General features: G+C 34.9%; 1 protein-coding gene and 1 long non-coding RNA gene across 2 annotated transcripts; both read left to right on the forward strand.

Annotated features, from left to right (window-relative positions):
* The first annotated feature begins 14,814 nt into the window (after positions 1 to 14,814).
* On the forward strand, positions 14,815 to 20,233 carry LOC120067864 (uncharacterized). The gene is made up of 2 exons (XR_016525059.1): positions 14,815 to 15,392; positions 19,888 to 20,233. It is a non-coding gene; the product is annotated as an uncharacterized LOC120067864 (long non-coding RNA).
* A 38,560-nt stretch (positions 20,234 to 58,793) lies between these two features.
* Positions 58,794 to 61,133, forward strand: LOC150032005 (uncharacterized). Its single transcript, XM_090308349.1, has 5 exons — positions 58,794 to 59,036; positions 59,922 to 60,068; positions 60,121 to 60,339; positions 60,430 to 60,585; positions 60,759 to 61,133. Exons 1-5 carry the CDS (start codon positions 58,794 to 58,796, stop codon positions 61,131 to 61,133), a joined length of 1,140 nt encoding a protein of 379 aa, XP_090164475.1.
* Positions 61,134 to 72,089: the final 10,956 nt, after the last annotated feature.

Here is a 72,089-nt window from a genome sequence, read left to right on the forward strand (position 1 = left end):
GGACTCATCTCATCTCCTCAACCTCTTGAAGCGTCTTAGGACACATTTCCTTAGACAAAGTGACACCATGCCTGAACAGTAGTAGGCCACTCTTGAAGTCTTGCATCGAGTACTTGAGCAACATCTTGTCAATGTATGATGCTTGAGACAGTGCTAGCATTTTGTTCCTACGATCCAAAAAAATCTGGATCCCTAGAACAAACTGAGTCTTTCCCAAATATTTCATTTGGAATTGGATCGCTAGGCAGTTCTTAACTGCAGTCAGTAGACCTACTTCATTCCTAATGAGTAGGATATCTTCTACATACAACACTAAGAAGACTACTGAAGCGTTGATGATCTTCTTGTATACACAAGGTTCATCAACATTTTGGTCAAAGCCATACGACTTTATCGCAGCATAAAATCGTATGTTCCAAGATCGAGATGCCTGTTTCAGTCCATAAATGGACCGATTCAGTTTGCAAACCTTTTTCTCTTGACCTTGGGCTATGAATCCCTCGGTCTGCACCATATAGATGGTCTCCTCAAGATTGCCATTCAGAAAAGCCATCTTGACGTCCATTTGCTAGATCTAATAATTATAATAAGCTACAATGGATAGGAGGATGCAAATCGACTTTAACATGGCAACAGGCGAGAAAGTCTCCTCATAGTCGACTTCCTCTACCTGGGTATAACCCTTTGCCACAAGTCGAGCCTTGAAGGTCTATACCTTCCCATCAGTACCCCGTTTGCACTTGTAGATCCATTTACAACCTATAGGGAAAACCCCATTAGGCTGATCTACAAGATCCCATACTGAGTTGAAGTACATCAACTCCATCTCGAGATCCATGTCCTTGACCCATTCATCTCGGTCAACATCCTCAATTGCCTTCTTATAAGACAACGAATCCTCAACGTCTCCATCTGCTACCATAACAAGGATTTTCGTGAAACCTAGATAGCGAACGGGTGGGTTCGCAACCCTCCTACTACGTCGAGGTTCCCTCAACTCTTGAGGTGGAACCTTGAGGTGGAATCGAATTTTTAGATGAAGTTCCATCAACAACTCTTGTTGATGTAGCAGGCTCTTCAACAACTCTTGTTGAAGTTTCAATAGTTCCATTGGAAAGCTCACGTAACACGACTTTGCGTCGTGGACTATGCTCCCTTATATGATCTTCCTCCAGGAAAGTAGCGTTTGTTGAAACAAACACCCTATTTTCCGTCGGATCATAAAAATAACCCCCTCGTGTACCTTTAGGGTAGCCTACAAAGAGGCATAACCTCGACCATGGTTCCAACTTCTTGGGATTAGACTCAAGCACATGTGCAGGGCAACCCCAAATGCGGAAATGACGTAAACTAGCTTTACGCTCATTCCACAACTCTAGAGGTGTTCTTGCAACACTCTTGGAGGGAACACAGTTGAGTATGTACAACGCAGTCTCCACTGCGAAACCCAAAAACGAGTCTGGTAAGGAAGCGTAACTCATCATCGAATGAACCATATCTAACAAGGTCCTATTTCTCCTTTCCAGTACACCATTCTGTTGAGATGTACCCAATGCTGAGAGTTGGGAAACGATTCCATGTTGTATCAAATAGTCATGGAATGTAGAGTCTAAAAACTCTCCACCTTGATCTGACCGAAGTGTTTTAATCTGTCTATCCAACTTGTTTTCTACTTCAGCCTTGAACTCTTTGAACTTTTCAAAGGATTCAGACTTCTGTTGCAAAAGATAAACATACCCGTACCTGGAGTAATCATCAGTAAAACTGATAAAATACTTATAGCCACCTCAAGCTCGAACATTCATAGGACCACAAAGGTCAAAATGTACTAACTCAAGAGGCTCTTTGGAACTAAAACCTTTTCTAGTAAAAGGTCGTTTAGTCATCTTACCCTCAAGGCAAGATTCACACACAGATAAATAATTTTCTTCTAACTCACTTAGAAGTCCATTCTTCAGAAATCCTTCAATCCTATTGGGATTTATGTGCCCTAAATGTAGATGCCAAAGTTAGGCATTTTTTTTGGAGAAATTCGTTGACCTTTTGATTGAGTTACGACAATTCTGAACATTTCAGTATTATGAAGTGAATTAATGGCTATCGGCCTTAGCACATAAATTTGATTCCATATTTGCTGTGCAAATAAAGACACCATCTTTATGAATAAACGCTTTACTCAAATCGAAAGAAACAGTGTATTTACATTGCAATAAGCACTTTACAGAAATAAGGTTCCTTTTTAGTTTAGGAACAATATATACATCATTTAAATTTAGAAACCACTGTAAAGTCAACTGGATCCCTCCCACTGCCACAGCTGAGACGACGTGCCCGGTGCCTACTCGCATCGTCATCTCACCAGCCTCAAGCTGTCGCCAAGATCTAATCCCCTGAAAAGAAGAACAAACATGGTTAGTGGCGCCTGAATCAATTATCCAGGCCGATTCATCATTCTCCACTAAATAAATTTCGAGCACAAGTAAATCATATTTACCTTTATCTGCGTTAGCCTTAGCCTTGGCTACTTTCGTCTCCTTTAGATACTGAGGACAATTCCTCTTCCAATGTCCATCTTGATTGCAATGAAAACACTTTTCTTTAGCAACTGGTGGACGCCCCCTTGGGGCGACAAGCGGTGGGTTAGCAGGTGCCTTCCCTTTTCCCTTATCATCCTTCTTCTTCTTCCCCTTTACAGAGTTAGAAGTAGAAGGTGCAGACTTCGTTCCTGAGGTCGAACCTCTATGGAACGTCTTTGAGGATGAAGCAACATTTGCCTCACCCTTCTACCTCTCCTTACTTTTTAGTAAAGATTGGTATGTCTGCAACTCATTGAGGAGAGTTGTAAGGTTATATTTCACTTTGTTTGAATCACATTACTAATAAAGTGCAGGAAACTCTTCGGCAAAGAATGTAGGATTATGCTAATCAGGCTACCCTCATTGATGGTAGACCCATTCAACTCCGCCACATTGAAATGGACCATCATGTTCAGCACATGTTCACGAACAGACGTGTCTTCTTGCATTTTGGAGTTGAATATGTATTTAAGAGCCTCATGCATAAGCTATTCAGATAGTTGTCCAAACATCCCCTGGAGGGACTCCATGATCTCACGAGCTGAGACCATAGGCTCATGCTTCTTGGCCAAGACGTCAGAAAGACTTGCCAAAATATAGGCTTGGGCCTTCTTATTCGACCTTGTCCATCGCCCGTATGTCTCCCAAACCTTTTCGAGTGGCATTTGGAGCTAGAATAGGAGGACAAGCCTCCATGAGAGCGAACATGAGATCCTCGATGATTAGGATCGTCGTGATCATATATTTCCATGTTGAAAAATTGTTGCCAGTCAATTTTTTGGCGCTTAACAAAGATAAGGTGGTTGTAGCCATTTGAAAAAGTTGCTGAAAATACGAACAAATCTTGATTAGTTTTGCTAAACCACTTTTAAAACCAATTAGTTTTGCAAAACAGTTTCAAGTACCCTAAGTTATAGACTTCTATTTTGCAATGATGCCCTAGTGAGTAAGAACAAATGCCACCGGTGGGGTGATCAGTTGCCCCTTCACTTGGATGAGACATTCTCAACCATTAGGTAGAATCAACTCTTGAAACTGAACCTAACAACCACCATTTTTTGGTCTAGAATCGTTAACATTTAACTATTCCGTGTAAGTGTAACCCCTCGTTTTCGGTGCCAGAGTCCCGCCCTAATGCGCTTACCATAGGGAAAAGACAGATTAGGACAAAAGACTAAGTTACCTTATCCTCTTACAGAAGATCAAATAAAGAACGCGCAAAATTGCCATCCTTTAGGTGGACACCAGGGTGCCTCGAGGTGATGTGCAGTAACTTTATTCAACCTAACGAGGGAGACCGAAGGATATGTTGTCGCACTTCCCACTCCCATTTACTATAAACATTCTCTCCATCCACCTTGATATTGACCGACCCAAACACCATCCGTTGGGGGGACACGCCAAAGGTTCTGCGAGGTCGAGGATAAATCACACGGTGTGGACTTAAGGAGAAAAGTGAAAGGTTTAAGTGAAGCATCTTATGCCCTAAGTACCTTCCACTGAATGTTCGACCTATGGATTCATTAACCTTGACAATCCGACTACTGACTTTAGTCTAAGTGGTCCTTTTAAAGTCTGCTCATAAACAATGTTTGTTTATGAAATATAAACAAGTTCAAGTAGTCACATTTAGACACGTTAATGGACTGTCTTAACTTGCATTGTATGCATCAAATCTATCTAATTCACCTTTCCAGGTAAGTTCCCAGGTAGGGGTGTTACGTTTTCATCAACTTAAATACCCCAGCCTAGACAGAACTTGCCTTAGACAAAAGGTCCCTTATAGATAGATTTGCTACACTTTAACCTTTTATAGCCAATTTAATCCTATTAAACTGATTAAAAGATTAAAGCCTAAGGTTGTTAATCATATTAGTACCGTGATCTTAGGTGTATGTGATCCAAGTTTTAAACATTTTAAAACATGAATTAAACCTGAGTGAGCATGCATGTCTTTCTTATTTTTTTTAGTTCTAACTTCTCTTTAACTCTTAAAAAGAAACAACTAAAAAACATTGCACATAACGAGGCATTTATAACAATTATAAAGTAACCTATGTGTCATGCATCATACAATGTCCGTTCATTACTATATAACTTTTATATAATGCGTAATAACCAAGCAGACATGCTATCATTCACCATTATACTATAACAATTATAATATAAAGATGATGCATGTCAATGCTTTTTATGCATGCATAAATATAACTCTTATATTAATGATGCATGAGCATGCTCTCACATAATAAAATCATGTGTCTCTAAATTTTAACAATTACAATAAAGAGATGATGTATGATCAATGCATAACCTAAGATGGGATTTACTATATGTGCATACCATATGATATATAAAACATACATCACATATATTAAACAAATATATTAATGGACCGGGATGAGCCTTTAAATAAAAAAAGAACTGGAATGAAAAAACCCTATCTATCACATTTGTGATCGAGCAAACCGGTTCACAGGCGAACCGGGTCTTGAACTGCTAGGAGGTCTCCATCGTGTAACAATCTTTAACAGGTAGATGATCGTTCAGCATGCACTAGATGATAGGAACTTTAGCAAACAATCACGTAGACGCCGATGAGGCTACGAAGCCTTATTGTCCATGCGATCGTGTAACGCGACGATAGGTAAACGATTTACCTTGAGATACTAAGCAATAGTTTAGTCAGTTACTAAACGATGAAGCTTGCTGACCTAAACAATTGTCTAGCACACTTTAAACGATACACGAGCATCTGATTGTTTAACCAAGTGTGCAACTTTTGTAAAAAATTGCGATGCTAAGCGATCGCTTAGTTAGTTACTAAGCGATGAAGCTTGCTGACCTAAACGATCGTCTAGCTCGTGCGCGCATTAAACGATACTCAGCGATTGCGTGTGCAATCGTCTTCCCGATACGACCAACGCTTGATCGCATACTCCATCGTTCAACCGATGCTTTCAACCACGATCGCTTAGTCCTTCATCTTCACGATGCGATGGACAACGATCGCATATAACCTTGTCTGCACGATGCGATTAACCCTAGATTATCTCCTTCCTCGAATAGTTGCAACCTTTGCCCAGAACTTCGACGAACGACTCAAGACTTCAAACACTTTGAATACAGACTTGATTATGATTATATATGCCCAAAAACGCAGGGGCCTTTATATAAAACCGCAAATGTAAAAGGAATTGAAATAGACCGAGGTAAATCATCCCGAACACATCCATTAATCCGGTACATCCACAATAGTATTAACATTTAAAATAGCGTAGAAATGCACCCACCATGAATGTCAATGTTATTTCATTGCAACAAATGAAATCGGAGTATCAGAAATCTGGCTCTGATACCAATTGAAGGATCTCAAAACGAGAGTTCCATGAATGGGTTTAGATCGTTCCAATTTCACAATGATTGGAATATAAACGATATACATTCTATACTAACATATGTGCATATTAAACTCAACAACAACATGCTAAGAATATGATAAAGCATAGAGAAGGGGATCATACCAGAGGAAAACGATCTTTGATTGTGTGAACCCACAGCAGCGGAAAACTCCACCGATCTACCAGCACCCGACGAGTCTCTCGTCTGTTAATGCACGATCTGAACGTACACGAACAAGCCTTCGGGCACAACACCACCACAAGGGAAACCCATGTATCCTTGGCATCAAAAACCCAGAGAGTGGGCTCTGGTGAGTTTAGTAGAAGATGGAGGAGAGGATTTCGTGTAGACGACAAGCACGCACGAGAAGAACTCTGCTATCGTATAGCAGGGACGCTTATCGTAAGTAAAACTACACGATCGTTTAGGAAAAACTGGACGATCATTTAGGAAATTGGTATACGATCGTTTAGGGAATGTGTGAACTAGACCATCGTTTAAATGAAAGAGAATCTATCATATAGGCTCTCGGTGATCAATCTTTCACGGTTTCTTTTGGGCGTGAGATATCAAATGCATGAATCAATTCGTTCTAAATTGAAAACGATTTTCAACCTTTAACCCGCCGGTTACCTTAACCCTCACGACCCACATTCCCACATTCAAACGTTTAATTGGTTAATTATTAAATAATTAATCAATTAATTTATTTAATAAATATAATAATATTATATTTATATCCTATAGTTTGATATCATATATCTACTATGGTATTTTTTTCTCTACTTGATATAAATCATATTTATATCTAATTTTCTCCAAAATAATGTTTCTCATAAATTTAGCCAATTATTTAATATATAATTAGCCATTCCAATTATATCATATATAATTGTACTTCCTTTTGTCAATTTGAACATTTCAAATTAACCCAAACACTGGTTCTTGACTTTATCCAAGCTACCCAGGTGACCTAATGGACCTGTGGCTCGAAACTAAAACGGTACGTGAATAGCTGACTAAATTCTTTAGCCACGAGATTCACCATCCATTATCTGTCAGTGATTCCACTAAAGACCAACAGCTAAACTCTTCTTACCCCAGATATATTTCTGTGTCCATTGGATATAACCAATCATGAGTACGATGACCCTTCACAGGTGCTCGTAAGTACAACTGGGCCAATTTACCATTTTGCCCCTATAGTTATATCTCACTCTTTAAGCACCACTGATTTCTCTAATGAACAATACAACATAGTCCAACTATGTGTGAATACCTTTTGGGCCAAAATAAGGTGTGTGGTACCACATCGGTAAAGCCCCGGAATCAGTCCTTAAGGGAGCCATCTATCTACTTACCCCTGCCTCAGGGAATGAATTCCATCTTGTGTAGTTGAGTTCCCAGCTCCTAAATCAGACACATCCCCAAAATGGTATGTTTGAATCGGCGACTTGGCCACTCGCACCCATACAAATCAAAGGACCGCCCCAATGGCAGGAGTTCCCAACTTACTCAGGATTGAGGTCATGTTACCTATGGTCATCCTAGTGAAGTGAAGTCTCTATCATGAACGGTGTTATATAACGAGACATTAACACTTCGTGATCAGGTCTTATACAAACTCTTTGTATAGGATGCCCCCCCTCGAATGTCTGCAACATGAATGATCAGGATCAGATCACTGTGACAAGTCACAACATTTGTGACCAATCTACAAAGCGGTTCGCGTCCGTAGCATTACTAGGATAAGGTTTCCCTCCTATATCCATATACTACAGACCATTTTGGTTATCACTTAAGACATGATCCACTTGTATGTCACCACATACATGCTTGAGTCACATACAGATAACCAGTGATTTTATGTTTATTGGTTTGTGATAAAGCAACTAATACAAATAAATGAGCAAAACAACAAGATATGAAGTAAATATCATATATTAACAATCACAAGTGTTCGTATATACTATTTACAAACTACAGGACACGAGACTTTAGGGCATCAACCCCAACAGTCCCCAACTATGCTAACGAAATGGAGAGTCAAGGTTGGGAATGGACCTAAGAAATGCTATCCATTTCTGGAGTTTGTTACAATCCTTCGAGGGGATAGCCGTCGTTAAACGACTAGTAAAGGCCGCCTAAAGTAATCCAACAGGCACAACATAGGAATTTCAAGGTCCAAACTAATGGAAGAGACCGCAGGACTCGTTGACACAAATCCTTCACCCACTTACTATGAACTACTTCCCCCGTCACCTTGTTATTGACTCACACAAATATTTTCCTAGTGGAGGTAACTCCTAGGGTGACACGAAGCATCATATGAATCTCATGGTGTGAACTATATAGAGACGTAGAAGTTAAAACCTATGTATCATATATTTTATTTATGTTTGAACGATTTCCCCTTATTCACCGGAATCTAGATTTATGCAAACACTTTCCGAATGGAGATCACTCTAAGGGTGACATGAAGTACCGCTTAAATCTCGATTGTGAACTCTTAGGGACGTGAGAGTTAAAAATAATGTATCATATATGTTATTAATATCCCACAGAAGTGTTCTAATAAGTTTATCATATATAAGTTATTTAAACTTCTACTGAAGTGTTCTACTAATTTGGATAAATTTTACTTAGGTTCTTTTCGGCTAACTTAAAACGACCCTAAGTCTAAGTGGTTTTATCCAAGTATAACGCTTATAATTAGATTTTAACCTACAATGTCTAGGTGATAAACCGTTTTTTACCTCACACCGCTCACATATGCTTATAAAACCGGTTAACAACACTCAATTATTCGGCCATAATCCCCAGGTAGGAGGTATTTCGTAGACCGTCAACTTAAGTATCTTCAACCTTAAACAGGATTATATACCAGTTGAGTTTGTAACTGTTATTTATAACCTGTCGTCCTATTTTAACTTATTTAAAACGGGTGACTAACTTACAGGAGTATGCAACTTATCTTTGTTATGATTTTAACGTCTAATTCAATTTTATAACAACTTATAAAACTTAGACATGCTTATACATCCACAACATGCATTAAAGGCTTTCAAATTTAATATAACAATTATATTAAAAACAGAAACCCTAAACATGCATTCTATACATTAAAAAAATTTATAACATATACTCAATGCATGTAACATGCTTACTATGGTGGGATTTTAAATCTAAATGGCATACGATATGTTCAAACATGTTTGAATTTAAATGCAACTATATCACATGCATAATTATTTAAAAAACACTGATATGGTTCAACTTTGGCATCCTAAGCAAGCATAAAAACTAATTTATTAGAAATTAGGAACAAAAGGAGCTTCAAATTACTGTAGAACCGCCTGAGCCGACCTGAACCACTTGAACCAGACCTCCAAAGTCTTCAAAAGAGTTGAACCGGTCCAAAATAGGTTAAACCAGACCGGATAAGAGTTGAACCGGTCGAACTGAAAAAACCCCACATGAATTGGCTTGAACGCGTGCCTTGGATCTGGGCTAGGATGAGAAGCGTTGCAACGCTCTCATCCTAGCATTGCAACGCTACGGAAAGAACACCACGAATCTGAGCTGGTGCGAAAAACAGCGTTGCAATGCTCAAGGGTAGCATTGCAACACTGCCTGGAAAGAATCCAATCTGTAGAAAATTTCTCCTCGACCTTGCTCGCTTCAAACATTAAATTAAAACGTAATTTAAACTCTAATGACTCCAAATAAATTACAGATTCTAGAGCACACATATAAGCTCATCAATCAAGGGCCAATTACAAATTTAACTTGGAAATCAAAGAAGAATCTAACGCCAAAGTTGATAAAACCAACCACATCAGTCCAAACATATATTTTTCAGAAATTCACCCACCAAAACTCAAATTAACATTAATAGAGTGCTTAAATCATGATCTAGTGCCAATTAAAAGAATACACGAGCATGCAACGAAAGTAAACATAATCAATAAGCACTCTAATTATATTTAATTTAAGTTTTAAAGCATGCATTTTCAGAAAAACACAAGTGGGTTTCATGTTACATACCTCTTGATGAATTCTTCAAATTCCAAGTTGTTCTTCACTCCAATTCAACTCCAAATTAACCGTGAACCACTAAGAGATCTTCTCTACGCTTGATGAATTTTTTAAATTCCAAGCTGTTCTTCACTCTAATTCAGCTCCAAATCAACCGTGAACCACCAAGAGATCTTCTCTACTATTCTTAGCCTTGAATTTGAGTGGTGGAACTTAGATTTGAGTGAATTTGTTGAAGGTGTTTTTGTGGGTTTCAAGAGGAAGAAGAAGAAATGCAGAAAACTATTTTTCCAGCTCAATCCTCCCTTCATCAGTCAAATTGATCAAGTTTTTATCATCCTCAACATGCAGGTTATCTTGGAGAATACAGAAACCACCTCAACCTTGAAGCTTAAGTGGGATACGTGTGTTGATTTAGAAGGAAACACCTCCTACTATAAGAAACGTGGGGTGTTTCCACTAAATCCACCATTTTTCAATTTTTCTGATTTTGTTTTTTCTTTAATTAATTCAAAATTAATTTAGAAAAAAAATCTTAATTTCAATTACTGAAATTGAGATAAAAATGGAAAATTAATTTGATTTTTAATTAATTAATTAATTTAATATCAAATATCAAATTAATCGCACATCTAAATTTAAACATGAATCCTATTCATGTAATTGATATTTAAATCAATATTTAAATATTATTAACTCTCCAATTTCGTTTAATTTCAAAAAATTAAACATTAATTATGTCGAATATAATTAAGCGAACCTAATTTGATTTTGAGCTAATTCAAACTCAAACCCTAATTTCAATTTGAACATTTTCAAATTGAAATTCAATTTGAACAATTCAAATTGATATCATTCAGAATTCACTCAATTTAATAATTCAAGGTACTCATGTTTTACGAGCTAGTAGAGGGACCTTATGGACCTACAGATTATGAGCTCCAACGATTAAGGTTAATAGGCTAAACTCTTCAGACCGAATTATTCAGTATTCGTTAACTATCGAGTCACGCCACTATAGTTCAATATTTGTACTTTCCTTACTGTAGATATATTTGTGTCTACACGATATAATTATAACTAATAAGTCGACCCTTCACAAGTTGTTCATAATACCGACTGGGTCAATGTGTTGTTTTACCATCGATATTATGTCTTGTTCTTTAAGTTCAAACTGTTCCTCTATTGAACAATTGGTTTATGATCCAATCACTAAACTGGATCCCTCTCAAGCCAATGAGAGAGTGGGGCCTCTTGTTCAAGACCTTGATTAGTACTTAAGAGAATAACCTTCTCATATCCCTAAATCGGGTAGGCGTGAATTCCATCTTGCACCCTATGTCTCCAGCTATCTATCTGGTCTTACCCTTGAAATGGGAGGCTTATTGAGCTGGCGTTGTTGAGGCAACCCTTACCTATGAAAATCTAAGGATAATCCCAAATAAACAGGAGTTCATAGTTAGCTCAGGATTAAGATCGAGTTACGTAAATTATCTAAGCAAAATAGTTAGTCTTAAACAGTAAACAACGTTATAAAGTAAGAGTGACTTATTTGTAGTATCTTAAACATTGAATGAATCTGGATCACTTCATTTGTAGTATCTTTATAACAACTTGTAACAGCTACAGAATAGGTTGCATCCAATAGTGTTACCAGAATAAGGTACCCAACCTTAATCATGTACTATAGATCGTTTTGGCTATTTACTCGAACTTGATCCATCTTTATGTCTCTGCATAAAGTTCAAGTATTCATGTAATAGCCATGGATCTTAGTTCATTGGATTTAGACTTTATGAATGCAATTAATAGATTCAATACCTTTATTGAAGAATTGTTGAATAACATCTTTTATTGATAATAGAATAGGTTTAATTTTACAAACTGAGAGTTGTAGGACATAAAACCCAAGACATATCATATATGTTATTAAACTCCCACTAAAGTGTCCTAACATTTATTAGGTTATAACTTTACTCAGGTTTGTTCCGGCTAATTAAACAACCTAAGTCTAGGTTTTTATCCAAGTATAACATTTCAAATTAAATTATCAAGCTACTCTAAGGCTAATCAATTGGTGAGCTAGTAGGCGGACCTCGTACAGATCATGGGCTCTAGCGATTCGAGATTAATTGGCCAAACTCTTTGTGCCGAGTTAACCCCCATTCGTTAACTACTAGGTCACTCCACTAAAGCCCAAAGTTGCACTCCCCATATAGTAAATATATTGTGTATACTCGATATAACCATGATTAGTAAGTTAACCCTCAACAGGTTGTTCATAATAACGGTTGGATCTAAAGGTTGTTTTACCCCTGAAATTACCTCTTGTTCCTTAAGTACCACTGATCCTCTTATGAACAATTGGTTTGTGATCCAATCATCAAACCGAGTCTCTCTCGGGCCAATGAGAAGGTAGGGCCCTTTGTTCAAGATCCAGAGTCAGTACTTAAGGGAACAACCTCTCTACTATCCCTGAAAGCTAGTAGAAGTGAATTCCATCTTGCACCCTATGTCCCCAGCTATCTACTCGGTCTTACCCCTGAAATGGGAGGATTATTGAGCCAGTTCTGTTGAGCCAACCCTTACCTATGCAAATCTAAGGATAATCCCGAATAAATAGGAGTTCATAGTTAGCTCAGGATTAAGGTCGAGTTACCTAAGTCATCATTTTGAAATAGAGTTTTAATCGGTAAACAACGTTATAAAGTAAGAGTGACTTAATTCGTAGTTCGATCTTATGAAAACTCATTGCACAGGATGCCCCCACTCCTCATGTCATGACATGTACGAATTAGGATCACTTCGTCTGTAGCACTTTACAACTCCTTGTAACAACTACAGAGTGGGCCACATCCGATAGTGGTACCCAAATAAGGCACCCAACCTTATTCATATACTATAGATCATTTTGACTATTTACTTAAATTTGGTCCACTTTTATGTCTCTACATAAAGTTTAAGTACTCATGTAATAGTCATGGATCTTTTAGTTTATTGAATTTATTTCTAAAACAAAATAAGAAATTAATATATTTTATAACAACTTATTGAATTTTCAGAATAAGTTTAATGTTTACAAGCCACGATTTTTAGGACATAATCTCAACAATATGTTAGATATAATATCTAAAACTTTCTTGGAGAGAATCAAATCAATTTGATATGAGTTATTGGTCATTCTAGACCAATAGTCATGAGTTCAAAAGAATCAAATTTAAAGAGTAAAATCGAAATTACTATAGTCACGTGAGCGTCAAAGGAGTACTCGAAGACCATGGGAAAAATGGTCCAAGAGAAGGGAGGAAATTGTACTTAAATGTTCATTTTGGTCCTTATATTTAAATAGTGACTATTTTGGTCTCTTCATTTTGGTTTTTAAGGGATCAAAATGATCAATCTTTAAAAGTATATGGACCAAAATGAATATTTTCCAAAGTATATAACCAAAATGAATAAAATTTATAGAAATGAACATTTTAAAAGTATAGGCACAAAATAAACTAAAGCCATTTGGATTGTGTTGGGTGCTTCCAGACTACTTGGGTTGGATCTGTCTCGCTGGTCTTAAGTTTATAGAAAAACATAACGACTTTAAGGTTCTTGAAGTGATGACTATTTGTACATGCCTTTTTATTATTATCTTTATCAATATATGTACAACCCGTCATTATGGACTCAAACTACTTAGAAAAGCGCGTGAGGATGAGAGATGAGGCAATCCAACATGTGTCGGCCAAATAAGACATCACTTTTTTGTTATTCGTATTATTTAGACCACTCCATTTGCTAACCATTTTGTTTTTAAAAATTAATTTTATTTCATCTATATTTTTTATAATGATTTTAGTTGTTATTTGTTGAATGGTGGTTCTATGGATCTCATATAAGTCTTCTTTTTTTATTATTGAGGTTAAGTTTTATCCACAAGAGTTGGACAATGTTTCCTTTAATCATGCTCATCATTTGACAACGTTTTGGCCCATTCGTTGGCTTCCTTGATGTGTATGGTTTCTTCTAATCATCTCTCATTTCTCAGTAATCTTGTTGTTGGTTGTTTCCTTTTTTTAAAAAAATAAATAAAATGCCAAAAGTTTAGATGGACAAGTTTCTTCTCTTCTTATCTCCTTTATCTTAAGTGGTTTGGACCTTTTCGTTTCTTTCAATGTAAATCTAAAAAGGTTAATCATAGTCAATGCCCAATACCCAGAGTTTCAATAACCTGAATCGGATCCCCAATCGATATCGCAGCCTAAAATATATGGAAACAGTGATGTGGATTTATATTCCATTTAAAAGTTCTACTAATTCTTTCTAACAAATATAGAGATTGAACAAGCATCGGAATGGTTGAATATTATCACAATTTTGTGAAAGAAGTAAAAAAAAAAAAAAGATGAACTTGATATAGGTAAATTAAATTTGTTTCTTACATCTAATTTGTATTTAATATAAAAGAAACATTCAAATTGAATTGAAAGATATGATGTTTAATGCAGTTACTTCCATTCGATGAGTTGTGTTTGAATTTCAAAGTAATTGTCCAATCGTGTTAAATTTGATATATGTTGCCATAGTTTATTTATTATTATTATTATTATTATTATTAGAGTTACTAAGTTTCTAACATATGAATAATAGTTTATTTCTTCATTTGAAGTATCTCATTCCAGTTTATGAAGAATTCTCATCTCCTCTCTTTTTTTTTTTCTTCTTTTGATCTGTTAATAAAATGGGCCCTTAATGTCTTCTTACCTGAAGAGAGCCCATTCCATCAGCCCGGTCCAAAAGAAAAGTTAAATGAATGATGGACATTGTGCCACGTTTCCTCTCTTCATGATGTGATGAAAAAACTCTATGTTATTTGTAAAAGATTACAGAAGTGACATAAGAGCTCTATCACTTCTCTCCCACTTTCTCTTCTTCGTTTTCAGAAACCATCTTCATCCTCTTCATTCTTCTTTTGTAAACTTGGTTTTCTGAAGGATTTCGAAGCTCATATCCATGGTGAATCGAGCATTCAAAAATAGAAATGAGTAGAGTACAAAAATAGGAACAAGATAATGTATAGTGGTTCGGTTTTCACCTACATCCACTGTTGAAGCTCATCAGAGTAATTTTTATTCTTCAAAGAAGAGATAAGTTTCTATGACTCTCCTTTTACAAAATCACTCACTCTCTATTTTCTTTACATACAGAGCTATATATAATATTCAAGAGAGTTTACAAGAAGCTAAAAATATGTTCTAACTGATTTTCAACTGTTTTCTGTTTCAGGGACAACAACAACTAATTGGAGGCTCCAGACTTTGGCTCACATCAGTTACAGATCTTCACCTTGAGATAAAATGGTCTCTGATGCTTCATCTTCTTCAAGTAATTTTATTTTCCTGCTTGATCTACTACATTGAGTAGATTTAAATAGTGTTCGAACATAGCTTTTGTTACTAGCTTGGTTAAAATATTTGCTGCATTTTCTTCTGAGCTAACATTTGTTACTGCGACTGTGCCTTTTTCGATTATGTCTCTTAAAAAATATAATTTTACGTCTATGTGCTTGGATCTATCGTGAAATTCCTGATTCTTAGTTAGATGAATAACACTTTGGTTGTCGCAGAGTAGTTCTACTTGTGGTTGTTCATAGCCTAGTTTAGTAGCTAACCTCTGTAGCCATAGAGCTTCTTTAACAGCCTCTGAGGTGGTTATATACTCCACTTCAGTGGTTGAAAGGGCAACAACTGATTGCAAACTTGACTTCTAACTGATCACATTAGCTCCAAATAGAAAGCTAAACCCTAGAATAGACCTTCTTCTATCTAGGTCACCTGCAAAATCTGAGTCCACATAGACTTTGAGTATTACCTTAGTAGAGTTAGGGAACTTATAGAATAGACCTCGATTCATACGTCCAATTAGGTAACGCAAGACCCATTTACTTGCTTCCCAATGGGCTTTCCCAGGATTGCTCATATATCTACTGATCAAACTTGAGCTGTGAGCTAAATCTAGTCTTGTACAGACCATCAAATACATTAAACTGCCTGTTGCACTTGAGTAGGGAACTTTGTTCATTTTTTAAGTGTCTTCTTCAAGTTTAGGTGAGTCTTTAACTGATAGCTTAATGTGTTGTGCCAGGGGTGTGCCAATTAACTTAGCATTCAATATGTTGAACTTAGTTAGGACTCTTTTAGTATAGTCACTTTGCGAGACAAAGAGTTCTCCTTGAGGTCTTCTTCTCTCAATAATCATGCTAGAATTCTTTTAGTTGGTCCTAGGTCTTTCATCTCAAATTCAGAACTTAGTTGTTCTTTAATCTGATTTACTTTTCCAATATCTCTCCCTGCAATAAGCGTATCATCTACATAGAGTATTAGATAGATCAGGCTTCCATCTTTAGCTTTTCTAAAGAGCACACAAGCATCATATTGACTTTTGGTGAAGTTGACCTTGTTCATATTGTCATCAAACCATTTACACCAGCATCTAGGAGCTTGTTTGAGGCCATACAAGAACCTATTTAATTTGCAGACTAATTTTTCTTCACCTGCCAGTTCAAAACCCATAGGTTGATTCATATAAATTTCTTCATCTAACTTTCCATATAAGAAAGTTGTAGTCATATCCATCTGTTCAAGTTCATAGTTCTCACAGGCCACTATTGCAAGTAGCAATCTGAAAGAACTATGTTTGATTACTAGTGAGAAAATTTCAGTGTAGTCCAGTCCTTCTTTCTGTCTAAAACCCTTGGAAACTAGCTTGCCTTTGAATTTTATCCTCTCTGAGCTATTATCAACAAGTTTTCTTTTCAAAATCCATTTGTAGGGGATGGATTTTTGTTTGGAGGTAGAGTCATTAGGTCCCAAGTGTTGTTCTTTCTTAAAGAATTCATTTCAGCCTCCATGGCTTGCTGCCACTTATTCCGTTCTTTGCTTGTCATAGCTTCTTCAAAGCTCTGAGGTTCTTCATCAAGTGGGCTTTTTGCAATGTTAGCAAAATCTGATACATAATCAATATTTGAGTATCTGGTAGGGGGCCTGATCTCTCTTCTTCTTCTGTCTCTAGTCAGAGTATAATCAGCTAGGTTCTCAGACTAGGTGGCTTGGTCTTGAGCTGTTTGTTCACTTACTTCTGTTTCAAAAGCTTGGGGGTTCTGAACATCATTCTCTGATGATGTCTTTTTAGTTCTAGGTAGGAGCTCCACCTTGAAGGTAGTAGGGTTCTCATTTAAAATTCCTTCAGTTGGTTGTTTGCCTTTATTTGATACTGAAAATATTCATCTTCTCTGAGAACTATCTCTATTCACAATACTCTGATTAGAACTGAAGTTCCAGAGCTTATAGCCTTTAGTTCCCTGAGGCTACCCTATAAACATGCACTTTAGGGCCCTAGGTTGAAGTTTTCTCTAACTTATATGTACATATGTTGTGCACCCAAAGGCTTTTAGCTTTGATAGATCTTGAGGTACACCTGTCCACATTTCTTCAAGTGTTTTCATGTCCATAGAAGTACAGGGGCTTCTGTTAATAGTGTAGGTGGTTGTTGCTAAGGCTTCTGCCCAAAATACTTCTTTGAGATTAGCTTTTGATAACATACACCTTACCCTCTCCATAAGAGTTATGTTCATCCTTTCAGCTACCCCATTTTGCTGGGAAATGTAGGTGACTGTTCTGTGTCTTGAGTCACTCTATGAAGGAGTTCCAGCTGGTCTCCATAAGTCAGTATGTATATAACAAAGTTTATCCTTTGATATGGATCCCTTTTGTGAATTTGAGTTTCTTAGCTTTGCTATAGACACAATGCTCACAAAAGCTTAGCCTCTTTAAGCCTTTAGGTTGAATCAACCCTTGTTTTGTTAGTTCATTCAAGCCTTGTTTACTGATGTGTGAGAGTCTCTTATGCCATAGTTCAAAGCCTTCTATCTTGCTATCTTGGGATACTAAAGCAGCATTAGAAAAATACACATTTTTTAAGTAGTATAAGCCATTTATCCTCACTTCAAGTAGAATTGTCTTTCCAGCTCTCTTCACATGTATATTTTCTTTGTTACCAGTATAGTAACAGTCTTATCTAGCATTCCCAGAGAGATTAGGTTCCTTCTAAGTTTAGATACATGTCTTACCTCCCTTAGAAATATTTCTCTGTTGTCTTCTAATTTTAGGCATAATGAGCCAATTCCCACAACTTTGCAATCATGATCATCTCCTGTGTAGACTAAGCCTCCTTCCCATGATTTGTAACTCACAAACTATTCTCTTTTGGAAGTCATATGATAGGTACACCTTGAGTCCATGACCTAGTCTCCCTTTTCTTCAGTCTTATATCCCATGGGTTTCAAATGAGTTGCTGTTAGGATTTCAATGTATTCATAGGAATTTTTACCCACTGAAACATTACCTCTACCATAATCTCTTGGCCTTTTGTTGTCATTTCTTTCATAGTCTCTGTTTCTGTAATTTTTGCCACTATCTCTATGCCTTCTTGAGTTTCTTCTATAGGGTTTTCCCTTTTCAGGAAATTTCCTCTTGAAGTGCCCCTCCTTGTGGCAAATGAAGCACTTCGAAGGAGGTTTGTCCTGATGGTTCTTGTGATTTTTGTCAAAACAACTCCCTCTACTGAAATTCTTCCCTTTTGTGTAGAGAGACTCAGCTCCTCCAACCTTGTTCTTTATTTTTAGCTCAAGTTCCTTACACCTTAGAGCATTAATCACAGAGTCCACTATCACACTGCCTCTGCCATATTTCAAAGCTGACTTCACTTCTTCATAAACTTCATGTATTGAGTTAATGAGGATTGTAGCCTCACTTTCTGCCTCAAATTTTTCCTCTCCCTAATTCAAACTATTAGTCAGTTTCTGGAATTCATCTAGGTTTTCATCAAGAGACTTTGACGGGTTCATCTTAAAAGAAAACAGTTTCTCACGAACGTAGATCTTATTAGGTAGGTCCTTGTCATAGAGTAGCTTTAATTTCTCCCGGACACCATAAGCTATTGATTCATTGATCACTTGTCTTAACACCGTAACACTGATATTTAGAATAAGTGTTGTGAAGGTTGTATCTTCCATTTCTTGTTTCTGTTCATCTGTCAGTGTATCAGGCAACATTTTAGAATCTTCCAAGGCTTTCAAAGCCTTTTGTGCTGTGAGAACGACCTTAATTTTCTTGGACCACAATGAAAAATTGTTTGAACCATTAAATTTCACTATTCCATACCTTGTCGAAGCCATCACTTCTTGAATGAGTCTTGATGAATCACAGGTTCTTTGACAGGTTCTTGGAGCGTTTCTTGCAACTTTCTTGGAGTTTCTTTGGTACTTTAACCAAAGCTCTGATACTAGTTGTTAATAAAATGGGCCTTTAATGTTTTCTTACCTAAAGAAAGCCCATTCCATCAGCTCAGTCTAAAAGAAAAGTTAAATGAATGATGGGCATTGTGCCACGTTTCCTCTCTTCATGATGTGGTGAAAAAACTCTATGCTATCTGTAAAAGATTACAGAAGTGACATAAGAGCTCTCTCACTTCTCTCCCAATTTCTCTCCGTTTTCAGAACCCCTCTTCATCCTCCTCATTCTTCTTTTGTAAACCTCGTTTTCTGATGGATTTTGATGGTCAAATCCATGGTGAATCGAGCATGCAAAAATAGAAATGAGTAGAGTAGAAGAAGAGGAACAAGAAAATGTATAGTGATTCAGTTTTCACCTACATCCACTGATGAAGCTCATCAGAGTAATTTTTATTCTTCAAAAAAGAGATGAGTTTCTATGACTCTCCTTTTACAAAATCACTCTCTCTATTTTCTTTACATACAGAGCTATATATAATATTCAAGAGAGTTTACAAGAAGCTAAAATCTGTTCTAACTGATTTTCAGCTGTTTTCTGTTTGAGGGACAACAACAACTAATTGGAGACTCCAGATTTTGGCTCACATTAGTTAACATAATCTTGACTTAAATTGAGAACAAGTATCTAATAGTTGTCATATCCGATTAGTTTTGAAGTTGCATCTTACTGAGATGATAGTTGTAGTTTACTTGCAATCTATACAAAATGAATAATTACTTTTAGGACAATACTTAGTGAGTAAGGACAATACTTAGTGGAAGCGTGATTCGAATGTCTATCATCAAATTCTTATGTCTATAGGTTCAATTTGTTTGATATTGTAGCTCTTGTTTATCTAATCATCTATACGCCTTGGAGCTTCTATTCTTTCAATTCTGGTTTAGTACTGCGCTTGGCAACTTTTATTGTATACAAAGTCTGTAATCTTATATAATGTGCAACTGTTTGTAGCCAATCATATGTAATTTTTTTCAGGTGCGCGATATTTTAAATTTGGTAACAATTTTAGAAGTATTATTTTTTAAAATTATATGATGACTTAATTTTTATAGGTTTATAAACACATTTGAACCCCAAGCAATTTCTCAATCAACATATGTGTAAGACATTTCATTACATTTTAGTAATATTTTTCATTTTATATACTAAATTGTCACAAATTTTAAACTGTAAGGACTAAATTGTGAAACTATTTGTTACACAGTTGAAAACACATGAACTCATTTCAAACTAAAGTTCATTAACTAAGGTCCGTTTGGTAATCATTCATTTTTTATTTTTTATTTTTCAAAAAATTAAGACTATTTTCTCTCAATTTCTTACAATTATTTGCATCTTTTTTTTAGTACAATGTTTGAATTCTTAGCAAATTCTAAAAAAAACAAATTTTTAAAGGCTACTTTGTTTAAATTTCAAAATTTGGCTTAACCAAGTGTCCATAGGCTTAATTTTCATAAACAAAAATAAAAAACAAATTGGTTACTAAACAGCGTTAAATAATTACTAGATGAGGCCTAAATTGTTTATTCCGTGAGTCTAGGGAGCAAAAACATTTTTAATCTTTTTTTTTATTATTATTTAGGTTATCTTACAAGGTTAGTTTTTTTTTTTTGTTTTTTTAATGTTTGTCTCTACCTTGAACTTTTAAAAGTGTTTATTATGTTCTTAAACTTTCAATTGTTTGTTCAATAGTCTCTAAACTTTAAAGGGTGTTTGGCACAGGTTTAGAATCAAAAGCATGGAAATAATGTCTGTGGGATTCTTTGATGGGGTTCTAAAGTCTGAAAATCACACATGTCTATGTATCGAGTGCATGGTTTGGAAGCCTGGGTTTTTGAAGTATGTGTTGGATTTTGGAAATCTCATTTTTTTCCTATTTTTTAGTGGTTGTTTTGTGACTGTATATAATCTCTAGTGATTTTAAATAATTTTTTATGATAATTTTGAAAGAAAACTTTAATCAATCCATTTTAAAATAAAATGTATATTAACTTCGTCTTTTGTAATCTTGATTAATTCAATTAATTCATTTGATCCATTGATTTCCATTCTTTTGTAATCTTGAATTAATTCATTTGGTCCATTGATTTCCATGACAATAATGTAGACTTTTAGTAACAAAGTAACCCAGCTTTGAAATTAAGTTTTATAATAAATTCAATGTCTTTAAAATTTAGATTTATCTCTTTTTAAATAAAAAATATCTTATAATAACAAAGTAGGAAAGTTTTAAATTTAGTATAATAATGCATTTATAACAAAGATAGTGCCTTTTAGTGTGAAAATGAGGAAGAATGAGGAAAGAAAAAAAATTATTGGTGATCGGTAGTGAATGACCAACAATGCTAGGTGTTCAATAGCTAGTGAAGAGAATTTGATGTCCCATGAGCAACACGATTGATGTTAGTTTTTAGAGCTCATAGATGAAAGAATAAATTTCTTACATTTAAGTGTGTGAAAATGAGTAAAAAAGGGAGAGAGAGGAAGAAGAAGAAAGAGGAGAAAAAATAAAAATAAAAATCTAGTGACCAGGAGTAGATGGTGGGCGACAAAAGCCATCTGACTATTTACGACTAGCATAATCGACACCATGCTTCAGCAAGGAAGATCCTAAAATATGGGTTTATTTTTATTAATTTTTATGCGAATATAAAGGGAAAAGAATTAAAAATCCAAGGAAAAGGTGATGAAAAAAGAGAAATGGAGGGAAAAAAGTTGACAACAGTCAATAGTCACAAGCGACCTGTTGACAGCGATTACTGACTGTCATTGACAACCATGCAAATATCGAAGAGAATCACAACTGTCAACTAAAGACAACATGATGATCGATCCATTACCGATGATCAAGATGATCGGTTTCTCCCCAACGGTCATGAGGATTGGTCGATTTCAAACAGTCACGATGGCTGGTCTATTGCTAGCGATCATGTCAACTGATTGATTGTCAATGGTCACAACGGTCAATCAATCAATCAATGACAATCACAAGGGCCAGTAGGTCTCTGAACGTTACGATAATCAGTAGCCAACAGTCACGACATTTACTTGTCGGCTGCCATTATGATCGGTCTTAATAGTCACATTGATCGGTCACGGATGATCAAGATAGTCAATCACCAACGGTGAAAATGGTCGATTGTCGACGGTCAAGGCGACTAGTTGCCGATGGTCAATCATGAAAGTTGGTTGACCATTATTGTCGATGGCCATCAACGACCATTAATAAAAGGTTAGTGATGAAGGAAAATTTTATCATACCTATGACATACATATTCCAAATTTATGGGTTTGTTTTCTTAATCCTTAGAATTTTATTGCGCTCAAACATGAGTTTGCCTTCAAATGTCAAACCTCTCTAATTCCAAACCCATGGGTCAACATCCCCTAAAGTGTCTAATATATTCTTAAACTTTCAATAACTTTGTGTCAAATAGATCCCTAAATTTTTAATTCATAATAAGTATTTGAATTATTTGATATCTTTAAAAATTCATCAACCTGCTCTAAATTTTTAAAGTTAAATGGTTTATTAAATACAAAATTAAAAATGGTAATAACAAAATGGATACATGACTAAAAATTTAGGATTTATACTTGTTATTTAACCCATTATTTATTATTTATTATTTATTATTATCATCATTACTATAATAGATTTAGATTTGGCCATTTTTTTAGTATGTTGTGGTAGTTGTTACATGAAATGTTTGGCAATGTCTTTCGGATTGATCTTTAGGATGCCTCTTCGAATGTTGATTCTGCAAAATATATTTTTCTTATCTAATAATTGCTTGGAGATTATTCTCACGATTTCAATTTCATTTTTGGGTTCTACAAAATATGTTTTGGGATTTACCTCTTTGTTGTTGTGCATATTTTAAGAGAATTTTGCTATTTTCTTAGGGTTGTTGCTTTGAAGAATATTTGAGTCGTTGTCTTGTGTTTGTGCGAAAACACAAGTGTGTCAATCCACATGATCGTGAAGCTTTTACTATGGTCGATCTTGAGTGATTCTATAGATCTTATTAATTTGTTCTACTGTATTTTGAAACTAGATTCTCATACTTAAGGGGATTCTATATTTTTCAAGTGAAGTGGTTTTCATTCAAAGTGGAAAGATAAAAAGTTTTTCGTGAGAGAGAGTTTCAAACTTAGAGAGAGTGCTAGTAATCGTTCACTAATATTCTCACACTTAGGGAGAGCCTAAGTTTTTTCACACTTAGGAGAAGTTTAATTGATCATTCACAAAATTAAGTTATTCATATGTCAATGTGATTTTTGTTTATTTATAGATAAGTACAATATTGTAATCACGTGACTTTATATTAGTGAAATTATCTTTCATGGACATACTGCATCCCTGATCGTAGATAGTAATATCGTACCGAATTGGATTATCAAACTCCATATTTTGTTCGTGCTTTATTTTTCGATGCTTACCTCTGATGATATTCAAATTATTGTGATATGATGGGTATCCAATTTTATTGTAGGTTAGATAACTTTTATTTCAGTTATTAATTATTATACACGCGTGGGAAGTGTGTGGGACTCGGTGGACTGGATGAACTATTGGTATAGGGAAAGGCCACATCGCTTCCATCCAGCATGAGAAGTGGAAAAAATGTGGGATTTATTTGGGAGAATCGTTTTCATAGTAACTTATACCTAGAGATATCACAGGGTACGGCGAGACCGAGATGTCATTCCTCATTCCTATCTCCACTTCTCATTTCATTTTTCATCCCTATGAAACTGTTATTTTTATTTTATTTTTTTTGTAAAAAACCAATTAATTTAAATCACTAATGTGAATAAAATTTAATTAAATAATTAACTTTATCACTAAAATGTTTATTATGGTTAGTTTTATATGAAAATTTGAATTTAAAGATAAATTACTCAAATTTTGGCCCAAAAAAGTTAATTAATTTTTTATTAGAAATAAATAAATATAAATCAAATTATTCACATATATAATCTAAATTTAAACATTCAATTTAAATATATTCATTATATTTCCCAATAAATAATCAAATTTGAAATTTGAAATTTAAATGTAATATTTATATAATAATAATAATAATATAACATTAGATAAATATACTAAATAAATTTGTAAAAGCTAATCGGGCCGGAGATGGAGAGGGCGGGAACGGGAATGCATTCCCCATCCCTGGCCCCATTTAGCTCATGGAAAAATTTTTTTCCCCACTCCTTGCACCGCGGGCCCCGTCTCATGGGGAATTGGACATCTCTACTTATACTTATATATTTTTCTCAGCAAAATGAGCATAGCATTGGGTTAAGTAAAAAATTGATGTTGTATTTCTAAGATTTTGAAGGTAACTTTTTAGTTCTCGAACTTTTTAAATTAATTGTATTTGATTCTTGAATTTTCAAACCATATCTTTTTAGTCTCTAAATTATTAAAAATAAGTTTAAAGGTAATTGGAGTAATTTTTTTAATTATTGTAAATAATTTTTTTTTTAAAAAGGAATATTGCGAAAAAAAAAGCCCTTGAATATAGGGTTGGTTACAATCATACCATAACTTTCAATTTGACCCATTTTATTAAATTAATTTGTATTATTTTTGTCTTGGAGTCAAGAGCTCACAGGTTCAAATTATGTGCAATACAATTATACATTGTTTATAGGTATTTTATTTGGTACTGTATCATAAAAGGAAATTTCTTCTTGATTCTTTCTTTCTCTTTATTTCTTCTAATCCTCCTCCAAATGCCTCAATTACTAACTTCTTTAAATTCCAGTTTCAGAGCAGGGATTTTCAATCTCCCTTGAGTACTTTTTAGCGAGACCCATTTCATTTTTTTTTTTAATTTTTAAATTTATGTTTATCTGTAAACTAATATATTTGGGGAGAATGTGGTCTCTGGCTCCGACCTTGCCGCCGGCGACTAACACGACCTCATTTATAACCCATTGATAAAGTACTAAAATACCAATATGGCACAATGTCTCTTCCCCTCCCTTCGGCGATTTGCATGTAGCAGCCCTACCACCGGATGCTACTCCTCCTCCCTTGCTCGGTAGTTTCTGACCAGTTCATTCAATTTTTCATGGCTGGCTGACAATTAGAGAGAGATGAGAATGAGGGAGGATGAAGAAGGAGGGGTGAGAACAAGAGAGAGGAAAAAAGCCACAAATAAAAATTAATTTAATAAAAGCGGTTAATTGCAACCGTTAAGGGTTATTGATTAGATTGAAATTTTAATTATAACAATCCCATAATTCAGAAGTAATTTTCTCTTAAAAAATTATTTCTTAAATTTAAATTTATTCTAAAAAAATCGAAAATTAAAAAGGTATATTATTAAAACTTAAAAACCAAATACACCAATTTTTAAGAATTCAGATATTTAAAAAGATATATTTTAAGCCTATGAATAAAAAACATACTTATTCACAAAATGATTAAGTGATAATTGTTCCTATTCATTTTTAAACATGTTTCCAATTTGCTACTTACCATCCTTTTCAATTCTAGTTAGTTAATCTGTGAAGTTTTCAAGTCAGTTAAAAAAAAAAAAAAAAAAAACCTTATGAATAATATCATTTCATTAAACTCCCCAATCACATTACAAATGGTTTTGTTAAGTTAGGTTATTGTCACTCTCCATTAAGATCTTAAGCTTCAACCAAATAATAGGAATGACGAGGTTAAGCCAACTTCATGAAAAGATTAGAATTAATGTTATTGTTTTCTTACTTTTCCCAATGTTTTTTTTTTTTTTTTCTGGGTCCTATGTTCTTTTAAAATTATTTCTCTAAACTAAAGTGGCCAACTTGGACAACTAGTTTCTATTTTTTATCTGTATTGGCTCTAAGTATAACACAATCATAGCCACACAACTATAAAAAAGAATAATAAAAAATGAGTAGTTTTCACCTAAAAAGAACGATTTTTTTTAAAGGGACATCCCTAGCTAATTGGCTTGTAAGTTTGGGAGTAAGTTCTAAGAATATTGTGGTTTTTTAAAGTAATGACAAAAATGAGATAGATAGGAACGAGTTTTCAAAAATAGTATTTGAATTTGAAAGTATTGATAAAAATATGGTAATTTTGTGTGGGAGGATAATCGTGTACCGAGTACAAAATTATGTTTTAATCCAATCAGCGCCGGTGGATTTGGTCAAAGCCAAACTCGTGGACGGGGTCCATGAGTTGACGATACTTATTTTTTTCGGTTTTTATTTTTTTTAATTTCTTTCTTACTAAACTTAGTTATATGTTTTGTTGTGTAGTTTGCACGTATATTAAAAATAAAATTTTGACTTGACTAAGTGGTACTTCTCTATGAAAAGATAGAGTAAATATTCTACAAATAAAAAATAGAACTCATGTATATGGTAGAGTCTACTTAGAAAAAGAGAAATTAGTTCTTTAATTTCAAAATAGAAGTTTACATAAAGTTAAAAGACAACTCCCTAGGACTTATTCCACAGGTGGGTTATTTTTGTGTGCCTTTAAATTAGCTTTGCTTTGTTGTCATTGTCGTCTACGACGAATACGTCTTCAATCAGTGTCAGTAACATTGAGTCGTCTTGTTTATTGAATAATACTTTCTATGTCTACCAAGGTTTGGTCACACATTGAACCCAATTTTGGTAAATTGTGTTGTATTGAATACTGTCGTACATCTTGGACAAAATTACGATGAAAAAAACAATATTAAATAATGTTCATGTCATATATTTGGGAAATGTAAGATAATAAATTCCGTACCATGCAATAATAGTCAGAGTTGTCACAGGTGTGATAAATTGCCTCATGATTGAATCGTACCAAGAAAAATAGTAATCTGACACAGCTGGTCCATTTGTTATTTCTCTCTGTGCACAAGATCATGACATGCACGTTAGTATGATATATATTCTGTGTGAATTCGACGCCAGTCTTGGTTGTGCTTACCTCTCATATCATAATAATCAAATATCTTGCATGTATGACATCCACTTAATCTAAAAAAAGAAAAAGAATAATTAGACACCTAAAAAGTCTTTAATATTCATTTGTATACATTTGTTACCTGATTGTGCCCCAATCTATCAAATATTTGTCGATATACTAGCAATATACTTGCTGATTGTTCAGAGGCAGCTAATACACCATCTATTTAAAATTATAAAAAATAAAATTAATTTATTTTATTACATAAAATGATAAACAGAATAAATATATAAATAAAACAATACCTAGCACTGAGTGGACAATGACCTGGGGCCTATAACTAGACTTGTAGTGCTATAATTTTAAATCTATCATAACCCCATGCCTGCAGTAATATCAGTGACCCTGCTATTTCTAACGCTTATGCATTAGTTGCCCGACGAAGTTCTCTATAAAGCCATGCAAGACAAGCACTACCCCACGAGTATGTAGCAGTATGCTCGAAATCATACAGCAGGGAGAGGAACATAAGATGTACCAGAGTGTTCGACTTGTAAACGAACAAAAATCCTCCAATAAGCTGCATAATATATGCTCGTGCATGCCTACTTATGCTGATGTTGTCGTCATTAGGAGGCAATTTTGGAAATTAGGACGTTAACCATAGGATACTCGATCTTGAGTATTTCAAATCATCTAGTAGAACACCCAAGAGCTTGTCACAAACAGTTTTCTATCATATTTACTCAAATTTTTACTATTCTTATATTTTACTCAAATTTATAGGTTTAAAAATGACTAAATCTTCAAGACGCGTCGACATATTTACTCAAATTTTTACAACTGTTATAATTGACAAAAAAATATGTTAATACTAATAGCCAAAAAGTTTGTTTCTTCTTTTAAATAGTTCAAATAGATCAATACTCCAAATAGTTCAAATATTATTCTATCACTAGTCCAAATAGTCCAAATATTTTCTTTTAAAATAAAAAAACAAATTCAGCCAAATTTCAAAACAACCCAAGTTCAAATTAAAAAAAAAAAAATCGAATACACTTAAATCAGCCCAAATGTAACAATCCAAGTGGATCGGCGGACAAATACACTTAAAAAATCCAAGTTATAATACAGCCCAAAACATTAAATACACTTAGAAAAATCGATACTCCAAGTTATAATATAACATTCCAAGTTATGATATTCAATTACAAAAAAAAAAAAAAAAAAAAATCGAATCAGTTCAAATGTAGATTTATGGAGCATACACTGAAATCAGCCCAAATGAAAAAAAAATAGTAGATCTATGGAGCATACACTTAAATATGGAGGAAACTCTATTCTTTTATGCACAATCTCATATATTGGAAAAATAAATAAATAAACGAACTTTACCTACGGTTGGCAGCAGCAGAAAGAATGGAAGACGGTAGACATGGCGGATGCGACAACAAATAAATCAGCAGATGACAGCGATCAGACCGATGGTTGTGAGAGAGAGGCAAAAAATGAAAAGTTTGGAATGGGAAGAAAGTGAAGGGGGAGACCGTGGGTTATGTATTGGGACCACTAAGTCGTGTACCCAATACACGATTTACGGTAGTCGTGGACCCCACGATTACCTGGTCAAAGCTACATGATTGTCCATATGGCAGTCTCCCTTCTGTGTCAGGTCAATGCCAGATGTGTCAGATGCACGTGATGCGAAGGAAGTCGTGGACCCTATCTATGATTTAGGTTTAATCGTGTACCGGGTCCATGATTACATTACTCTACATTTTACATTACTTTCAACCCAACCCTATTTTTGTTAATAATTATTAAAATAATATTATTTTAAAAAAGAATTTTGTAAGTTGTAAACTAATTTTGTAGATTCTTAACACTATAGGTTTTTGTGTATAAATTTCCCCAATAAACATGGGTGTGACAAGACATTAATGGCTATTATAAGGTTAAATTTCATCAAATTTCAATCATAGATCCAGAAGTTCATGTTAGAGGCACAATTTCTTATAGGATTAGAAGTTTAATCCTTCTACTTCTAAATTTATGCCTAAAATAGTCTTTAAACGTTTAGGCGACTAAGTTAAAAGTTAGGATTTGTTTGTAGGAATATTTACATAAAATTTATGGTCCCTAAAATTTTAAGGTCAAGGGTTGCTGGAAGGAAACTCTAAGGAATTCAGGTTGAAATCTAAAGAAGATTGCATGAAGGTCAAGCAATCGGATGAATTTGAGCCAGTGATGAAAATCTGACGCTATCAGACAAACCACAAGGAATTAGGAGCTCAGATTTTAAGGTAAGCGATGCTTTTAAACAAGTTTGTAGAAGGAAATTTCATAAGATAAGGTCTGGAAAATAAGTTATTTGAGCTCAAAGTTGAAACTAGGCTTTAGTTTAACAAGCAGGCAGCTGCAACCATTGAGTAAGCAGGCTACTCAACCCAAGCAAGTTGTAGGCATGCACAAAGGGGCTGGTTGGGTGCAAGACATGTGCTAGGATGTGCAAATAGACACACAGGCACTGAGCAGGCGCTGGCTGTGGGGGTAGAAGTGCTGGGCGCAAGGGGCTGACCGAGGAGCGCATAGGACATGCGATGGGCATATGAAGTGCTATGCTGGCTACATGACTAAGACTTAGATACTCAAATTTTTCCTAAGTGTTGGACGCATAGGAAGGTATGCGTTGGAAGGGAAATTGATGTTTTAAGCTAATTGTTGAGCTCATTTAGGTGAGTTAGTCTCACAAGGAAGCCATAAGCATTGGCTAAACATGCTTTTCATTTCCACAGGGTTAATGACAATAGAAAGAACTTATCAACCCTAGGAGGAATGCCCAAAAACTATGAGTGACAAAGTTGATGTTTTTCGAATGTTTTAGTAACACATGCTTTATGAAATGTTTAGACTTATACTTGTCTATATGAATGATTAAAATGTTTTCCAAGCAAACTATATTTCATGAAAGTCATGAACGGATGCTAATTTTAAAGAAGTTTATGAGCATGACTTAAGTATTTCATTACTTTTCATTCTAGGGAGCATGAGTTACAAGTGATGCTTATTAGAAAATATTTTAAACCATATCATTTATGATACTATGCTTTCATGATTTACTCAAAGTATGAGTTTTATGATGAATGTTAGAACCCGAAATTGAAGGACAATAAGAAGGTATCTGGACAGTAGTACCTAAGGTATGATGGTACTTAGTAATAACCACGTGCACGTAAGTAGATTCGATATTGGTTGTGTTGAGAACATTCCACACTAACTAAGGTTTAACGTTGAGGGATTTAGCAAAAGGGTTCTCTCTCAACTTAAAAACTATGAAAAGCTATGTTTTAAGCTATGATATGATGAAAGTTTTTACATATGAGTTCGCTTGGTAGTTTTCAGTTTTAAAGCATGTTATTTATGATTTATTAGTCACTCACTAGGCTAGTAGCTCACTCGTTTAAATGTTTTCCTTCTCCCAAGTAGTGGTCATCTCCCCAAAGGATAATTGCACTACTGTTCTGCCACTTAAAAACTCGGTTGGAAGAGAAAGTTTAGCTGTTTGTTCTGTATATATTTGTACACGTGTGTCTTTATATTAGAGACTAGTAATGAGTATGAGACCCATTGAACCTTTTTTATATATCTATGTTATGAGTTTTCTATGAGTATAACCCTGAGGTTGTTTCAAAGGTTTTAAGTTTCGTTAGCTCTTAAAAGTTATGTATGTTATTCTAGAGCTTACTAGGTAGGTTAGGATCTAATCAGAGTCAAACTTGGCCTTCAATCCATAAACACGTGCAATCCCATTTCCAACTGAGACAACTCGACCGATCTCATCCACTTAAAAATTCGTGTAAAACTGGTGATATTCAAAGTGTGCATTCAAAAGGTCTTGTGCATGCGTTATCAGTGTTATAGGCAATGCCACTTAAATGTAGGCCTTTGTACCGTGCACTAACATAGCATTGCGGCAGTGCCTAATATGAGGTTGCTCCTTCCCCAGACAACTTTGAGGTTCCCATCGATCGATTACAAAGGTTGAAACCACTGAACTTGCTTATGCTCTTGAGTGCTCTTTCTATAAAAAAGATTGAGTAGGAAAAACATCAAACTGGCTCTAATACGAAGGTATCTTTATGCCAAAGATCCTTCCTTCTCTTATGGTGAGTATTAATAATAAAGGCTCACCTTCGCTTTTTGGATCGTCTACTACCCAATGTAGTACCCTCCCATTTTTTGGTTCCCATTGAGTTTACCTTGTTTACAGGTCGACCAAGCTAGTTAGATAGTAAGTGCCACAAAAGGTTTAGTAACTACTGCCATCATATTCTCTTTTGGATTAAAAGGGTAATCTGGGAAGGAGTGTGTTAGGCCAACTCTAATGACCACCACAAACTATGAATTTTGACGATCAAATCTAATAACCAACAACCACTAACTCCGACAACCTACTCTAACAGCTACCTATAACAATCACCACCACTAACTTGCAACAACTTCCATGGACGACTACTGCTAACAATGTCCACCACTGACGACCACATCTGACAACCAACTCCAATGACCACCTCTAGGACCATTTTCGATGATCAATCCCGATGGCCAACTCCGATGACTCCCTCCGATAACCAAATCCAACAATGACCTGAAGGAAAACCAGTGACAGTTTTTATGCAAAAACGAGGATTGATCCCATTTTTAATTTTCACAGAATTCAGAAATTACAGAATAAAAGACAGAGAGGTTATGCATTATATCTAAAATTTACAATATACATTTGAAGGGGGAAAAAAAGAGAAAGAAATATACATTATCTTTGAAGAACACTTTTTCATGTTTCCTTCAATCTAGATCACAGTCTCTTCTCCGATCAGGACAGTACCACAAACGAACCATTCGTATTCTCTAGGATTGAGAGTTGGCAGAAGTTGCAGGCTTTACTCTACATTTGGAAGATGGAGGAGAGATTAAGAGGGAGGAGAAGAACCTTTCTTCTCTGTCAAGTTTTAGGAGAGAAATTATATATATATAACTATATGTTATATAAAATACAACATATAACCTATAGTTTTATATTGTATCAAATACAATATAATCTATAGTTTTATTATCTCTCAACAATGCATGGTATTTAATTTAAATCATATTTATAATTAAATTTAGTTATATGAATCTCATTCATATAATTAGTATTTGAATCATATTCAAATTCCTCTCAAAATAATTTATATTATAATGTATCAAATACATTATATTAATTATATCACATATAATTAATTTAATTAATTATATCATATATAATTAATTTCCTTAATTAATTTGAACACTTCAAACTAATCCAAAAATAATTCTCAATTAAATCCCTGTTGAGCTATAGAAGGGACCTTATAGACCTATAGATTGAAGCTTCAATGGTGCTTGGATAATTAATTAAACTCTTTAATGAACTTACCCAAACTCCATTAATTATCAGTCGCTCCACTAAATATCGACAGCTGCACTATTTCGCACTATAGATATATTTTTGTGTCCATTGGATATAACCAATCAACAGTGTGATGACCCTTCACAAATTGCTCGTAAGTACAACTAGGCCAAAGTTACCGTTTTGCCCCTATAGTTACATCTAACTCCTTAAGTACCATTGATTCCTCTAATGAATAATAAGTCATAGTCCAATTATGACTAAGTCCCTCTCGGGTCAAGAGAGGGTGTGGCCATATTGTTTAAGCCCTAAATCATCTCTTAAAGGAGCAATTTATCTACTTACCCCGACATCACGGAAGAAGTGAATTCCGTCTTGTGTAGCTGTGTTCCCAGCTCCTCAATCAGACGAAACCCCAATATGGTAGGCTTATTGAGTTAGCAATCTGGCCACTTTCACCCATACAAATTAAAAGACAGCCTTCATGAGTAGGAGTTCACAACTCACTCAGGATTCAGGTCATATCATCTATGGTCATCCTAGTGAAATATAAGTCTCTACTATTAATAGCATTATATAATGAGACTAACCATTTCGTGGTCTAGTCTTATACAAACTCTTTGTATAGGATACCCCCGTTCACATGTCTCCACATGAATGATCGGGATCAGATCATTTGTAGCACTTTACAACACTTGTAGTATCTACAAAGTGGGCCGTACGTAGTGTCACCAGGATAAGGTACCCAACCTTATCCATTTACCACAAATCGTTTAGGTTATTATTTAAACAAGATTCACATGTATGTTTCTAAATACTTGTTTAAATTACATAAAATAACCTAGGATCTTAGTTTATTGGATTGAGTGTATACTAAAAAATATCAATTCTTTTGTTAATAACAATTTGTTTATACAATGTTTACAAACTATAAGAATACAAGAGATTTAGGACATCAATCCCAACAATCTCCCACTTGTCCTAAAGCTTAGGGAGCCTAATATACAATAAAAATAAAGTACAACATACAATAAACTAGAGCATACACTATACCCTAGTAAAATCTCCTACTTTCCATAGACAATATGTCGCATATCCCGTAGACCCAGACTTTCTAGACAACACTCAAATACTTTAGTTGTGAGAGCCTTTGTAAATAGATTAACAACATTGTACTTCGAAGCAATTTTTATGACAGTCACGTTACCTTGATGCACAATCTCCCGAATCAAATGATATTTTCGTTCAATGTGTTTGCCTCTTCGATGATTCCTAGGTTCCTTAGAATTTTTCACAGCACAACTATTATCAGAATGAAGTGTGATGGGCAAAGCCATATTTGGAATAACTTCCAAATCAATAAGGAACTTTTTAAGCCAAACGCTCTCTTTAGTAGCTACGTATTTAGCTTCCATAGTGGAGTCTATGGTGCATCCTTGCTTGATACTTTGCCAAACTATAGCTCCTCCATTAGAGTAAACACTAGCCTTGATGTGGATTTTTGAGAATCCCGATCAATCTGAAAGTCAGAGTCCATGTATCTTGTAAGGATCAAATCCTTATCTCCATACACAAGCATATAATCCATTGTTCTCCAAAGATACTTGAGGATTGTTTTGACTGTTGCCAAGTGATCTAAACCAGGATTAGATTGATATCTGTTGACAATCTCTACTGCATAACAGATATCAGGTCTGGTACATAACATTGCTTACATAAGGCTACCAACAACCAATGCATAGGGAATTCATCTCATTGCCTCAACCTCTTAAAGAGTCTTGGGACATTATTCCTTCGACAATACAATTCCATGCCTGAAAGGTAATAAACCCTTCTTGGAATTGTGCATCGAGTATCTAAGAGACCTGATGAACTTACAGATCATGGGCTCCAATAATCCATGACTAACCGGTCAAACTCTTTAATCTAGTTAATCAACATTTGTTAACTAACAGAACTGTCCACTATAACCTATAGTTACACTCCCCTCACGGTAGATATATTATGTGTCCATTTGATATAACCGTCATCAATAAATTGATCCTTCATAGGTTGTTCGTAACCTCAGCTAAGTCAAAAATCGAAATACCCCTGAATTATATCGTTTTTCCATAAGTACCATTGCCCCTCTAATGAATAATTTATTTAGGATCTTAATCACTAAATCCATTCCCTCTCATGCCAACGAGAGGATGGGGCCCGAAGGAAATTAATCAATGTTAACCGTAAACGATGTTAATACGTAACAGTGATTATTTCGTGGTTAGTCCTACACAATCTCATCGTGTAGAACCCCCCCCCCCTCCCGCTCACATGTCTCTACATGAACGAACTGATCACATCGTTTATGAAATTTTACAACATTTTTAAGAATCATAAAGCAAGTCGTATTCAATAGTATCTCTAGAAATAGGTACCCAACCTAATCTAAGTACTATAGACGGTTTTGGCTATTTTACTCAAACTTGATCTAGTTTATGTGTCCACATAAAGTCCAAGTATTCATTACAATAGCAAGGGTTCGAAGTTTTTTGGATTTAGAGTTATTAAATAATCAACAAAATTTGTCTTAATAAACTTCATATATGTTTACTATTTACAAAACTATAAGTTTTTTAGGACATACAACCTAAAAAAAACTCTCACTTGGACTATAACTCCTAGTGGGTTATAACAAAGTTGAGTGCTGTGAGAGAAAATTAAATATAATAAACTAGGGCATCCAATACTCACAATTTCTCCCACTTGCCCTAATTATTCTACCCGTAGTCCTAAACTCTCCAAGTGACCCTCGAAAATCTTAGGCGGGAGGGCCTTTGTAAATGGATCAATAATATTGTCCTCAGATGCTATTTGTCTCACAATAACATCTCTTCTTAGCACGATTTCTCTGATGAGATGATATTTGAACTCAATATGTTTTCTACGCTTATGGCTTCTAAGTTCTTTGAAGTTTGCTACTGCCCCACTGTTATCGCAAAACAAAGTAATTGACAGATGCATGTCTGGAACAACTTCCATATCATTTAGGAACTTCCTAAGTCATACTACTTCCTTGGTTGTTTGACATATAGCAACATATTCTGCTTCCATTGCAGAGTCTGCAATGCAGCTCTGCTTAATTCTTCTCCATACTACTGCTCCTCCATTTAGAATGAACTCCGATCCCGAAGTAGATCTCCTGGAGTCTATATTGGTCTGAAAATTAGAGTAAGTATATCTCGTAAGGATCAAATCCTTATTTTCATATACGAGCATGTAGTTCCTCGTTCTCCTAAGATACTTGAGGGTATTCTTAATAGCAGTCTGATGTTCATACCCAGGATTGTACTGATATTTACTAACAATCCTTACTACAAAGCGTACGTTAGGACAAGTACATAACATTACATACATCAGACTTCCGACTGCTGATGCATAAAGAACCCATCTCATATCCTCAACTTCTTGAGGTGTCTTAGGACATTGTTCCTTTGACAAATGTATTCCATTCCTAAAAGGTAAAAGACATCTTTTTAAATTCTGCAACTTAAACTTAGACAACACCTTGTCTATATAAGATGTTTGAGATATGGCTAGCGTTCTATTCTTTCGATTTCGAACTATTTGAATCCTAAGAACATACTGCACCTCTCCCAGATCTTTCATCTGAAATTGGGTTGCTAGCCAATTTTTAATGTCAGTTAGGTATCCTACATTATTCCCAATAAGTAGGATATCATCTATATACAAAATTAGAAATGTTACAGTGGAGTTGACGATCTTTTTGTATACACACGGTTCATCAATGTTTTGTTCAAAGCCATAAGAATTGACCGCAATATCAAATCTTATATTCCAGGATTTGGATGTTTATTTCAATCCATAAATAGATCTCTTCAGTTTGCAAACTTTTTATTCCTGACCTTGTTCAATGAACCCTTCTAGTTGGACCATATAAATACTCTCTTTAAGATCTCCATTTAAAAAAGAAGTTTTGACATCCATTTGCCAAATTTCATAATTATAGAAAAGTAGCAATGGATAAGAGTATCTTGATTGATTTGATCATAGCAACAGGTGAGAAGGTTTCTTGATAGTCCACCCCCTCAACCTATGTATAACCCTTTTCTACTAACCGGGCTTTATAGGTCTGTACCTTCCCCGTATAGTCTACAAGTTCCACTTACAACCGATAGGTCTTACTTCATCAGGTTTTTCTACAAGTTCCTAGACTGAATTAAAGTATATAGACTCTATTTCAAGGTTCTCGGCTTTGATCCACTGATCTAGATCAACATTATCGATTACCTGTTTATATGTTAATGGATTATCTAAGCCATCATCAGGTATGTTAACTGTGGTTTCAGTTAAACCCATACTGCGGTCAGGCTGTCTCACAACCCTCCCACTACATCGAGGCTCTCTCAACTCTTGAGTAGGATGTGATGGACCAAACATCCTTGATCTATTTACAACTCTTTAACACTCATCGGTCCATATCGGTTCGAATGCACGAGATCTAAGGTTTCTTTGGCTTGATGACCTTTTTCACAAATAGTTATTTTTCTCATTTTTCATTTGAGACATGACTCACACTGCAGTAAAGAGATATCTTCAAACTTTTTTAGAAGTCCACTTTAGCTAATCTCTCAATCCTATTGAGATTAATGTGGCCAAGTCTCAAGTGCCAAAGATAGGTACTCTGAGAAATGTGTTGCCTTTTTCTTTGGGTTTCAGTTGTTTTAAACATTTTTATGTTATATACAGCTTCAACTTTAGATGGTTTTAACTTATATAAGTTCCTTTCTAAGTTTGCAGAATAGATTTGTATACCTCTTTTTGTAATGAACGCTTTATTAAGACAAAAATTTACATTGTATAAATGTTCCAACAAATAGGAAATAGATATCAAATTTCTTTTACAAAAAGGTACATAAAAGAACATTTTTCTAAATACATATATCTATTTCCAAAAGTTAACTTAACAGCTCCCATTGCTTTTGCTGAGATACTCTCCCCTGATCCAACCCAGAGAGTAATCTCATCTTCTTCAAGCTGCCTCTAGGAACTAGTTTCCTGAGAAGAAAAACAAACATGATTGGTGGCCTCTAAATCCAATATCCAGGTAGAATCTTCATTCTCCACTATACATGTTTCAATAACTAGTAAATCTAATTTACCTTGTCTTTCTTTATCAACTTTCTCGGCAAGATATTTAGGGCAATTTCTTTTCCAATGCCCATTTTCATTGCAATACAAGTATTTTCCTTTGGCAACTTCTTTTTCGTCTTTCTGTGCAACTAGAGCCTTCCCTTTCCTAGTTTCCTTCTTTTTATTTTGAATATCTCTATTCTTGGACAAAAAAGGGGCCATATTTACTCCCAAAAGATAAATTTTTCTGGGGTTTCCTCTTTGAAGTGGAAGCAACATTTGCTTCTACCTTTGAACCTTTATTTTTCAATACATTTTCGTAAACCTGGAGTTCATTGAGAAGAGTCGTCAAGTTATACTCTATCTTATTCATCATGGCATTCGTTTTGAATTGAAAATTGCTCTTCGGAAGAGACTACATGATGAATCCAACTTAACTCTTCTCATTCATGACGGCTCTTTTCACTTCTACAATATTGAAGTAAACCATCATGTTCAAAACATATGAAGGTTCTTTCCTTCATATTGTAGTTGTAAACGACTTTAATTGTGTCATGCATGGCAGATATGGACAGTTGTCCAAAAAGGCCCTGCAAAGAGTCCATGATCTCTCTTGCAATAGCTAACTTCTCGTGTTTCTTAGACAGTACAATAGATATACTGGCTAAAATATAAACTCGAGCCTTCTCATTAGCTTTGACCCATCTGTCATACACATCCCGAACTATTCGGTTTGCATTGGGACCAGGGGATGGAGGACACTCCTCAGTTAAAACGAATCGAAGATCATTTATTACTAATATCGTGTTAATATTTGATTTCCATGTTCTGTAATTATCGCCGTTAAGTTTTTCTGAAGCTAGCAGTTGTATAATGGATGTTAACATTACTAAAAAAGTAAACAAATAATTAGAGAAATGTTTTACCTCTATTTAATCCAATTTATTTAGCAAAAGTAATGTACCTGTTCTCATTATTATTTTGCTACGATACTTCAGTGAGTCAGAATAGCCCCCACCAAAGGGCAGTCGACTACTCCTTCACTAAATCAAGACATTCTTTACTAAATACTAATACCAGAATAACACTTATCCTTATAGTACTTAGTTACTATTTATTTGGTCAAGATTTTTACTAACACTTAGTAAGTCTTGTAAGTGTGTACTCGCCACTTTTGAATTACAGAGATCGAAATCAAACAAGCCTACGAAGGAGAAATAATTGTTTGAAAACGGACCTAAGTAACCCTATCCATTTCTAGAGTTCACGGTGTTTCAAATTCTATATTACAACCCTCCGAAGGGATAGACGTCATTAAACGACTAGCAAAGGGTCGCATAAAGCCAACCAGCAGGCACAACATAGGAATCTCATGGTATGACCTAATGGAAGAGACCGTAGGACGTGTTGACACACACCTTTCACCCACTTACTATAAACTACTTCCCCTATTCACCTTGTTATTGTCCCATGCAAACACTTTCCGAAAGGAGGTTGCTGCTAATAGCAACTCAAAGCCGAGCATGGATCTCACGGTGTGAACTCTTAGGGACAAAAGAGCTAGAAATAATATATCTCATATACTATTAATCTCCTATTGAAGTATTCTATTTTGTAAAAGATTGGGTATTTACTAGGTTATTAACTGACTAATTTTAAACAACCCAAGTCTAGGTGATTTTTCCTAGTATAACTCTTATACCGGGATTAACCTATGATGTTTAGGTGATAAACCAATTTTATTACCTTACACTAATCATGCATGTTCATAAAACTAGGGTTATTGACTTAGATACCAATTTGATCTCTAGGTAGGAGGTGTTCCGTAAACCGTCAACTTAAGTACCCCCAACCTTAGAAAACATCTCCTTGGGAAAGTAAACAACTCTTGTTTTACAAGTAATCGGCCTATTCAAACTCTTAAAAAAGGCGATTGAATTGCACCATTTAACCCTAGGTGAGCATGCATCTTATCTTTGTTATAGATTTTAAAAGTCTAGGTTACTTTATAACAATTATAAAATAAATTATAACATTTATAATCCTAGAACAATCATCTATAACATGCTTCCTTAAACAAACATGCTTTAATATAACACTTCTATTAAAACTAAGGATGCTTACTATATACATTATAACACTTATAATATATATCAAATGCATACCACATATTTATCCTATGGTGGAGTTTTAAAAAAAAAAACTATATGGCAGACTTTATGCACACATAATAAAACAATGTAATACATCACATGCATAATAAATAAACAACACTAAAGTGGACTGGTTTTGGCATTAAAAACAAACGAACAACTAATTTATTACATAATTCAGCTAACAGCTCCCTCGAATCGGCTTCAAACTCTTTGGACCAACCCAAACCGGCCAAGAACCACTCAAACTGACTCAAAACTCAAAAAAATAAGTTGAACTGGTCAAATCGGCTCAACCAAGTCAACTGAACCAGTCCAAACCATCTAGACTAGTCGAGTCAATGTTTACAGGCGCAGTCAATGGGCGAAGCAGCCAGACGCGCAGATGGGAAGGCAGGTCGGAATTGGGGTGGATCGGGTCTGCGAATGGCAGGCGTGCGTATGAAGCTGAGGTCAAACCAAGTCAGACGCAAATCGAGTTGACAGATCAGAACCGAGTCTAGAGCTGCTACACATGTCATGCCATGTCTCGCGGGTCTGATGCCACTCTAGGTCGGGTTTTAAGGTCTAGATCGGGTCTGGGAGTAACTTTCGGGTCTGTGAGCTTTTCTCCACAAAAAATGAAGTTGTTCTCTTTGTGGAAAAAAATAGCTATAGCCTAAGAACAACTCTAATGACTCTAGCAAATTTACAGACCCTTTGCCAGACATTAAAGCTCATATATATGTGAACAATGACAAATTTCAACAAGAAATTAAAAGAAAACTCATGCCAAAATCATAATATATCTACTTTAGCTTAGAATTCAATCAATAAATGAAAAAAAAAACCACCAATATGCAATAGAACGTTATAAGCATGCTTTGGTACCAATTTTTGGAATATAAAGAACACATGCAATACGGAAGCAAAGGTTGATAATGTTCTAATTACATAAAAATAAGTATAAGCATGCATAAAGGGTTAGAAATTACAACCTTTGTAGAATCCACCGCAATCTTCCTCTCCCGAGCTCGATCGACACCACCAATGATAAATCATCACTGTTCTCTGGTTAAAGAACACGGTTATAGGACCGTTTTGTTAGTGAACTAAAGGGAATTTCACTCTAGAACGATGGAGAGTAAAGGAGATTTTGTGGAAGAATTTAGGTCAAAGGTCAAATAAGAATTAGTTCTTACAGAATTCAAAAACCAAACTATTTATAGACAAATTACATGCAAAAACCCTATCTTGCATGTCTTCCACCTCAAGCTCTACTAGCATGTAATCTTTAGGTGTCAAGCTTGGTAAGTGCCACTTCAAAGTCCACTTAGTTAGTGGGAAAATCCAACAATTGGATTTTTTTTCACTAACTAATTTTAAAAATCAATAAATCAATTTTTTTTTTTTATGAAAAAATATTTTCATAATTTAGAAAATATTTAAAAACAAATTTAAGATCACATATTAAATTGTTTTTGACAGCTGACTTTGATTAATCATATTAATCAAGTTTAAAAAAACACTTTCATGCTAATGTTCAAGAATACTCTAAAAAATAATTTGTAAATTATATCTCATATAAAATACTATTTTCCTTAAAGCCCGAATTTGAAAATATTAAATTCTTACTTCACCTAGTTCTTCAATTTTTTCTGTAGTGAGCTAGCAAGAAGACTCAGTGGACTTATAGATCATGGGCTCCAACGATCCGAGACTAACCAGTCAAACTCTGTAACTTAGTTAATCAATATTCATTAACTAACAGGACTGTCCACTATAGCCTGTAGTTGCACTCCTCTCACTGTATATATATTATTTGTCTATTTGATATAACCGTCGTCAATAAATTGATCCTTCACAGGTTATTCGTAACCTCAGCTAAGTCAAAATTGGAAATGCCCCAGAGTTACATCCTTTCTCCTTATGTAACACTGTCCCTCTAATAAACAATTGATTTAGGATATTAATCACTAAATCCCTTCCTTCTTAGGCCAACGAGAGAATGGGGCCTCTTGTTCAAGACCTGGGATTAACTCTTAAGGGAAAAACCTTTCTATTATCCCTAAAATGAGTAGAAGTACATTTCATCTTGCAAATTCACTATCTACCCGTTCTTATCCCTGAAATGGGAGGCATATTAAGCAGCGCTATTAAGCTTACCCTCACCTATGTAGATCAATGGATAATCCCGAATAAACAGAAGTTCATAGATAGCTCAGGATTCAGATCAAGTTATCTAGGTCATCAAGAAGTGAAATTAAACAGTGTTAACCGTAAACGGTATTAATACGTAACAATGATTATTTCGTGGTCAGTCTTACACAATCTCATCATGTACAATACTCTTGCTCACATGTCTGTACATGAACGAATTGATCACATCATTTATGACATTTTACAACATTTGTAATAATCATAAAGCGGGTTGTATTCAATAGTATCTCCAGAAATAGGTACTCAACCTAATCCAAGTACTATTGACGATTTACGCTATTTTACTCGAACTTGATCTAGTTTATGTTTCCACATAAAGTCCAAGTATTTATTATAATAGCCAAGGGTTGGACGTTTATTGGATTTAGAGTTTAAACAATCAATAACATTTGTCTGAATAAACTTCATAAATGTTTATTGTTTACAAAACTACGAGTTTTAGGACATACAACCTAACAGAGAGTTGGGACGTAATTCCTTGTTCTATCATATAGTTTTCAAATCTTAAGTCTTGTACTCCTTGAACTTTTCAGATCGTAGTGTTTTTATCTTTTTACATAACAAGTTTTGAACTTCAGTCTTGTACTCCTTGAACTTTTCAAAAGTTTCAGACTTATGTTGCATTAGGTATAGATACCCACATCTAGAATAATCATCTATGAATGAGATGAAATATTCATACCCTCCTCGTGTTATTACATTCATTGGACCACAAAGGACTGAACGTATAAGCTCCAAGGGCTCTTACAAAGGTCTGACTCACATACAAGTAAAAAGTTTTCTTCTAAACCATTTAGAAATCCACTTTTTACCAATCTCTCAATCCTATTGATATTGATGTGACCTACCTTAGATGCCAAAGATGGGTATTTCCTTTAAGAGAAACCCTCGGTCTTTTTACAGTTGTTGCCATTTTGAACATTTCAATATTTAGCACGACTTTTGTAACTAACGGCCTTAATGCATATAACCTATTTTCCATTGAACCAAAACCTAGTTCCATTCTATTCTTGAAAATAAACACTTTTATCTCATAGAAGGATAAGTAATACTTGTGTTCAATCAGACAAGAAACTGATATTAAGTTCCTCTTAATTTGAGGTACTACATATACATCATCCAATAACATATATTGTTTCTTGTCCAAAAATAACTTAAGTCTGTCTATGGCAACCGTTGAAACGGCCTCACCAATACTGACTATATGTGTCATCTCTCCAGCTACCAACTGTCTCCAGGAATTAAATCTTTGATAAGAAGAACAGCGTGATTAGTAGCTCTTGAATCAACTATCCAGGCAGAATCATCATTCTCCATTAAGCACGTCTCCAAGACAAATAAATCAAATTTATTTTCTTTGTAGTTTTTCCTTTCCTGGAGAGTAGTGGGTTCAGCTCCACAACCCATATCATAAACTCCAAGTTTTATCTTAGAGGACGATCCTCGTTGATAAACTTCATTAGATTTAGCAACAATTGCTTTCTCTATTTGTCCCTTGACATTCAATATGAACTCGAATTTATCTATGGAGCTGACATTACTGGTTTTATTGTCATCAACCTCGTTTTTCTTGAATTGTGAGAACTTTCGCTCAAACAATTCTTTCAATGATTGCATGATCTCATGTGCAGTGACCATGCTCTCAAATATTTTGGCTATTACATTAGGTATGCTTGCCAAAATATGAACTCGAGCCTTGGAAGCTTTTGTCCACATCTCGCATGCATCACGAATATTTCGTGTTGCTTTAAGGGTTGAGACTTTACGAAAATCCTCAATCATGACAATGATTAGGTCGTTAACCACAAAAAAGTGTTAAGTGATTCTTTCCATGTCATAAAATTAAAGTTGGTCAAACTAGAAAATGAAACTAACGAAAAGGTACTGTTTGACATTGTTGTTGAAAAATAAACAAATTGATCTACATTAAATTTTAGTATAACTCTAACTATCCAATCAGTTTAGCAAAATCTAAATAATCTGCATTTAACATCTAATTTTGTAATGATGCTTCTGTGATTTAAGACAAAAGCTACCGAAGGGTAGTCAGTTGTCCCTTCACTGAATTAAGACACTCTCAACCAATTACCACACCAGAATAACTCTTATTCCTTTAACGATCAGTCATCATTTATTTGGTCAAAAAATCATTAACTAGTTTAACAATTTCTCGTAAGTGTAACCCTTCATTTTAGACCCCTAGAGTTCCGCCCCAATGAGCCAACCAAAGGGAAAAACTGATTGGGAAAAAACTAAAGCGATTCTATCCATTTATGGAGTTCGCCTTGATATTAACCTACCACACAAATCATCCGAAGGGGGACACTCCCAGGGTGCCTCGAGGCCGTGCAAGAAAATCTCACAGTGCAAATCAATGAAGGAGACCGCAAGACATGTTGACACACATCCCTCTCCCACTTACTATAAATACTCTCTTCATTCACTTTGATATTGACCAATTCAAAAACTATCAAAAGGGAAACGCTTCTATGGCGCCTCAAGGCCAAGCATGAGTCTCACGGTGTGAACATTAAGGGAGAAACGTGAGTGGAAAACTTTGACGTATCATATACATTTTTTTTCTCCCATTGAGTATTTTAATAACCTAGGGTTTATTTTACTTAGAAAAAATACGACTAATTATTTTTACTAAGTGAATGTTTAAGTTTGCTCAAAAGTAACACTTACTTTGGAAAGTTAAACAATTTTTATTAATGTTCATTAAAGACTTTAACAAACCTTAATCAACAATTGCATTCTTGTAGCAAATCTATTTAACTCTAATGACTCTAGCAAGTAGGGGAGTTCCGTTTCCATCAACTTAAATACCCCAGCCTAGACAGAACTAGCCTTAGACAAAAGGTCCCTTATATATACGTTTACTACAAATTTAATATTTTATTAAAATCAATTTAATCCTATTAAACTGATTAGAAAAATTAAACTGATTTCTAATCTCATTAGAAATTTGTGATCTTTGGTCTATGTGAATCAAATTTTAAAACTATTTTTAAAATGATTTTACCTAAGTTTGCATGCAATTCTAAATACTGATTTTAATTTTTAATTTCATTTTGTTATAACTATTATAAACAAAAAATGAAACAAATTAAAACCAGACATTACATCGAATGACATACTTTATAAAACTATAACTTTTATAAAAGTATCTAAAGTAAGGTCATGCATCATGCAATTCCCATATCATTACTATATAAATATAACACCTATATACTAAAGTAATGAAATAAATAACATACATTGCGTCCATACATCTAAACTATATATTATAACGAATATAATATAAGTGATGCATGACTACGTTATTTATGCATGCAAGCAAATAGTATAATACTTATATTATATGATGCATGAGCATGCTATAAAATTAAATCATGTAATCATATATTATAACATTTACAATATAAATGATGCATGATTAATGCATAACCTATGGTGGGATTTTATTATATGACATACTTTATGACATATATAAAACAATTAAACCATACATCATATGCATAATTTAAACAACAATTATGGACCGGGATTGGACTCCTAAAAAACATTAATTAAATTAATATAAAATTTATATTAATTTAATTAATCAAAAATTTCCTATTACATTAATAAATAGTTCAACTGGTTCAAAACAAGTGAACCGAGTCTTGAACCGCTCGATCCGAACTACCTAGCAACGAACTTAGAGAAGCAAACGGCCAAAGCCAATGTCCAACGCTTAGTGCAATCCCCTAGTAATGATCGCCTAATTCTATCACATAACATCGTTCGCCTAGTTTTATCGTATAGCTACGATCTCTTAGTGCTACCGCATAGCAACGATCTCTTAGCGCTATCGTGTAGCAATGATCGCATTGCGCTATCGCATAGCAACAATCTCTTAGTGCTATTGCGTAGCAACGATCGTCCAGTGCCAGACCCAGCAACTATTGCCCAACGCCACACCTAATGATCACCCAGCAATCGTTCAATAATCGCCCAAGAATCGTCGAATGATTGCCCATCAAGCACCCAATGATCGTCTAGTAAGCACCTGGGGATCGCCCAGCCAAGATTTTCTTCCTCGTAGCATTGCTTTGTTTTTTATCCAAAAGACACCAGGAACAACACGAGCGACTCAAAACTTCATATTTACAGATTCAATGACATTTAACGCCCAAAACAATGGACTCTTACAAATAAAAAATTGTAAATCAAAGAACCCAATCCCAAAACCATCCAAATTGCAAATCACATTCTATGAAGGAACTCTTAGAGAAGAGAACCTTGAGAGGAAGAAAGATCAACCAATATCTATTTTTCATTGAATATAAATTTTACAGTAAACAAGAAACAAGATATGCATTTAATTATAAATTACAGCACGTTAATGAAAGGGTTTTAGAAATCTCACCTTTGAAGATCTTTCTTCAAGAATTCCCTTGAATAGCACACGAACCTCTTGAAGACTTTCTCCAAGAAAAACCTCGAACAAGTTCGAACACGACCACAATGGTTTCCTTGGTATTCTCAAGGTGAGAACCCAGGAGTGGCGGGCTCTGGCTATTTTGGATTTGAGGGAATTTTGTGGAGAGGAAAAAGGTTGTTCACAAACAAAACTCAACACATAACACTTCTGTCTATTCTCACTGTCAAAATCGACTATCTTGGCAAGAAGAAGAAACTTTTTCTTTTTCAATATGCCAAATTAACAACCACCCACTTACGTGGGTGGAGAGAAAAGGAAGGGAAAGAAGTTGTAACTCCCTCCCTTATTATTAAAATAATAATTAATATAAATATAAATATGATAACTAACTTATCATATATATATATATATATATTATATTAAATATAATATATAACCTATAATTTTAATATTGTATCACATACAATATAACTATAGTTTCTTTTCTCTCTTTTATGGCATTTAATATAACTCATTTTTATATTAAATTTAAACAACTATGAATCCAATTCATAGAAACTATATTTGAATCTTATTCAAATATTTATGTCCTCTCATTAAGTTATAATGTATCAAATACATTATAATAATTATATCACATATAATTAAAACAACTTAATTATATCATATATAATTAAATCCCTCTACTAATTTGAAAAATTCAAATTAATCCAAAAACTGATTTTCAATTAATCCTATTGAGCTACCAAGTGGACCTCATGGACCTGTAGCTTGAAGTTTCAACGGTACATGAATAATTAATTAAACTCTTTAATTAAATTATTCACCATTCGTTAACTGTTGGGCACTCCACTAAAGACCGACATCTACACTCTTCGCACTACAGATATATTTCTGTATCCATTGGATATAACCAATCAACAGTATGATGAACCTTCACAAATTGCTTATAAGTACAACTAGGCCAAACTGTCGTTTTGCCCCTGTAGTTACATCTAACTCCTTAAGTACCACTGATCCCTCTAATGAACAATAGATCATAGTCAACTATGACTAAACCCCTCTCAGGTCAGGAGAGGGTGTGGCTTCACATTGTTCAAGACTTGGAATCAGCCCTTAAGGGAGTAGTTTATCTACTTACCTCTACCTCGGGGAAGGAGTTAATTCCATCTTGTTTAGCTGTGTTCCTAGTTCCCCAATCAGACGTATTCCCAAAATGGTAAGCTTGTTGAGTCGGCGATCTAACCACTTTCACCCATACAAATCAAAGGGCCGCCCTCATAAGCAGGAGTTCACTGGTCATCCTGGTGAAATGTAAGTCTCAATTATGAATGGTGTTATATAATAAGACTAAACATTTCGTGGTCCGGTCTTATAAAACTCCTTTGTATACAATATCTCTGCTCACATGTCTATACATGAACGATCAAGATCAGATTATTTGTAGCACTTTACAACAATTATAACACCTACAAAGCAGATCATATTCGTAATGTCACCAGGATAAGGTACCCAACCTTATCCATCTGCTATAGACTATTTGGATTATCACTTAAACATGATTCATTCGTATGTCTCTACATACATGTTTAAGTTACAAAGATAATCTTGGATGTCAACTTATTGGTTCGTGGTTAAGCAATTAAAATTCATGTATTTTATAGACAATTAATTTGAATAAAATATTATATACTTTATTAAATACACAATGAAATGTTTACAAACTATAGGACCCTACAAGATTTAGGGCATCAACCCCAACAATTCTATAAAACATTCATCATATGAAATAAAATATAAAATGCCATTATACTGCAATTAAATTCTAGAATATTAAAAAAAAAATGGGATTAGAATCCGGCTCTGATACCAATTAAAGGGAAACCAGTGATGGTTTCTGTGTAGAAGCGGGGATTGATCCCACTTTTAATTTTCACAGAATTAAGAAATTACAGAATAAAAGACAGAGAGATTATGCATTATATCTAAAATTTACAGCATGCATTTGAGGAAAAAAAAAGAAAGAAATATACATTATATTTGAAGAACATTTCTTCAAGTTTCCCTCGATCTAGATCACGATCTCTTCTTCGATCAGGACACCACCATAAATGAACCTTCGGTATTCTCTAGGATTGAGAATTGGAAGGAGTTGTGGGCTCTATTCTAGATTTGGAAAAGAGAGATGAGATTGAGAGGGAGGAGAAGAACCTTTCTTCTCTATCAAGTTTTGGGAGAGAAACTGAGAGAGTTTTTCAGTTCCTAAAAAATGGTAGAAGAATACGATTGAACTCCCAACCCACACTGCATGTTTTTCCTAAGATAATTAGGAGGAGGGAGTTACTCCCTCCCTTTAATAAAATTAAATATAAAATTAATTTAATTAAAGTAATATATATATATATATACACACACAATATATGTTATATCAAATACAACATATAATCTATAGTTTTAAATTGTATCAAATACAATATGAACTATAGTTTTATTATCACTCAACAATGCATGATATTCAATATAAATCATATTTTTATTAAATTAAATTATATGAATCTCATTCATATCATTAGTATTTGAATCATATTCAAATTCCTCTCAAAATACTTTACATTATAATGTATCAAATACATTATATTAATTATATCACATATAATTCATTAAATTAATTATATCATATATAATTAATTCTCTCAATTAATTTGAACATTTCAAATTAATCTCAAATTAATCCAAAACTAATTCTCAATTAAATCCCTGTTGAGCTATAGAGGGGATCTTATGGACTTGTAGATTGAAGCTCCAATGGTGTTTCGATAATTAATTAAACTATTTAATTAAATTATACAACTTATATTAACTATCAGTCACTCTACTAAAGATCAACAGTTGTACTCTTTCGCATTACAGATATTTTTTATGTCCATTGGATATAACTAATCGACAGCGCAATGACCCTTCACAAATTGCTCGTAAGTATAGTTGGGTCAAAATTATCATTTTGCTCCTGTAGTTACATCTAACTTCTTAAGTACCACCAATTCCTCTAATGACCAATAAGTCATAGTCCAACTATGACTAAGTTCCTCTCGGGCCAAGAGATGGTATGACCACATTATTCAAGTCCTGATATCAATCCTTAAGAGAGCAATTTTATCTACTTATCCTGACATCAAGGAATGGGTGAATTGCGTCTTGTATAGCTGTGTTCCTAGCTCCCCAATCAAACGAATCCCCAAAATGGTAGACTTATTGAGTTGGCAATCTAGCCACTCTCATACATACAAATCAAATGACCGCCTTTATGAGCAGGAGTTCACAACTCACTCAAGATTCAGGTCATGTCACCTACGGTCATCTTGGTGAAATGTAAGGCTCTACTATTGACGGTGTTATATAACGAGACTAACCATTTCGTGGTTTGGTCTTATACAAACTCTTTCTATAGGATATCCCTACTCACATGTCTCCACATGAATGATCAGGCTCAGATCATTTGTAGCAATTTACAATACTTGTAATATCTACAAAGCGGGTCATATCCATAGTGTCACAAGGATTAGGTACCCAGCCTTATCCATCTACTACAAACCATTTAGGTTATTATTTAAATAAGATCCACTTGTATGTCTCTACATACTTGTTTAAATTATGTAACATAACCTAGGATCTTAGTTTATTGAAATGAGTGTATGCTCATAAAATAAAACTTATTTTATTAATAACAATTTGTTTGTACAATGTTTACAAACTACGAGAATACAAGAGATTTAGGACACCAATCCCAATATGACCAACTCCGTTGACCAACGACATATATTATTTCCAACAACCAACTCATAGCAACTAACTCCAAGGGCCAATTAAGTCAATCATATGCTAAAAAAAATTTAAAAAATTGCCAATATAGAAGTGTTCTTACATTATGAGTTCATAATGTTTAATAGTCTCCATTTATAATAATTTCAAATTAATAAGAACACTTAACATATAGCTAACCAAACATATTAGTACATAAAAATACTTTGAAAAAGTGCAAACCAAATACATGAGCATTTTTATTTTAAGTCGTTTTTATCCAAAATGTTTAAGGGGTCATTTGGCACACAAAGTTTAATTAAATTGATTTAGTAATAATTATTTAGGAAGTTACATTATCTGTGGAGTTAGATTATCTATATTTGGGGTGTAGAGTTGGATTGAGTTAATTTGGAATGTCTGTGTTTTGAGGTGTTGAGTTGAGTTGAGATGAGTTGAGTTAAAAAATTTGTATTTGGAGTGTGGAGTTGAGTTGAGTTAGTTTGGGTATCTTGTGCAGTTTTTCTAAACGAAATTGCTTTTGTCTTGATTTTTTTTTCATATTTTTTTAAATTTTCAACTACAGACATATTTTCTTAAAATTTTTAACACTAAAAGAAATTTATTCTTTTTTCCCATTCTTAAACATAGCAAATTCTTACTAAGTAAATATATTAGACATAAATTTTGAATTTAATTTTTTAATATTAAATTACATAACATATATTTTTTTTCTATTCTCAAACACCAAATAAATGAAATTTTTTCACAACTACATGGCCCTTAATCATGAACACTAAAGAAGCTTAAAAATTGAGAACTTTTTGTTTTTTCTTCTTGAAAAATGTAATATATTTTCACCACACAACTTGAACACTCAATTGCATAACAGTTTTATTTACATCTCCAAAGCATGTTATATTCCAATAAAATGAACATTTTCTCTAATCCCCAACCCTCAATTTTTAACCCTCAATAAATTTTAACTCAACTATAAATGTTAATTAAAAAAAAAAACAAATTCTTATCTTATTTTTTTGTCCATTTGTAAAATATAAATTTCAATTTTTATGAATAATGATTTTGTTCTATTTTTATACAAGTGTTTTGATTTTTACATTTTACACTAATACAACGAAATGATTTTTTTTTTTGCAAACTTAGTTTTTGCAAATATTTTTATGGTTAGTTTTTATAGATAAATCTAATTTGTTGCTAACAAATGAAATAATAATATCCACAAAAATGTCTATGCATAACAATGAGGTGATCTTTTGTTCAAGTTGGTCATCAAGGTGAATGTCAGTGTTGGTTAATAGAGGTGGTGTTCATTGGAGTTGGTCATCGAAGATGGTCTTTGTCGGAGTTGTTGGAGTTGGTCGTCGGAGTCTGAAGTTTGTCATCAAAGTTGGTTAAGCAAAGGTGGTCATTGGAGTATGTCGTCGGAGTTGCTTTTGTGTGGAGGTGGTTGTTGGAGTTGTCGTCGGAGGTGGTTGTTGGAGTAGTCGTCAGAGGTGGTTGTCGGAGTCCGAAGTTGGTCGTCGAAGTTGGCTGTCAAAGGTGGCCATTGGAGTGTGCCGCAGGAATGTGGTAGCAATAGTCATCGACGATGGTCGATAGATGGAGTCATTGAAAATATTGAGGGATGGAGAGAGTTGGGATAAGTTAGAGAAAGAATTAGAGTGAGTTGGGATGAGTAAGTAAAAAACCAATTCAACTCTACCATCATTTAAACTTGGTGAAGCAAACATTGAGTTATTAATTTTTACCGATTCAACTCAATCCATGTTACTAGACTCCTAAATGAAAATTTAATCCAAATAGGCTCAAAGTCTCTCAATTGTAATAGTTAAAATCGGAATCTCATAGAAAGTTGAGGATGAATTAGAGAAATAGGTGTTGACAATTGAAATGATGTTCCCCTCACTTTGGGAAAATTGAAGATTAATTGTTAAGAATTCCGTGGTATGTTGTTCACTAGTTTTTAGACACCTCGATTTTCTGGCTTTTTAATGTAACATTACTTTTTTCTTTATGTCTCCAACCTGGTACACATGTACCTGTCCCCCCTGTATGTTATAATTTAAGTTTGATACTACTTCGTCTCAAAAAAAAGAAAGAAAAAAGTTTGACTCTACTTGTAAAAATAATAATCATAAATAATAATAAATGAATAAAATAAAAAGAAAATATTGGCCCCTTCCTAGGTAGTTGGGCAAGGGCAATCATATCAATGTCATCAAAAGTCCGGTTTAAACATAATTTAACAGTTTAGAAAATTTGAAACATTTCCCCCCCACCTGTGGTATATTTTAAAGGAAAAATCGATAAGTAAAATATTCGAAATTTCAATCTCATATTAATAAGAGTATAATCAAAAAAGAAAAAAGAAAAAAATTGACGTGATTTTTAAACTTATAGAAAATGTTGTAAATTTTGTGTATTGAAAAATTATAAAAACAAGGGTAAATTGCAAAAATTAATCTTGAAATGGGGTGGTAGTTGCAATGGTCCCTAAACTTCTAACAATGTTAAAACTGGACTCTCAAACTTACAATATTTATAGAAATTGGACCTACAAGTAATAAAAGTTGAATTTTTAAATTTATACAAATGTTACCATTATGTAAATTTGTAGATCCAATTTGACCCAATTTTAACCTTGATATAATTTTAAGTGTTCAATTTTTAAAATTAAAAGTTTAAGGGTATAATTGCAACTATCACCATCTTTAGATTTTTGCAATTTACCCAAAAAATAACTTTGAATGTATTATTCTTGTTGATACAAGAAAATATACCAACAGTGGATTTGTATTGATTTTGGATAACTCGTACCAATGTAGAAAAAATCAAAATTGAACAATGAAACGGTTTAAGTCACGTCTACTTCGATACTCAAATTAGAATTGGGTTTGCAATCAAATTAACAAATAAGTCGAGAATTTTTTAGAGTGTTTTAAACGATACCTTTTACAAGGTATCCCATGCATATATATAGTTCATTTTGTAATGGTGATATAAAGTTATTAGTCGTGGATTTCTTGGACTCATTGAACCTTGACCATGCAATTATTAAAGTGCTTATGTAATCACGATCCAAACCTTTTAACTTTTGGTCGTTAATAACGATCATTGTCTAATCATTTTTCAAATGAACGACCCCTAATTAAATATGCAATTGCTTCTTTTGAATTCATCAACCGTTCATTTACTATGATCTTACATCTGTTGATTAAAAATCTAAATAAGGTCCAATCCAAGGGAATAGACTACACTGCCTTGTCTCATGTTGACGTGAATTGAAAATAGTCCTAAGGTGCATGGCTAAACTTAGCCATGCATATGGCATGGCCTTGAGTAAAAAAATAAAAATAAAAATAAATAAATAAAATAAAAAAACCGACTCCTTAGTGGCCGGTTGGTCCATTTCACCGTAGGAATGTCCAAAATCTTCCATGGCCAAAAGTGTCCTGCCACCTATTGAGGATAAAAATACATTACAAGGTGGCAGTTAAGTTGGTGACTCGGACATATTTGGCAGCTGACGTGGTGCTTCTCTTTCAAATACTTATAAAGGAAGTCTGTGAAAAGATTTGATTAGTTTCAGTCTATTATTTTTCCTTCAGATAATTGCTCCACGTAGCTAATTCTGTTGTTTATTCCTATTCCTTCATTCTTTTCATATTGATTTATTATTCTTTTGAACGGTATATAACGAGTTGATTATCATTATAACCATCCGACCTTTCTAGAACTCTAATAATGGTCGTTACTCATAATTACACATTTATATTAAAAATATTTGACCAATAAAACATGAATTTGGTGCAATAAGAATGACTATTTCAAACCAAATTATTAAATTAATAAATAAATCGAATATACAAAATATTTAATCGGGGTCCTTAAAAACATTTACCAAGAAAATATTCGTTTCTCACAATAAATTCAAATTTCAAATAAATCACATGACCAAAGACACAGACTAAGCAGAAGCAATTTCTTTTGTCCCCACATGACTCTATCACGGTTTCATCTGTCACTTGCCGGCCTATTCGGTCACTCATCGGCCTATTTCTATCATGACTTGAAAAACATAGAAGAAGAAATGATGAGTGAAATCTTAATAAGTGACCTACTACTGGACCATCTAGATAGCATGTTAATCATTCTGTCTAGGGATCGGTGTACAACCATAGCATATCGGTCGTGGTGGTCCCGAAAGGTCACATATCAGTCATAAGTGTGATCCCAAAGGAACACATATCAACCGAAGATGTGTAACCCGAAGGTACACAAACAGTCATAGGTACATTTCCGAGGGAGCACATATTAGTCATAGGTATGTAATCGAAGGTACACAAATAGTCATAAATATGCATATAAACAGTCATAGGTGTGAATCTTGAAGGATCACACAAACAATCGTAAAGTATACACCGACCTGGATAAAAAGGCTAATAGTCACCATAAATACTTAGCACGCATCAGTCCACATATACATCATTTATCGTAATCACAGTCACTTAACTCCTAAAAAATTACCAAAACGCCCTCAATCATCATATCATAGAATCTTAGTCAAAATGGTCCATAATATTAAATTAAACAGTCCTATCATCATCATAAGATTGGAGCATCTTGTTCGAAAGCGAATCAGTTGTAAGACACTGACCACAAGTTACACGTCCAAAATTAATCGAACAAATCAATCTCCAATAGAAATTTGAATTAACATTTGTAACACAGAAACACAATCTTCAATTTCATCTCAAACACGTACATTTCATATCAACCAATTTAAATTAGTTCTCAAGTTCTCCAATGACTTACCAAACGCTTTGTTTGTTCCAAATTTGTTCCAAACTTCATTCAAAGCTTCAAATATACACATAAACCATAATTTAGAATTTAAAATTCAATCTCCAACATTTATAACTAATCCAAATAGTTCCATAGTCATAATACTCACCAAAATAGAACAAAAAAAAAAAATTACTTGAACTTGTTGATCGACACCCAACGACTCCAAGAAAGATTCAATTCGATGCTTCAACCTTAAAAATAAGCAAATATCTTAATCCAAAATTTAGTGGGTAATCAAGATGCGACCACAAAATACCCAAACCTTTATGAAAAATCCAAAACTCCACCAGAAACCAAGATCCAGCGAAAATCGATGGTTGTTCGAACAGATCTGGAGAAGATCTTGTGTCGGGGCGACTGGCGGCACGAGCTGGGCATAGATATGGGCGGCATTGGGACTCCGAAAGTTGGAGACTCGATCGAAGGTGACATGGAGCATTTAAAGCTCCAGCAGACAAGTGGTGTACTTGTGCTAGCGGCTTCGTTGGACTCCTAACGTCAAACGAAAAAGAGAGCAGGCGACGCGACAGCTAGGCTGAGAGACACGAACAACCAGTCAGTGAAAAGTGGTGGCTAGAGTGACAATCAACGACTCGCTATGAAACTCCATCAATAGCTGCAGGGTTACACCAGCTCTATAAAAGAGCTAAGTTTATGGCTTTAACTTTTCTATATTTGGGTAATTCTTGTATTTTATTTGTCTTATTTTCTAGAAGAATTTACCCCATGGAGAAAGTATGTTGCAAGGATGAAGAATCATGCAAGAAAGAAGGAAAAATTGGGAGTCAAACGCATCAAACCGAGCTGAGATGACAAAGGACGATTATGCCCTATTTTAGTGTTGCAACGCTCTTCATAAGCCTAAGTGCAATGCTTATTCGATGTTGAGAGGCAGTAGCATCGAGTGTAGCGCATCGTTGCAATGCTGCCCCAAGCATCACAATGCTCTGGAGTTAAATCATCACACCATTGCAACACCGTCTGACACATGACTTTAACGCTTAGGGAAAGAATACTTAGCATTGAACGCTCTTCCAGAGTGTTGTGATGCCACGAAGATTGACAGAAGATCAACGTTGCATGCGCGCAACCCAGCATCAGGGGGGGGTGCTCTAACGCCTCCTTAATGCTCACCAATTTGTGTCGCAGCGTTGCAAGGCTATTTCCAAGCATTGAGACGCTGTGAAAAGCCTATAAATAGAATGTTCGGCTCCAGCATTCTACACACCTCAATACAATTAAGAAAAGAGTAAAATTTAATCCGATTTTGGGAGCCATTGTAGTCGAATTGCTGAGCAATTGTCGCCATAATCAGCTTCGATTCTCTTTCGACCATTATAATTCCGATATGCCTTTTAGAGGCTAGGTAATTTTCTTGGGATAATTTGTATGTCTTGATTCTTGAAGGTTTAGTAGTTAAATTTAATCAGTTGGTGTGAAACCTTTGGGTGGATTTATTTTAATTTCAATAGAGTTTTGATGAATTTTTCTAAAAAATTAATTTATTGAAATTCTTGTATACAAAATCATTATAGCCTATGCATTATTGATTGATTAAGTTACACGTATTAGGATCGCATGTTTTGAGTCTAGAATTTTTCTGGCCAAACTCATGTATGTTCTAGTATAATCTTTCCCAACAAATCATGCTATAAGATATGGCTTTTTCGGCTTGTAGTATGTCTCAACAATTGAACCCTTTCTTAATGCTTTTCAGTTTTAACTTGTATGTTGCTAAGAAGAAAAAGTTTTGAATGAATTAGTGCCGGTTTAGATTTTTATCAAAATCAGCTAATTGAGCTATTAGAAATTCTAATAGCTTAAGGGGTTCACAAGATTGGTGAAATTAACTAGTGCCTAATGATAGAAAATAAAAAGCATACAAACTAATCTCAATATTTTCCTATCAATTTGATTCAACCCTTTTCTGTGCTAATTCTTGTTTTTCTCTGTTTGTTTGTCAATTTACTTTACAAAAACAATAAACCCATCAAACCTATTTTCAAGTGGAATTCCTAAATTATCCTAGCTGATTCAAAAGTCTATCTGTGGATAAGACCCCAATCTTATCGCTTTACTACATTTGTAGTACAAGTCTTGGATCGGTGAAAATAAATTACCTTTGCATGGGTCAGGGGTGGTTACGACAACTCCAGTCCCGAATTCCATACAAAATTGGCATCATTGCCAGGGAGACTTAACAATTAGCCTAGAAAATTTTATGGATTCCTTTTATAAAGAAAAAAAATGTATGTTGCTTCCCTTTGGTTTATAACCCACTTCTTTAGGAGTGCAGATTTCGTTTTTCTTGCAGATATCGACCAAGAGGAGAGGAGAATCTGAAAGAGGTACAGAGAAGAAATCCCAGAAGAAGGAAATCCAGAAGTTGTTGACAACACAACAATGAGAGAAGAAGTTCCTGAGACAACCCTAAGGGAGCTGACAGAGCCTGACATGGACCAACAACCCATGTGTATCGTATTTTCACCTACCACAGTACCGTTCAAACTCAAACCGGGGCTAATCAATCTATTGCAAAGGGAATGTAGAGGAGAACCTCCATAAACACATCAAGGACTTCCATATGGTTTGTGTAAGTATGAGATCCCATGGAATCATAGAAGAGTAACTGAACCTTAGGGCGTTTCCTTTTTCATTACAGGACGACACTAAAGATTGGTTGTACTACTTGGCTCGAGGGTCAATCACTACTTGGAATGAGCATAAAAGAAATTTCTTGAAAAAAAATTTCGGCTTCTAGAGCCCATTCTATACGAAAGGATATTTATTATATAGAACAATTTTTGGATGAGTCTTTGTCTGAATATCGGGAACGATATAAACGCCTATGTGCTAGTTTTCCCCATCACCAGATTTCGGACCAATTACTGATTCAATACTTCTATAGCGGTTTGCTTACCAATGACAGGAACTCAATTGACTCAGTAGCTGGAGGTGCTCTTGCTAACAAGAAACCTAGGGAGGCCCAGGAATTGATCTAACGCATGGCGAAGAACAACCGAAATTTTGGGATCAGGGCCACTGAATCTGATTTGGTTGTTAATTCTGAGGTTAAGGAATTAAAAACTTAAATTTTTAACTTAACTTTTCATGTGACACAGATGGCCCAGGGGAGGAGTCGCTTGGTAAAAGCTTGTGAAGCCTACAGAATATTAGGATACGCCTGTGAAACATGTCCTCAAGCCCAAGTCAACGCAATTGGGGGTTACCAGAGGAAGTATGACCCTTATGCCCCAGTATACAATTCAGGCTGGTGTGATCACCCTAACCTCAAATGGGGAGGTCGAGACCTAGGACAATGGCATGATAGTTCTAATCATTCCAATCAACCGTTTTCATCTTCCTCAGGTATGTCTTTAGAAGACATTATCAAATCTTTGGCTGAAAACTCTCTTAAATTTCAACAAGAAATTAAGCAGCTGCACACGGACTCTCTCTAGTTATCGCAAGACACCAAGGCATACCAGTAAGAAACTAGGGCGAGCATGGCCGACCTAGGCACACAGGTCACACAGTTAGCTGTTGCAGTGAGTCAAATAGAGAACAAGGGTTTGGGGAAGCTGCCTACCACACCAGACCACGCCAATGTGAATGCCATCACATTCAGAAGTAGTAAAGAGCTCTCATCACCTACGACCTCTTCAAACAACTCACCTCCACCTGGTAAGTCCAACAAAGAAGCTGAGAATAATGAGGGTGAATCTAAGGCACACCCGTCTACCCACAAGGTAAGTACTCTTCCTTCACCTTCTATTGGACCTTATATTCCTAAAGCTCCATTTCCTAGTAGGCTCGCAAGACCAAAACAAGAACATAGGGGCAAGGAGTTGATTGAGATGTTAAAAAAGGTTCAAATAAACATTCTTCTCTTGACGCAATTTAGCAGATCCCCAGGTATGCTAAATTCCTCAAGGAGTTGTGTACCACAAAGAGGATAGGTAAGGATAAAGAAAGGGTAGTGGTAAGTAAGAATGTATCGGCTCTCCTAAAACATAATATGCCTGAAAAATGCCAAGATCCAAGTATGTTCACTTTACCTTGCATTATTGGTAATAGACTCATTCGTCGTGCCATGCTTGATCTAAGAGCCTCTATAATGTCATGCCCTATCATGTTGATGAGGATATAAAATTGAATGATTTACAAAAAACTGTTGTGTGCATCCAATTAGCTGATAGATCTTATATCCAACCCTTAGGGATAGCAGAGGATGTACTATTGCAAGTTAAGGACTTGATTTTCCCAGTTTATTTCTATTTATTGAAAATGGATGAAATTTCTTCTACAATTTTGTTAGGAAGGCCTTTCATGAAAACTGCCAAGACAAAAATAGATGTAAACAAGGGTTGTCTATCTATAGAATTTGATGGGGAAGTTGTTTCTTTTAACATGTATGATGCCATGAAATTTCCTGAGGAATATCTGTCCTTGTGTTTGATTGAGGCGCATGATTTTATAGATGATAATATGTTGCATGACGGTGATAATAATTCTGACATGTTGATTGCTCCATGTATTGATTTAGATTCGCATGACTTGTATGATTGATCTATGTTGTAGAGGTTAGCAACTTAGAGGAACTTTCTTCTGACTTTGATATTCTTGATTTGCAGGTACAAGGGACTGAGCTGAAGGCTCTACCTAACCACTTGAAATATGTGTACCTGGGCGAAGGGAACACCCTTCCAGTCATAAGCTTCAAGGAGTTGACGCCTACCCAAGAAAAATCCCTAGTTGAGACCCTCAAGTCTTATAAGGAGGTCATTGGGTGGACCTGTGATGATCTCAAGGGAGTTCCCTTTGCATGCATAGAATAACTCTAGAGGAAGGACCAAGCCCACAGTTCAACCCCTCAGAAGGCTCAACCTCAACTTGAAAGACGTCGTTCTCAAGGAAATTATAAAGCTCAATGAAGTCTTAATTATTTACCCAGTTCCTGATAGCAAATGGTCAAGTCCTATTCATGTAGTTTCGAAAAAGATCGGCATGACAATTGTAGAGAACGACAAGGGTGTGATGGTGCCGATGCATGTACAAAATGGGTGGAGAATGTGCATCGATTTCTGAAAGCTCAACGAGGTAACTAAGAAGGACCACTTTCATATACCTTTTCTGGATTAGATGGTGGAACATCTTGCCAGAAAACCATTCTTTTGTTTTCTTGATGGGTTCTCCAAATCTCCATCTCACAAGAAGACTAGGAAAAGACCATGTTCACCTGCACTTATGGGAACTCTGCCTTCAGAAGGATGCCATTTGGGCTTTGCAACGCCCCAGGTACGTTCCGAAGGTGCATGATGAGTATATTTTTTGATTTTACAGAAAAGTGCACAGAGATGTTTATGGATGATTTTACGGTTTAAAGAGAGTCTTTCGAGGATTTTTTGCATAATCTTAGCTTAGTAGTAAAACGTTGCATTGAGGCTAACCTGGTATTGAATTATGAAAAGTGGAATTTTATGGCTTCTTATGGGATTGTTTTAGGGCATCTAGTTTTTACAAGGGGGATTGAGGTAGACAAAGCTAAGATAGATGTTATTGCTATTCTCCCCTATCCTACATGTGTTAGGGAGATTCGTTCTTTTCTTAGTAGTGTAGGTTTCTACAGGCGTTTCATCAAGGATTTTTCGAAGTTGGTACTGTCACTATCAACATTGCTGCAGAAGGATATTCCATTTAATTTTGACAATGAGTGTTGGGAGGCCTTTAATACTTTGAAAGAGGAGTTGACCACCACTCATATTTTGCAACCTCCAAGATGGGACATACCATTCGAGATCATGTGCGATGTTAGTAATCTAGCAGTGGAAGCGGTCCTAGGATAATGGGTCGACGAGAAGAGTTACGTCATATGCTTTGCATCAAGAACCATAAATCCTACCCAGATTAACTACACCACAACTAAAAAAGAATTTTTTGCTATCGTTTTTGCTTTAGATAAACCATGTTCTTACATTCTATGCTTTCTTGTTACTATCTTTACTGATCATTCTACTCTCAAGTACCTGATGACCAAGAAGGAGTCGAAGCCCCGACTTGTGCGTTGGATGCTTCTCCTTTAGGAATTCAATTTGACTATCAAGGACAGGAAAGGAGTAGAAAACTTGGTAATTGACCATTTGAGTAGGATAGTGCAAGGAGAGGACCTTGTGCCCTTACGAGAGGATTTTTCAGATGAGTTCTTATTCTAGATACCCACACCCACTCCATGGTATGCTGAGATGGTGAATTTCCTAGTTACTGGTAAGTTTTCTTACAACATGCCTAGCTTTAGGAAGGCCAAATTAATGAGTGATTCAAAGTATTTTCTTTGGGATCCATCATACCTTTGGAAGATTTGTTCTGACCAAATCATTAGGAGGTGTGTCTCAAATGAGAAGTTTGAGTCTGTGCTTGCACTTTATCATGTGGTGGGCATTTTAGTCCTAGAAGAACTGCTAGGAAAGTTTTGGATAGTGGGTTGATTTGGAATTCCCTGCTTGTTGATTGGTTTGCATTCTGTAAATCCTGTGAGTGATATCAGAGATTAGGATCTTTGTCTATGAGGAATGAGATGCCACTAAATTCTATCCTTGTGTGTGAAATTTGGGGCATGGATTTCATGGGCCCTTTTCCTTCTACATATGGTTTCTTGTATATTCCTTTGGGAGTTAATTATGTTTCGAAATGGGTTGAGGCTATACCCACTAGGACTAACAATGATGCCGTGGTTTTAGGTTTCTTAAGAGCTAACATATTTTCTAGGTTTGGCATACTTTGAGCTATAATTAGTGACCAGGGTACTCACTTCTGCAATTAGACCATCGAGGTGCTCATGAGGAAGTATAGAGTTCACCATCAGGTTATCACTCCATACTATCCTCAAACGAATATGGACAAGCTGAAATATCAAATCAAGAGGTCAAAAGTATCCTGGGAAAGATTAGAGCATGCACCTAGACGATGCTCTTTGGGCCTACGAAACTTCATTTAAAACTCCTATTGGAACAACGCCCTTTAATTTCGTCTATGGTAAGGCATGTCATCTACCGGTCGAAATTGAGCATAGAGCATATTGGGCTGTCAAGTAATGTAATATGTGTTGGGATTGGTGTCCTAATTCTCTCGAAGTCTCGTAGTTTGTAAATTGTACACATTGTTATGAATAAAATAAGAGTTATTTTATTTGGCATTTATTCATATCCAATAAACAAAGTTCCATGGTTATTGTACGTAAACTTAAGCATGTATATAAGATATACAAGTGGATCATGCCTTAAGTAATAACTTAAAAAGGTCTATAGTATAAGGATTAAGGAGGGATACCTGATCCTTGTGATCCTTGTGACACTACGGATATGGCCCGCTTTGTAGAGGTTTGCAAGTGTTGTGAACTACTACAGATGGTAGATCCTGACCATTTATGTGGAGACATGCGAGCGAGGGTATCCTATACAAAGAGTTTGTATAAGACCGGACCACGAGATGATTCGTCTCTGTATATAACACCGTTGATACCAAAGACTTACATCTAACCTAAACAACCATAGGTGACATGACCTCCATCCAGAGTGTTTTGGGAACTCTTGCTTTTGAGGGCGGTTCTTTGATTAGTATGGGTGAGAGTGGCCAAATTGCCAACTCAACATGCCTACCTTTTTGGGGACTTATTTGATTTTGGAGTTGGGAACTCAGTTACACAAGATGAAATTCACTCCTTCCCCGAAGTAGGGGTAAATAGAGAGATTGCTCCTTTAAAGGCTGATTCTGGGGCTTGAACATAGTGGTCACAGCTTCTCTTTGGAAGAGAGGACTCAGTCATAGTAGGACTATGACTTATGTTCATTAGGGGGATCAGTGGTACTTAAGGAATTAGACGTATCTACAAGGGCATAATAGTTCTTGGCCGAGTTGTACTTACGAGCGATCAGTGAAGGGTTATCGCACTATTGATTGGTTAATATGGACACATAGTATATCTGTAGTAAGAAGAGTTCAGTTGTCGGTCTTTAGTAGAGTGCCTAGCAGTTAACGGATGGTGGATCCCGTGACTAAAGAATTTAGTCAGTTATTCACGTACTGTTGGAGCTTCAAGCTACAGGTCCATAAGGTCCCCTTGGTAGCTCAATGGATTCTAGTTGAGGATCAGTTCTTGGTGTTGATTTGAAATGTTCAAATTGACAAGAGGTAATTCGATTATATATGATATGATCGGTATGATGTATGAGATGTAGTGGAGGGTTAATGTAAATAAGATTTACATTAAAGACCATGGAATAGAAAAAGAGCTATAGTTTATATGTTTCATAAGATGAAATATTAAAACTATAGGTTATAAATATACTATGGTAAGTTGGTTACCATTTATATTTATAATAATATTAATTATTGGATAATTATCTCTTTTTCTCTAATAACCAATTGAGTAGGAGGTTATTGGTGGTTTCATGGTAACCGTGAGATAAAAGGAAAAATATTTTCCTAAATTTGGTAATGTAAGATTTGCAAAATGTTGATTTGAGATTTTCATTCTCGGAAACTACTCACAGAAATATTGTTAATAAATACGATTTACTAAATGACAGCTTGGAGAGACTAGACGATCGTGGAGTGTTACTATACGATAGAAACTCAGTTGGCTGATGAGCTAAATGATCGCATAGCTTTAGCTAGACGATCGCATAGTTTTTGTTAACCGATTGGGTATCATCTATATGATAGACATCTACCATCTCTCACTTGCTCAACTCTACCTCTAACCAAGTCCACACAGAGCCCCACTTTTGGATTCTCACACTGAGAATACTAAGGTAAATTTTAATGTGGTGTCATACTCGACTCGACACTGTCGAGGTTCTGTGGAGACCATTCGTTGCGTTCAATGTGTTCGTGACCTTGGTGATCATTGACTTTGAGTTCGCTGTGATCGTGTAGTGTAGCGATCCTGGTGTACGAGCGTTCGAGTGTTGCAGTCTTGCGAGTTGATCGACCGTTCGTGATCAAGGGGTCTTGAAGATGAGTCTTCAAAGGTATGTGAATTCTTCCCTTGATCGTGTAGTAAAGTATGTTGTAATTTCTGTTTTACGCATAGCCTATTATTTTTGTTTCTTGATTGTAATTGTTAATGTTCAAATATGATTGAAATTTGGAATGATTCTTCCGCTGCTCATGGAAATCCTCATATCCAATTTTCTTCAATATGAACCTAGACCAAGCCGGTGAGGAGAGACTGTTGAAACTACAGGAATTGGAGGAATTGTGCTTAGAAGCCTATGAGAACTCAAGACTGTACAAAGAAAAGTCAAAATTACATGATAAGGGTCTTTTTAGGAAGGAATTTCGAGTTGGACAGAAAGTGTTGCTCTACAATTAACATTTATCACTCATGCCCGGTATGTTGAAATCTAAATGGCCTTGCCTTTTTTAGGTTTTTAACTTGTTTCCTTATGGTGCAGTGGAGATTAGAAGTCTAGAGACGGGGAAGGAATTCAAAGTGAACGGGCATCGCCTTAGAATCTTCAATGAAGGGGAAGTCAACTCTGCTTGCTCAACTTCCTGTTGACCACCTTCTATCACTTGAGCCTGCATCACTAATCGTCGAGCAAAAGACGTTAAATGTTGTGCTACCTAGAGGCAACTAGGAGTTTAAATTCACTTGTTTTCTTTTCTCTTTCTTTTTTTTGTTTTGTTTCTTTCATTTTCTTTTTTTATTAAAAAGTGTCTGACTACATTTACTTTTCTTCTCAGGATCACAATTTTGGCTCTTGGAGGAATGCTTTCAAATGATCATGTTTGTGCCCAAAAATCCAAAGGGGTTTTTATGTTCCTCCTCTTGCCCCTTTTTCTTTTTGTCCTTAGCATGAATTAAAGCTAAATATACATTGAGGACAATCCGTAGCTCTTAAGTTGGGAGTGGGCGAAGCATGCTTTGTGATTTGAAATTTTGATTGGTAATCTGAATATTTGTCTTGATTCTATCATGATGAATGCTTTAATATATGTTTGTTCTGTTTGCTATTTTCTTTCAATGATAATTTAATGATGCACTCATAGGGTTGCTTATTCTTAAAAAAGAGCAATTTTCATGATTTTGAGCTTTTTATAAAAAAAAAAAAAAAAAAAAAATCATGAGGTCCATGTATAATGAACATAGGTTGAAAATTTTTCTGTTTTGAATCTCTTAAAAGTCTTAGAAACGAATTATCCGTCTCAAATTTTCATTGTCACCTCGAAATGCCCCCTATTGGTTTGGGAGCAACTTTTAATGCCTGGGAGTAAAACTAGATAATAAGAAAATAGCAGTCTAGCGTGTGAAAAAAAAAATTAAAGAAAATCATACTAGTTGCTTTTCTTTTCTGAAAAAAAAAAGCCATAAAAATGAGTCATAACTGGTGTGCCTGCAACAAAATAGTATGTGTATGTGTGTGCATGGATAGAGGTGAAAGGAACCACCTCCGTCGTGTCTAGCTAGGGTCGACGAGAAAAAAATGATAGGTTCCTGGCGATCGAGTGTGAAAGCTAGCCCTCCAGGTAAAACCAATGCCCTCTATGTTTTATGTTTGTGAGTTTTGGCACTTCTGAATAGTGTTGCTTTTCGATATACAATACCAGTATTTCTCGAGCTGGTGACCAAACAAAGTAGAGGGAAAATGAGATGGAAATAGGATAAAACTTTTCTGGGTACTTTTCGATTTACGAAAAAGTTTCGTGTCTTAGTGTCTCATTTATACATGGCTTTAGTTGAAAAATGACCTTTTATTACAAGTCTAAATTGAGTGATTGTTTGATTTTGATATGTGATTTATTGTGCGACCCTAAAGACTGTTGAGATTCGAAAAAGGATTCGATGAATGGAGTGAACGGTTTCTTGTCAATTTCCATGACTAAGTGTTATAATCTTGCTCGGGACGATCAAGTCTTAAGTTGGGAGTGTTTGTTAGCTTTCAAAAAGAGCTAAGTTTATGGCCTTAACTTTCCTATATTTGGGTAATTCTTGTGTTTTATTTGTCTTATTTTGTAGAAGAATTGACCCCATGGAGCTAGTACGTTGCTAGGATGAAGAATCAAGCAAAAAAGAAGGAAAAACCAGGAGTCAAACACATTAAATTGAGCTGAGATGACAAAGGACGATTATGCCCTGTTTCAGCTTTGCAATACTCTTCATAAGCCTAAGTCCAATGCTCATTCGACGTTGGGAGGCAGTAGTATCGGGTGTAGGGCATTGTTACAACATTGCCCCGAGCGTCATAACGCTCCGGAGTTAAATCATCGCCACTGTTGAAACACCGTCTGACGCTTGACTCCAATGATTAGGGATAAAATACTCAGCGTCACAACGCTCTTCAAGAGCATTATGATGCTACGAAGATTGACGGAAGATCAACGTCGCCCGCACAGAACCCAGCATCAAGGGGAGTATTGTGACACCTCCTTGACGCTCACCAATTTGTGCTGCAACGTTGCAATGCTATTTCCAAGCATTGCAACGCAGCGAGAAGCCTATAAATAGGTCCTTCGGCTCCAGCATTCTACACACATCAATACAATTCAAAATAGAGTAAAATTTAAGAGTTAGTCCGATTTTGGGTGCCATTGAAGTCGAATTGCTGAGCAATGGTCGCCATAGTCAACCTCGATTCTCTTTCGACCATTGTAATTCTGATATGCCTTTTAGAGGCTAGGTTATTTTCTTGGGATAGTTTGTATGTCTTAATTCTTGAAGGTTTATTAGTTAAATTTAATCAATTATTATGAACCCTTTGGGTAGATTTGTTTTAATTTTTATAGAGTTTTGATGAATTTTTCTGACAAATTAATTTATTGAAATTCTTATATGCAAAATCATTCTAACCTATACATTATTGATTGATTAAGTTGCACGTATTAGGATCGCATGTTTAGGGTCTAGACTTTTTCTGGCCAAACTCATGTATGCTCTAGTATAATCTTTCCCAATAAATCATGCTATAAGATATGGCTTTTCCGGCTTATAGTATGTTTCAACAATTGAACCCTTTCTTAATGCGTTTCAGTTTTAACCTGTATGTTACTAAGAAGAAAAAGTTTTAAACTAAATTAGTGTTGGTTTGGATTTTTATCAAAATTGGCTAACTGGCTATTAGAATTTCTAATAGGCTGAAGGGTTCACAAGATTGGTAAAATTAACTAATGCCTAATGATAGAGAATAAAAAGCATACAAACTAATCCCAAGATTTTTCTATCAATTTGATTCAACCATTTTCTATGCTAATTCTTTTTTTTCTCTGTTTGTTTGTCAATTTACTTAACAAAAACACAAAACCATCAAAACCCATTTTTCATGTGGAATTCGTAAATTATCCTAGCTGATTCAACAGTCTCTCTATTGATTCGACCCTGATGTTACACTTTACCGCATTTGTGGTATAAGTCTTGGATCGGTGAAAATAAATTGCCTTTGCTCTTGCCGGGGGCAGTTACGACCACGTCAGTCCCAGATTCCGAATAGAGGATTACTCGAGTATGCCAGTAAGCATCAAGTATGCCATTGAACAAATGTCTTCGAGCATCGAGCAAATGCCATCAAGCATCGAGTATGCCATCAAGAAAATGTCATCGAGGATCAAGTATGCCATTGAGCAAATGTCATCTTGCATCGAGTATGCCATCAAGTATGTGACGGTATGCACAAGCGCACGCAATCGAAGTAATAAATCCCAAATAGGGTATCGTCCTTAGAGATCGGCATGAGAAAAATTTTCCTAACTTAGGTATCATAATTCTTTGTTAATTTTATCGAGACAGCCAAAAGATGATCTTTATCCATAACTACAGATAACAAAAATTCAGTCATACACAAGAACAATTCAAAGAAAAAAAATTCCAAGGTGTTCTTTCTTTTAGGAAATACAATGAATATGACATGCAATTGATTGAAATTGATAGATTGAGGCTAGAAGTTTTAAAATTAAAAAATCCTCTCTCGAGCTCAAACCATCCTAATAACTACCCATCGACTCGAATTACTTCTATCGCTTGAATAGTTACAGCATTAAGGCCCTTTAATTGCAACCCTTATTATTATACATTCATTCTTGTTCAATTTCGAATAACAATCTAAATTATTGGGTCTAGCGAATTAAATTCTCTCTCGAGACATCTAATTAACTTAGGTTCATTTAATTAGTGATGAGTTAAACAAACGCATTAAGCACAAATAATTTAGAAATCCATGCAAAATCAATCAATCGTAAATTCAATATCCAAAGTAAAATCCCTAAAATCCACAAACACCCTAGAATAAAAGAGTTTAGCAACACATGATCCCGATAAAAGTATTCAACAAACAAATAATCATTATAGTGAAAAATAAATTAACAAAGAAGAACAACCTCCCATCAATAGGATCGAATCCGAATCACGATCTTCTTGACACTCGCCACGAATACCGAATTGTTCTTCAACAAAACTACTAAATCACGAACAATCTTCCTGTCATGATCAATCCAAAAACACTTTCAGATTAACTCTCAGTCAAAATCTCGAGTCTTCAACAAAAAACGATCAGAATTGCTCTATTTCGACTCTTGTACGGACTAAAATCTATCAAGATGGCTCTCTTTATAAGATGCTCGTAGCGTTGCAATGCTAGCGTCATGCCAACCGTGTATTAAAGTTGTAACGTTGCAACGCTGCCCTGTTCCAACTTCTCTCAAGTCTACACTATCAGGGAGTAGCGTTGCAAAGTTCTTCCATCGTTGGCTCCCCCGAATTGCCTTTCCAATTTTCCTCTTTTCTTGATCTTGATTCATTGATTTCTTCCTAATTTCATAGCCAACCCGTAATTTCTCAAAATTGGAGTTTTGTCCTGGGTTTTTTATCATTTCGCACAAATTTCTCCTGATGCTTAGTTTTATGAAATTCCTCAATAAACCACATCAAACTAAACAAAACTAGCAATATAAGTTCTAATTTGAAGGTAATATAAGCACTTTTTAGATGCCCTTCAGTATGCCATCGAGCATCGAGTATAGGTTAGTGGCTAAAAATCCAGTTTCTGCAGCTCGACCTTCTTCACTACTTTTTTCAATTACAACCTAATTTCAACTCTAATGACTCGAATCGAATTACAGACACTTAATCACACATTAAGGCTCATCAATCAAGAGCCAATTATAAGAATTACAACATAATTGAAGAGAATTCAATGCCAAAACTTAGAAAAACCAAATCAGTTCACCATTTTCATACAACTTATGAAAAACACCCACCAAACCAAATTAACAATAATTGAGTGCTTAAATCATGCTTTGATACAAATTCATAGAGTAAACTAACATGCAGCGGAAAAAATCAGAATCAATAAGCACTTTAATTACACTTAATTTGAGTTTAAAACATACATTGAAACATAATTTCTGAAGAGGGTTTCTTGAACACAATACCTTTGATGAACACTCTTCAATTTCAGCTAAATTCAACGAATTGATGCTTCAAACTTATAGTAGACCACCACAGAGATCTTCTCTACTAATCTCTTGCTTGGATTGCGTAGTGGAAACACTAAATTGAGCTGGGTTTTTTGTGAGAAAGAAGAGGGTTTGTACATGGATAATTTCTGCAGAATTTTTTGGGTTTAATCAGATTGCATCAAGTCTGAATTAAAGTTCAAAACTCCAATTTATACATGAAAATCATGCAATAAACTTAACATGCCTGATACCACTTTAATTTTCAATTGGCATGAGGTGTAAAATGAAGTGGGATTTCAATTTCAAATTCAATTTTAATTCTTCAAATTTTGATTAATTTAATTTAATTAAACTTTGATTTTCAAAAAACCAAATTCAACATTAATTTTATAATTTTGAATTTCAATAAGTTCAAATTTTAATTAATCAAATTTCTAATTTTGAACAATTTCAAAATTTGAATAAAATTAGATAATTAATTAAACTAATTTTAATTAATTAAATTGAATATCGAATATCAAATATTATATTACACCTCATCTAATATTTAAATCAATATTTAAATATTTAGAACTTTCCAATTTCATTTAATTTTGATAAATTTAAAAATTTCAATTTTATCAAATACAATGAACAGAAACCTTAATTGAATTTGAACATTTTAAATTCTAAACCCTAATTTCAAATCTCATCAAATTCACTTAATTCACTAATCCAATTTACGAGTTAGTAGAGGGAACTTATGGACCTACAGATCATGAGCTCCAACGATTTACAAATAATTGGTTATACTCTTTAAACTGAATTAATCACTATTCATTAACTACCAAGACATACCACTATAGATTAGTTACACTCTCCTCACTGTAGATATATTTTTTTCCATTTTAACCATAATTGATAATTCGATCCTTCACAGGTTATTCATATTTACAGCTAGGTCAAAACTACCGTTTTACCCTTGTAAATACATCATGCTTCTTAAGCTCCCACTGATCCTCAATTGAACAATGGATTTATAGTTCAACTTATAAATCATAACCCTCTCAATCATGAGAGGGTGGGGCTCCGTTGTTCAAGACTAGGCATCAGCGCTTAAGAGAACAACCTATCTGCTAACCCTAAGTCGGATAGAAGTAAATTCCATCTTGCAAAGCTATGTCTGTAGCTATCTATCCGGTCTTATCCCCAAAATGGGAGGCCTATTAAGAAATGCTGTTAGACTACTCTCAACTATGCAGATCAAAGGATAATCTCGAATAAACAGGAGTTCATAGTTAGCTCAGGATTAAAATCGAGTTACCCTAGGTCATTGAATTTGAAATAGTCAGTTTTGAGAGTAAACGGTTGTTATAAAGAAAAGTGACTATTTTGAGGTTCGGTCTTATGCAAACTCATTGCATAGGATGCCTTTACTCACATGTCTCTACATGAATAATTTTTGGATCACATCATTTGTATCAGTATACAAAATGGGCCAATCCAATAGTGTCACCAAGATGAGATACCCATTCTCATCCATATACTTATAGACCATTTTGGCTATATACTAAAACTTGATCCTCTTTTATGTCACCACATAAAGTTAAATTATTCATATTATAGCTATTGATTTGTTTATTGGATTTTTATAAAAGAATGCAATACCAATAACAACTTATTGAATAAAATACTCAATAATACTTTTATTGATAAATAGAATATGTTAACAATATTTACGAATTGCGAGTTTAGGATATTCCCAACAATCTTCCACTTGGACTAATACTCTAGTGAGACAAACATATAAATATATAATGTTTACAATGGTGAGAAATATAGAGAGAAAATACAATAAACTAGGGCATCTAAAATACCCTTGACATTCTCCCACTTACCCTAGATTATGATGCTCGTAGTCCTAGTCCGACTAGGTAGCCCTCAAATACTTTAGCTGAGAGGGCCTTCGTAAAAGGATCAACGAGGTTATCTTCTGAGGCTATCTTCGTGACTATCACATCTCCTCAGTATACGATCTCTCTGGTGAGACGGTACTTTCTTTCGATGTGTTTTCCACTTTTGTGACTCCTTGGTTCCTTGGAATTGGAAACTGCACCGCTGTTGTCACAATACAGAGTAATGGGTAGATGGATATTTGGAACCACTTCCAATCTGTTAGGAACTTGCACAGCAAAACTGCTTCTTTAGCTACTTCGCATGCAGCTACATATTCTGCTTCCATCGTGGAGTCAGCTATACAACTTTGTTTAATGCTTCTCCATACTATAGCTCCTTCGTAAAGAGTGAAAATTAATCTTGAAGTAGATTTCCTAGAATCTATGTCAGTCTAAAAAATCAGAATCAGTGTATCC

Source organism: Benincasa hispida, chromosome 12 (assembly GCF_027475165.1).
Source record: "Benincasa hispida cultivar pf3 chromosome 12, pf3_genome.v1.1, whole genome shotgun sequence".
Classification (NCBI taxonomy): domain Eukaryota; kingdom Viridiplantae; phylum Streptophyta; class Magnoliopsida; order Cucurbitales; family Cucurbitaceae; genus Benincasa; species Benincasa hispida.

Coding starts and splice junctions, on each gene's coding strand:
- LOC150032005 (XM_090308349.1), top strand. CDS start 58,794: ATGGCCGACCTAGGCACACAGGTCACACAGTTAGCTGTTGCAGTGAGT. Junction 60,069..60,120: donor CCCTCAAGTCTTATAAGGAG/GTCATTGGGTGG, acceptor TTGCATGCATAG/AATAACTCTAGAGGAAGGAC. Junction 60,586..60,758: donor TGGGCTTTGCAACGCCCCAG/GTACGTTCCGAA, acceptor AATTATGAAAAG/TGGAATTTTATGGCTTCTTA.